The 72,089-nt window shown below is 30.7% G+C and overlaps 1 protein-coding gene across 1 annotated transcript; it reads right to left on the reverse strand.

Annotated features, from left to right (window-relative positions):
* Window positions 1-7,432: 7,432 nt before the first annotated feature.
* Window positions 7,433-60,035, reverse strand: LOC135954342 (putative mediator of RNA polymerase II transcription subunit 26). The gene is made up of 8 exons (XM_065504482.1): window positions 59,017-60,035; window positions 58,031-58,138; window positions 43,571-43,649; window positions 25,081-26,003; window positions 24,718-24,849; window positions 17,601-18,286; window positions 8,576-8,737; window positions 7,433-8,153 (listed from the first exon to the last, which is right to left on the reverse strand). Exons 1-8 carry the CDS (start codon window positions 59,159-59,161, stop codon window positions 8,031-8,033), a joined length of 2,358 nt encoding a protein of 785 aa, XP_065360554.1. The 5' UTR covers window positions 59,162-60,035; the 3' UTR covers window positions 7,433-8,030.
* Window positions 60,036-72,089: the final 12,054 nt, after the last annotated feature.

Genomic DNA, 72,089 nt, shown 5'->3' on the forward strand with positions numbered 1-72,089 from the left:
CCCATGAGGTCCACATTCAGAACTTAATGTGAAATTTACTGTAAAAGGTAAACATTGACTTACAATAAAATCTTACCCCCTATAATTTTAAAGTTATTAACAATTTTGATATTCTAAGAACGCTAAAACATCAGTCGGTCCATAAAATTTTAATTTTTGAAATAAAAAAAATTTAGAAAATGTCGCTTACGATAATTTGGCGCTAAGGGCTCTATATGTTTAGGCGGATTTTAAACAGTTATGGAAATGCAAAGATATAAGCTTTCATAAAATTTATATTCCAAGAAATTAGGTAAGTTTTTATAAAAAGTTTCGCATTTTTTATATTTTTGTCATAATTTTTCCAATTCAACAAAAACTAAATTGGCGCGAATTTAGTTTGTGAGCGAAATTAGTGAAATGATATTTATGAAATGATCGTTCCATTATTGAAATCGCTCTAATAATTATGAAACGATCATTTCATATAAATTTCATTAATTTCGCTTATGTATTTTGAACGTGAGAGTTTTTTACATAGACAGACAGGCAGACGTGTCTGCCAAACCGTCTAGACGGTTATAGCTAAACCAACATAGAATTTCATAAGGATTAATAATAAGTTTGTAATAATTTTGGTTATAACACTTGATACTCGCCCTGCTACGAATATAATCTAATGTCTTCATAACTGTCCCTACAGCTTTCACCATATTTCTCCTCTTCTCAGCATTTAGTTTTTATTGTACATATGATGGAGAAAGTCCAATGTAAGGGCCATCCTAATGTGTTATTTTTAAATTTTCAAGGAAGTTGGCGTAACTAGTTCCCTGTACTCTAGGGTACCTAGTATTTGCAAATTAAATGATGTACTCACTCCTCTTTCTAAATAGCTTTGTTTCATTGTGTATTTGTGAGGTTTTGAATTAGATTAAATTAAATTTTTATAATATAGAAAATCCAACTTACCTTTTTATCTAACCACATTATGAGTAAATTAAAGTCTAGTTTTGGTTTTTTTCTTTGGTTTAAATAATTTCATACATGCAGATTTTCTTTTATTGGGTTTTATTTTATTATTAATAAATTACTTTTTGTTGAATTTGTTGTAGTTTTGGAGGACATTGAATTTTATTATTTGTATTGTTTCACCAATTTTACATTATTTATTTATTTGTTTGTTTAGGTTTTCTTTGGTTTTGTGTTCATTGGGATAACATTTATACAATTTATGGTACAGACATAAAACTTAAATAAATAAAATATTTATATAAATAGTACAATATATTAATTAATTTATAGAATATTTATATTTTTTGATTAACATTTTTGGTTTTTTTTTCATACTATTATTATTTTTTGTTTTAGGGTTTATTACAATAGACATATAAGTTTTGTTTTTAGTTAAATTTAATCTTTGGTTATTTGAAATTTATAATTTAAAATAACTAGTTTTCTTTTTTTTATTTGTTTTGCTAAAAATAATACGTATTTGTTAATATATATTTTATAATATTCATTTAATTCTAGCTACTTTTAATACTTTTTCTTAAATATTTTGTTTTTAAAATATAAGATATTTTATAGTTCAAATTTTATAACAGAATTTAAAATTTAATTTTAATTTATTTAAAATAATTGTTGCGGAAATTAATAAAAACCCGTAATTAATAAAAAGCAGAAGGACCAATGCGGCGCTAGATTAAAAAAGATAAATTCTTGGACAAACCATAGAAACACGGACTTTCTATATTGGACATTCGAAGTAAATTTGATATTATTTCGTTGTATTATAAACTGGATTTGTTTTCATGAGCTTGTAGCTTAATGTTAACAATATAGAGTTTGTTCTCTTACTACCCAGGATACTATTAAATCAGTGGTCGGCATAAAGAGAACATGGAAATAGAAAACGTGTTTCAATCTAAACAGTTATTGATTGTAATATGATATTGATTGCAGTTTTTAAATTCGTGTTGTTTACAGCTGAATAACCAGGTTTGTTTGCTAAAAGTGCCGACCACTGTTTTAAGTATATAATTTCTTAATATTTGAATCATATTGCAGGGTATTTTAGTAATTTATTTGGAAAACCTAGGGATTGAAAATCTATTTTTGCATACAAACAAAACTTTTAGAAATTTTAATTTCTATCAATATTTGTTTCTTTTTAATTAAAAAAAATATTTTTCATAAATATTGTTGAGTATTAAATACAGTTTAAAAAATTATGTTCAATATTTATCTTAATTTCAAATATTAACTTAAAAATATTTATCTTTATGTTATAATATATATATTTGTGTAACTACTATATAATATTTAACTACAAAACATTTTATACTTACATAGTTTTTTTTACATAAATATTTAATTTGTATATAAATATATTCATTTATAATTATATTTATTTTTTCTATTTTAATAACTTTATTTTATTTAATATTTAATATGCATTTTAAATACATAATTTCAACTAATTGAAAATGATATGTTTGTTAAATATTTATTCTTACTACACTAATGTTTAATAATTCTTTAATAAATTTTTAATTTATTTTATTTTATTTATTTTTTGTTTGTTTTTAATTTCAGCATTTCCTCTAAATGTATTGTATTAAAAACATAACTAAGCTTTAGCTTTAAATAATTATCTAAATTATTGATTGGCAAACACTGTTAGCCAAGGAAACTAAAATTATAATTAAAATGTCATAAGATTAATGTTATTAAATATTGTATTAAATTATAGGATTTAAACGAGATTCAGTAAACAGATCTGAAGGAAATTTATGTCAATTGTTATAAATTTATAAGGCCGTATTCATAAATGAATTTTAAATTTAATCAACACACAGTGGTATGAGGAAAAAAGAAGAGGGAAATGAATCTGTAACTTCTAAACCCTTAGTCCAATTTAAACGAAATTTCACATGCGCAAAGAGGAAGTTTTGTCGAGTTTAAGATTCTATATATGTTAGATTTTTTGAAATCGGAACACAAACAAAGAAATGGGATAATTTTTAAAATTGAACATACCCGAGGTGTCCTACTTTAAGGACCCCTGGTCCCGCTCGTGGTGGCGTCATGAGCTCCAAATTCAAAACATAAACTCGACAACACTCCTTTTTTGCGCATGTGAAATTTCAAATTCAAATTGGACTAAGGGTTTAGAAGTTACAGATTTATTTCCATATTTTTTTTCACATACCACAGTGCAGTATTTTAAAATCAAATTTTGTATGGAAAATTAGTTTTAAAACATTGTTTGAATTAAAATTTGTTTTGTGAATATGGATTATAATGTTTAACTAGAATTTTATAATTTATAATTGAATTTTTAAACCAATTTGGCAAAGAAAACTATATATTAATATTAATTTGATTTTGTGATCAGAAGTACAATACCAAAGGTGTAAATCTATATATATATATATAAAAATGAAATTGTCCATGTATGTAATGTCATCACGTGAGAACGGCTGGAGTGGCTGATTTCTTTTTATTCGATTCGAAATTTTCAGGAGATGGTTTGTAAAGAAAAAAAAATTCAAAAATTCCGGGTAAAGCTCGGAAATTCTTTTTTTGTGAGTCCAGTCAACTGTAATAAAAAAACTCCCTAAAGTATGCAGTACAAATTTAGATTTTTTATTTGCAAATAAATAAGAACAGGCTGGTGTGAGTGGGTTGGATAAACTTGAAGAACTATCATTAGTAAATACTACCGGGCGAAGCCGGGGTGATCAACTAGTTTTTAATATAATGATTTCTCCCATAAAGGGTCTTTCAATACAGACTACCGAACTTTGGCACTTTATATCGTCCATATTGAAGCTACATCTGTCGATGTAAACAAAATTAGTTTGTAGGACTCTTAGCTATATTATTGCCATATATAGTTAAGCGGTATTACAATTTCTGAATTAGTTGGCCAAAAACTAATGACACATTTTTTTGAGGGTCCACTGAATTTTAAAATATTTGGAGGTCCATAAAAAAATTGGTCGCAAAATTTTTTTTATGTTCATTAAAGTCATTTTCCGAAATGGAACTTATATTGAAGCTATGTTCAATTATGGTCCGATCACCATGAAATTAGTTCGCTTGATTTCCCTCTATATGAATCTTATTTGTGTTGATTTTTTTCTGGATATGCTCGTAAAAGTAATTTTCGAAAGTGCGCCTTATATGGTCAATTATGAATCTTACCGCACAAAATTTTTGGTATGATGTGTGTGGATATCTATATAAAACAAGCATTTATGACCGATAAAGTTCTATTTCGGGAGGACATTTTATACATTAGTGTGTCCCAAAATTTTTTATTTATTTTATTAGTCCATTTTCTGTAGAAGTTTCAATTTTTAAATAATTTTTGAGTGTTTTTCATACAACAAATTGAAAATTGTTTTCCTTACGTGTTTCTGAATCAGTCCCATAAACATTTGGTATGCCAGAAATGTTTGATTTTATCGTTTTGTTATTTGGGGTTGCTAGTAAAGGAGTTTGTTTATAATGTTTAGAGCCGTTTCGCTGAAAAGTAAAGAGCTTATTTCAGAGATTCAATTAAAAACAGATTTTTTTTAAAAAATCGCGTATAAATAAAATGACTTGCGCATAAGGAAAACACAATCTGTGAAGCTTTTAGCTTGTCTGCAAATGCACCCAGAGTCTCTAGCGGGAATCAGACCCGCAACGCTCAGATTGATATCCCAACACACTATCGTCTAGTCTATCGAAGCACCCTAAAGAGATAACGAGACATTTTAGGATAATACCAAAAAAGGAGTCCTGGTACAGATAAGGTTGTCCAATGGATTTACTTGTGCTATTGCAAGTTCGATCTGGAACGTATCCTTTTCCCGAACAGATAGGATACTGCATCATTGGAACGTATGATATTAGTTGTGGTCTACTGTAGAAGCTGTCATAATGAGAAAGATAAACAGACACTGTTTCATTTATTCTGTCATTGTTCAACATTGGCTAATATGAGGCAGCGTAGTTTTGACGTCCCATTTCTCGTGATCTTGGACGAGCTGTCGAGGATGAATAGATACGTCTATTGTCTTTTCAGAGAATCTGGTTGAAACAAAGTATGTCGATATTCGGCTGTGCCGAACCTTATATACCCTTCACCAAATTATACTTTAAGAAATTTGAAAAAAAAATATTAATTTTTTTAAAATATTATGGGAAAAAAGAATTACATTTTTTTCCGGATTTTTTTTTGAATTTTTTTAAAAAAAGAATTTTTTTAAATTATTAAAAAAAATTGCTTGATGAAAAAAATTTTGGTTAAAAAATATTTTTCCCCATTTTGAACCATTGTAGGTTCGATATACTATGGCCTTATATACGCCGTTGCAAAGGTCTTTGAAATATATATCACTAAATATCCATATTCTCTATATTAATGAATAAGTAATCCAGATATAGATAAAAAATTGATAAAAAATCGAGGTTGTCTTGCTTTTTTCCATGTATTTATCTCAGCCATTTGTGGGTCGATTTTCTAGATTTTAAATAGCCACCGAACCGGGTCTATAGCGGATATATTGATGAATTAATCATATATGAGCAATTCCACGAGAATGACTACCACGACTGAAAACCCAATAACCCTTGAAACTTTTTTCCAAGATGATTTCAATAGGAGAAAACACTAAAATATTAGTATGTGTAAGAATTTAGAGCAAAATTTTTAAAAATTTTAAATTTGAGTTTTGTAACTGCCTTTAAAAAAAAATATTTTTTTTTGTTATACCTGCGAATAGGTTAACTGTATCCTATGCAGATAAAAATTCATATGCAAGTAAATATGGATATATTTTAAGTAAGAATAAACTTTTGTGTTAATATTTCTCAAAATATGTTAATTTTGTTCCTACATTTCTTGTTCTAGTGGCCTGAGACACGTTAATGGCCTGGCGAGTTTTTAATAATTTTAAAATTTTTTAACCAATTTTTATCTTTTTTATGTTATTAGAACGACAATTACGTACACATTTCGATTCTTTAAATGAAATTGCAAAAGTAATTATTTAATAGCAACAATTTAAAAAAAAAAACTGAAAAAAATGCATTTTCCCCTTGTAAATGCACCTCAAAACTAAATTGAAAGTCGGCACGGGTTGCCCTTCTTAGAACGATCTAAAAATTTTTTTGGTGGTATTTTAGGTCACTACGAAAGTTTTTAGCGGGTAGTGTTTCAACGTTTCAAAAAATTTAATTCTAAGGGACACTCTAATGGAAGGGTATACAAAATAAGCAAAAAAAATCTAAACAAAGTGTTTGAGCTCGAAAAATCAATTCAACCAAGATAAAGTTATCAAAGTTGTCAGATAAAGTTATTGTCTGATAATTGTCTTACAACGGATGCCAGATTTTCAAATGTCTTGAAACCGTGTGAAATGACAATGATTAATGCGGAGCAAATTCCTCAGTGTCTGATCATTGTCAGCATATTGCTAGGTCTGACATCCGTCTGAACAAAGCTTGACGATGTACTTCTTGGATATTACAATGGGATCGGTTTTTGTCATAATTGCACAAGTGAAGTGATATGCAATCTTTTCACTTGTCTCGGGGTTAGAACTTTTAAAACAATTGACACAAACTCCTCTCAAGCTATTTTGCAGTTTATTGATAAAAATCCTTAAATGAGCAGCTACTCAGTATTCCATATATTGATACACACATTGATGTTAATGAATTTTTTAAAATACATACTAATATGTTGTTTTAAAATTAAACTAAAATGTTAAATAATATTATTTAGAAACTATACAACTTAATATCAAATAGTTGTAGAGTAATTATTTGTGTTAAAATTTATTTTTTTGATGTAAATGAATACATAGTATATACATGAAGTTTGTTAAATAATAATAAAATATATATAAATTTCAAATAAAAGTTATTTGAGTTATTAACTCCATATATATATATTTTGACTAATGATTACAACAAAATAAAAAAATATTATGGCAAATGTATACCCAGCAAAACATAAATGAACATCCAGAAAAATTTAATTAATAAGAGCATCACCAACATTTTAACATAGATTTAAAAAACTTTTTGATTTATCTTAATTTAATTGGAAGCTTTAGCCATAATGTAGCGAAACATAGTAGTTATTTTGAGTAGGATTTTAAAAATGCTGAACAGAGATTTATATCGACTTTTTTGGTAGTTGTTAAAAAAAACTTCCAAATATTACATGAAAATGTGATTCCACAAGAAATGCTTCAATTGTTTTTGTGCTGGGTAGTCTTTGTATTAATTTAGATTTTCAAAAATAAAATCCAACAAATTGTAGTTACAAACTTTTCCATTTGAAATATAGCAGTGTAGTTTTATTCAATAAAAATCTGTTAAGTCGAAATGCAAACAAAAAATAATAACATATTTCTTTTTTTTATTTTTGCCAATATTTTTGTAATTTTTGTTTTGTATTTAAAATGCAGCATATAAAACAAAACAATAAAAACTGTATGTATGTATACAATATTCATTAATATATTTACCATTGTATAGTTTTAAGTTCAAAAACTGCAACTGAAGGCTTAAATTATTTATAATCTTGACGTTCATTTCGCTGGTAATATACATAAGTTTTCAGGCATGTGTGGGGATGTGTGACTGTCTGTCTGGTTGGCTGGCTGACTGCTGCTGCATGTCGGCTATAAAGAGTGCTGTAGTCATAGCAGGTTTGTAGCATCATCAGCAATTGTCCGCCAAAATAATAATTTTTGTTGTTTTTTTTCCATTCTGTTCGGGAATTGCAAAAAAAAGTGCGAACAAATTGTTTGTTGTCTACCATTGTTGGTTTATATGTTGAATAGTTGTTGTTATATAATATTTTTTGTGGTTTTTGGTATATTCAGCATTTGGTTGTTATTTTTTTTTGTTTTAATATTTCAGCAGCAGTAACCAAAAAAAATTCTATATCCATCCATATGCAAAGAGACAGCGACCGAAAGACAGAAGGAAGGACAGACAGACAGTCAGGCAGAAAGTCAGCAATATTGGGGCAGCATGACTGTCTATTGTGGTACTAAAGCAGCTGCAGCCTTTGCTGCTGTTGCGTTACTCAAGCTTAAAGCCAAACTGTTGGGTATTAAACCCAATGTGGCCGTTGTTGTGGGAGTATTAGCAGTGGTTGCCTCCTGCAATGTACAAAAAACGAGAGCATTTTGTTGAGGATAAAAATGGCAAACAAACAAACGTATAAAAAAAAAAAATATTGTTGTATAAACATTATTAAAGTATAAATATTTTCATTTCAATTTGTAAAACAATTTGTTGATGTTGAATAAGTACGTATGAACGTTGAATTCGTTCGTTATTGCATTTTATTATCATCCATTTTATGTTTTCAATTATTTTCACTTAATTTATACTATTTATTCTTTTTGTGGAATTTTAATTTATTAAAATAATTTATTGCCATAAACAAATAAACAAACAGATATATTCACACATTAATACATATTTACATATATAAGAATATGCTCTGATATATTCGTTTATATTTACAAGCATATTTATGCATATTAAATACATATATTTGCTTTTAAAGTCAACTTACAATGCTTAGAGTTCGCACTATGCAAGCTCGTTGTGTTTGTGTTATTTCATCATTGTCCATGGCTGGTGAACTGCCACGTGATGACATGGAACCATTAGTGTGTATCATTTTAATATCATCTGACATCCGGCCATCTAAAGACACATCATCACGATGGCTATCCTAAAATTAAAAATAAGGAAAAATGGTTTTTTTTTATAACTTTGCAAGACATGTCAAATGTAAAAATGGTTTAAATCTTTAGAATTGTTAGTTTGTAGTTTTAACCAAGAACCAAGCTTGTATGAATACTCGTCGGTTACCGAAATGCAACGATTCTTATGAACAAAATTTTAGCCTGAATGAAAAGCAAGAAAATCTGTAACAGTCCTACCATACTACTATGACTTTTTATATTAGGGCGATATTCCACACCCAACTATTCACTTATATATAACACGATGTTGTTGTTTATAAGAATGACAACATTAAATGTGAAGCTGCTTAAATAAAATCTGCTGGAAATAGAACATTGGAGCTATTTCCGTTAACATAATTCATGAAACTACTAGAAGATGGTACTGTATATACAAATATTGGCAGCGAGTTGCAGTCAGTCAGTTTTGTCATAGGCGCTGTTAAAATTAACTTCAACTGTTTTAATCAGGGACCGTAACGGTTATAAGGGATATCAAAAAAGTTATTTTATAACCGTTATTTTGTGACTTTAAAAATAAAAATCCATCTAAAACTGTTATTTTTCAACGTAAAAATAAAAGTTCCGATGAGCCTGTTAAAAAAAGAGTTTTAAATATCCGTCATAAATAAAAGTCTTTTGAGGACTTTTATTTTTTCCGTCAGAAAAAAAACTCATTTGAGGACTTTTATTTTTTCCGTCATAAAATAAAAGTCATTTGAGGACTTTTATTTTTTCCGTCAGAAAATAAAACTCATTTTATGTAAATTGCTTGTCGTTGGTCAGATCATTACTATTTGTAAGCACCTTGCTTTGCAATTTAATAATAAATCGTCATTAAAAAAAAACATGTGTGATTTTAATTTGTTATTGATTGATTCCTATTATTAAATTGTTTTTGTTTTTTCGTATATATTTATTATTTATTAAATTGCAATACAAGGTGCTTACAAATAGTAATGATCTGACCAACGACAAGCAATTTACATAAAATGAGTTTTATTTTCTGACGGAAAAAATAAAAGTCCTCAAAAGACTTTTATTTATGACGGATATTTAAAACTCTTTTTTTAACAGTTTCATCGGAACTTTTATTTTTACGTTGAAAAATAACTGTTAACTTTGGAGTTGGGATCATTTTTTTAATATCACCATAGATTCTGAAAGATCACGTCAATACGAATCTATTGGTATATAAGAGTATATGTCTCCGTTGACTCTAACATAGTGATTTTTTGATTTAAAATTTTCTGGATAACCGTTATTTACGGTCTCTGGTTTTAATCAGTGTATTCTTGTACATTACCATTGTGTTTTTAAATTGTATAATATAAGTGTATGGATTAAAGAAAGTGACTATTTAAATTAATGTGTAAATTTGAATAAATAAAGAGTTGTTACTAGGGACATAACTGTTATAACCAATATTGGAAAAAATCCTGAAATAATTGTTTATAAAGAATTTTTGAAAAATGGTCTCTGAATAACAGTTAAAAATAACCAATATTATTTTGGCCTTTGATAACCATTATAAACGATTTTTATTTTATTTGGTCTTCAATAACCATTATGAACGATTTTTTTTATGTCTTTAATAACCATTATAAAAGATTTTTATTTTTTTGGTCTTCAATAACCATTACAAAATAATTTTATTTTTAAGGTCCTTGATAACTACACAGAGAAACCAGATTCGTGATAGCAACCGAATTTGTTGCCAATCGAATGATTCGGTTGCACACATAGAATTTTTCAGTTCTAACAACAGAATGTCAGTTGATAAAGAAGAATTTCAGTTGAGGCAACCAAACTTTAGTTTGGTTGCCTCAAAATATTGTAGCCACAACTGTAAAATTCGGTCACTAAGATAGAATCATTCGATTGGCAACAAATTCGGTTGCTATCACGAATCTGTTTTCTCTGTATATTATTAAAGATTTTTTTTTTTTGGTCTTCCGTAAACATTATGCGTACCAAAAAAGTTTTTTTGATCGCATGGACCTGGTTTTTCTTGTATTTTAAAATAGACAGAGAAAGATAAATCTGTGCAGAATTTCATAAGAATCAACAATATTTATGATTATAAACAGTTTTCTTTTAAAATGTGCAATATGTGGGAGCTATGACTAATTATGGACCAATCGGCATAAAATTAAGTGAAATGTCTTGTATATATGTGAAACTTATTTGCAGTGTTGCCAGTTTAGCCTTTTTGAGGCTAAATTTAGCCTTTTTATTTACTCTTTAGCCTCGAAATTTTGGTTTTAGCTTCGTGGCTTTTTTCTAGCCTTTTCTTAATTTCAAAATAGCCTTTTTTGAAATTAAAAAAGGCTAAAAATTTCGAGACTAAAGAGTAAATAAAAAGGCTAAATTTATATTTGTGAACCATTTTCATTTTAATTCATTACTGATTTTCATTTAGCTTTTCAACATACTCAAGAATTGTGCAGTATTAAAAGAACAAATAACAATTGTCAATATCAAGTGGTTCAAAATTAAATAGAGTATTTTATATCTGAAAGCTTAAATGTCTAGCCATCTATATAATGGACAAGAGCCCCACAAACTCTTGAAGGCTTGTGATACTCGATGGCGATCAATAGCCGTTAAACGTCTTGTGGATCTATGCTTCGAGTTAAAACCCATTTTGTTTTAATTTCGTCAAACCAGCAATTCTAAAAAGCCAAACTTTTAAGTAATTAATACACTAATTATAATTTGGCGTACCATCTTTTTTTAAAACCAGTATTGCACAAAGTACAAAAAGTAAATAAATCATTTGCTGTTTTCTGATTTAAAATTCAAGGAATTTGATCCATTATCGTCGCCAATTGAAAATTGTTTAATGTTTTTGACACATTTTTCATACTAGTTTGATGAATGAGAGATAAAATAAAGAACGTTTTAATTAGTGAAGATTATGACAAAAATAATAAGACAAATTAAACTAATTGAGCAATTGCGACAAAGATTACCATATGAAAACTCTACGCAAAATCAATTTTTTTCCCGTTGATAATAAAGTAGTAAAACCAAAAAAAATATATTATGTCATATTGATAGTGAAAAATTAAAGTGCTAATAAAATTACGAAGCTTAAGGCTCAGGGGCAGAATATATTAAACTACAAATGGACAAATATAGAACCAACAATGTCCATTTTCTGACATGGTTAATCTAGTATTTAACTTTTTAGTACTTCCTTTAAGTAAAGCAGATGAATTTTATGAACATATTTTCTAATTTTTTATTTAAAAATAAATATAAACCAAAATTCTTAATTTATAATATTTTAGCTTTTTTTGGCTTTTTTTCTAAAGAGGTTTAGCTTTTTCTGGCCTTTTTTTGTAGCCAATATAGCTTCTTTTTTCGCCAGCTCCTGGCAACACTGCTTATTTGTGCTAAATTTTATTTGAATACCAAATTTTTTAAGAAATCTATACTCGTTAGAATGGTTTTCGGATGTGGGCCTTGTATGGGAGCTATGACTGATTATGGACCAATCGTCACATAATTTAGTAGTGAGAGTTCGACTTATATTTGTGCTGAATTTGTTTTGGATATCTATATAACTAAGATATTTATAGATAGGAGACAATCGTATGGGGGCTAGGAGAAATATAAGACCGATTCTAACCAAATTGAATAGACTTCGTCCTTGGGGCACTACACGCTATATCACTATGGTGGTGTAGGGCATAAATATTTGTAATGGCTGTAGTCTATCGAAGACCAAAAAAATAAAAAAAATTTTAATGGCTATCAAAGACCAAACAAATAAAAATCATTTATAATGGTTATTGAAGACCAAAAAAAAATAAAAATCTTCCATAATGGTTATCAGAGACCGAAATAAATAAAAATCTTTCATAATGATTATTGAAGACCAAAAAAAATAAAAATCTTTCATAATGGTTATCATAGACTAAAATTGTTTTGAGTTATTTATAATTGTTATTACGGGACCTATTTTTTTCCAGTTATTTGTTCTATAAACAATTGCTTATTTAAAAAAAATAACAGTTATTTCGGGTGCCTGGTTGTTACATTAGCGTGGCCCTTATTTAACGAAAGTTCGATTTTGGCCATTCTCACCCCCCAGTTTGGTGAACATTAGTAAAAAAATCATACTGAAAAAATATTAGGTAAATCGGTTGAAGTTTTGAAATGCTATTACAAGGGGAAAAATTATTTTTTTTTCAGTTTTTGTAAAAATTTTGCCATTAAAAAATTACTTTTGCAATTTAATTTAAAAGAATAGAATTGCGTACGTAATTGTCGTTCTAATGAGATATAAAAAAAAGAAATTGGTCAAAAAATTTTAATGTTATTAAAAAATCGCCAGGCCATTAACGTGTATCAGGCCACCAGAAATATAGGAACAAAATTAACATATTTTAAGAAATATTAAAATAAAAGCTTGTTTTTACTTAAAATATATCCATATATATGAGTTTTTGTCTTCGTAGGATACCGTTAAGCTATTCGCAGGTATGACCAAAAAAAATATTTTTTTTTTAATGGCAGTTTCAAAACTCCATTTTCATATTTGTAAAAATTTTGTTAAACAAAATTCAGAGATTTTTGATCATCTCATTGGGGTTTATTAAGAATATAATAGGGAATGAAAATATGAAAAAAATTTGAAAATATCTCTTATAGTTTTTCCGTAAATGCGATTTTTGAAATTTTGAAATTTTCGAGAAAAAACAATTATTTGGCCATTTTTAGGCGAATGATCACTATTTCCTTACTGTTGTGTATCTTAAGTAAAACCTATTCAGAATATTAAAGTCCAGATAATTCTAAATACATTCCGAAAGTTTTATTAAAATTCGAAAACGTTAAACCTTAAATCGTGAAGGTCAAATGTAAAATTTTTCAATATTTGGAATTTCTCTTGGAAAGATAGCGAAATGTTGTATATTTTTGCGCCGATTTTGATGAAACTTAACAAAAATATAACACAAACTCTAGTATTTATAATCCGATAACCCCGCCCTTGGTATGAATATTATAGCTAAAAAACGAAAATATCCCATTTTTGGTATTCCTGATTACAAATTTCAAAATTAGTTTTTATTTTTCCATTTTCAATAAAAAAATCTATATATGTAAGTGTAAAATTTCATTAAAAAATATTTATAAATAACAATTTTATTTCAATTTGAAAAATTTGTATCTATGCAAAAATTCAATAAAAAGAATTTTTTGTCGTCTTTTCGACCGTTCGATTTTTCCGTTTTTTAAAATGTCGACTTTTCGAACTTTCGACTTTTTAGTTAATCGACTTTCCGACTTTTTTCAACTTAAAATACATGGTTTCAACATTTATTGATGCGCCTTTTTTAATGTTTAGCAAAAAATTAAATCAAGCTCAGAAAAAACTATTTCTTAAACCGTTTCAATTCAAATATTTGTCACATATTGAACTGGTTTCAATTATTTCATAATTAAATCAAGTATTCATTTACTTAAAAACAAAATTTCTTGATATTTTCTATTGAATTTTGAGTTTCGAATTTGATTATTTTGACAATTGAATATACAATTTTCGTTATTGGTTGAATTTCAAATACAAAAATTATTGAATAGATAATTTTCGTAATTGAAAACACATTTTTGTTATTTTTTGTGTTTCAATTACGAAAATTATCTATTCAATAATTTTTGTATTTGAAATTCAACCAATAACGAAAATTGTATATTCAAATAGACTTTTTTCCGTCCAAAAAGTCGATTTCGACTTTTCGACTTTTTTCAGGAAAAAGTCGGACAACATTTGTCCCTAGACCCCCGCAGAATATAACTTCAACAGTAGGGTGGGTAAATTTTTTTGACTACTAAGCGTATAGCAAATTCCTAATCTACGGAAAATTCTAAGAACTTTTCCAGAAGAAACCATGGTTCTAAAATCAAAATCGAGCTTCCGGTTTTTTACGAGAAGATTTGGAGCTCAAGACCTCTTTTGCTAGGAGACCTCGGGTATGTTCAATTTTAAAAATAATAATATTTCTTCTCGAATCTTCTCGTCGAGTACTACATATAACATCTCGTAGCTATCAATTATCTCTTATAGCGTAAGAGACATTGGCATTTGAATAATAGATTTTTAACATTTTTACCCACCCTACTCCAGTTTTTTGATGACCGCGGTTTCAAATATTTTCTGATTTTCTCTATTTTTAATTTATAGGACTAACAAGAAATGTATATATAACATAAAGAAAAAATTGATTAAAAATAATGACTGAGTCCAAAGTTATGCTTAAATTTCAAAAAATTAAAAAAGGCGATTTATCGTTATTTTTTTGGGAAAAATGTGCTTTTATTCTTTTTAAGTTATCTAAAAAAATTTCTAAGAAGATGTATAAAGAATATATAGCTACGAGATGTTATATGTAGTACTCGATGAGAAGATTCTATATATATGTAATTTTTTTGAAATCGGAACACAAACGAAGAAATATTATTATTTTTAAAATTGAACATACCCGAGGTCTCCTAGCAAAAGAGGTCTTGAGCTCCAAATCTTCTCGTAAAAAACCGGAAGCTCAATTTTGATTTTAGAACTATGGTTTCTTCTGAAAAAGTTCATAGAATTTTCCGTAGATAAAGAATTTGCTATAACCTTTACCACGTTTTTTGGGCCCGAACAAATTGACCCACCCTATTCAACAGTCATTATTGTCTGCCAACTTTTGTAATTGATCCTACTCTCCATATAATCCCTAAAGCACATAATTATTTTATATTTAATTAAAAAACTAGCTACCTATTGATGGTGAGTATATATTAGGGTGGTTGGATTTGTAAGAAAATATTTTTGATATTGTGCCATCGATATTTCGATAGCTTTTGGCATGAGGAAAACAAATTTCCAATACGACATATCAAATATTTAAGGTAATATTTACAAAAAATAATAAATCAGGCGACATGTTGGGTTTACAATACAACACTCTTACTTGTTATTTTAGAGTTTGTATATTGTCTCTAGAATCTTTACTTTCCTTGGAATTATTTTAAAATAGAAGCCGCGTAATAGAGTTTCCTTCAGACTTCCAAATATAACCTATTTTATAATGGAAGTTTGAATATAGCTTAAATATTCTAGCAGTCCTGAACTAAATGTCTTTATGGCGAAGATTCCAAAACTGCAAACTTTTGAATTTTTTGTCAGAACATCAAAAGATTCTTATTCCTTAACACATTAATATAGACACAATGAGTATGACTATTTAGAGTATGATATCAGATTCCGATTTAGCGTAACGTTTTCATCTTATGCCCAAATATCCAACAGGTTTGGCCTACAATTAACTCAATTATTGAAAAATATAGCTGTAAACTTTAAAATACTATTCCGTAAACTTTCATTTAAAATTTGCAATAATAAACAAACAATTAATAAAACATATCCAAATATACCGCTTAACCAATTCAGCAACAATGAAAACCATTGAGCAAGTGGAAAGGACATACGGAACTAAAATAGAACATTTTTGCACTTTCAAAAACCAAATTGCCCAACAAGCAAACAAACAAACAAACAATCAAATAGAAAAACGAAACAATATTTTTTTGGTAAACGTTTGTTTGAACCAGAGCTGTAAATGAATCATTCTTTTTTGATTTTAATTCATTATGAATTAGCTAAATTTTGAATTAATTCATTGAATTGAAAAAATGAATTGAATGAAATTTGAATCAATTCAAACGAATTAGGCAGAAATGAATTTCAATTCATTTCTAATTCAAATGAATTTGTAAAAATGAGTTGCAATTCATTTACAATTCATTTGAATTGAATTGATTTTGAATTAATTCAAATGAATTAGAAAAAAGAATTAGCAATTCAAATGAATGACTCAAAAATGAGTTGCAATCAATAAGATTCGAGAGCAGATCTCTAGGGGGAATGAAAGATTTCTCCTACCAAAATGAAAATATCCAGTACAAAAAATTAAAAGCCTTGTCCTGTATACGCGCATGAACAATGAAAACATGGTGTTTGTGGTTTATTTCTTCAAGAAGAACTGATTTTTATTTTTAAATACGCTGAACGACAAAAGATATTTAATATTCAAGAAGCAATTAATAATTTTTCAAATTTTGTGACCCACGACCACCCAACGACAAACTTTTTGCTAATATTTATATTATATTTATTTCAAAAAAACAAAACTATCTTCCAAAAATAATCAAAAATCAGGAAAAATAACAATGTATGAACAATGTTTTGAACTAACACAATTGAGTTTCATAAATAAGGCTAATTATATTTAATTAGAATGCATCATTCACCTTAAACAATAATAGCTTTTCAAAATTATCATCTGAAAGAGATCCACATTTAGGGATGTTTAGAATAGAGGCGTACGAAAATAATCTTTCAACGCCAGCTGACGATGGTAACGGCGCATTATATTTAAAGAAAGATTTTTTAACCGTCGATTAATTATACTGCATACTTGATGACTTTGAACAACCTGCTAAATATGCTGCGAATTTCGCGTCGGAGTTGGAAATGAATTGCTAATTTTTTTTCTAGTTCATTTGAATTAATTCAAAATCAATTCAATTCAAATGAATTGTAAATGAATTGAATTAATTCAACATCAATTCAATTCATTTGAATTGGAAACGAATTGCAATTCATTTTTACCAAATTCATTTGAATTAATTCAAAATCAATTCAATTCATTTGAATTAGAAACGAATTGCAATTCATTTTTACCAAATTCATTTGAATTAACTCAAATTTCATTCAATTCATTTTTTTGTGTGAATGATTCGTGAATTAATTCAAAAATGAGTGATTCATTTACAGCTCTGGTTTGAACTTACCTCTTTATTAGTGATTGAGCCAATTGGACTGTTACAAATGCCGAATTTAAGCTCCATACTCAAATGGGCTTCGGTATCACTTGTACTGCTGCTGCCATCCCCCAACAATGAGGATGATGACGATGATAAAATATTGTTGTTGTTGCTGCTGTTACAATTGTTGCCGTTAGTTGCATTCATTATGGCAACATCCGCACTATTTATATTGTTGACCATTGATGAGGATGACGATGATGTTGATGTTGCTGATTGTATGGGTGCTTGCATTTTAACATCGGGTATTGAGAAACAAGTTGTTGTTGTTGCTGTCTGCGACAATGGCATGACATTGTTGTGGTTTTTGTTGTTATTGTTGTTGGTATCATTGTTATCATTGTTGCAATGTAGATTGTTGTTATTAGGCTCCTTGTTATTATTGTTGTTTGATATTGAGATGATGTTGCTGTTGTCCAGCTCTTCACCAGTTAAATGGTTTTCACTAATGATGCTACCATTAATGGTAACGTTGCTGTTGTTGTTGTTGTTGGTGTTTTTGTTGTTAGTGTTGTTATTGTTATTGGGTTCATTGCCCAATTCATAAATATTGACCATATGAGCGGCCTGAGCATGTACCATTAGATCCCAGGGATTGTTAAAGGCATCTTTGCAAACGGCACACAGTAATTTGGCACCATTGGGTGGATTTTCTAAAGTGAAAGTCAAAGTTTTGTACAATAATTGTTAGTTAGTAATTGAATAAAGAAAATGCATTGAAATTTATGTACGGCTGTGTTTTTTGTAAACCTAAAAATATCAAGTTTTGACTGAGTTTACACACAATTCTTTCATAGTTTCCTTATTTATAATATTTATATTTCAGTAACAGACTCATAAACAACTCAATTTAAAACATATTCAAACAAATTTGCCAGTTTTTTGCTGCAACCTCTTTAACAAACAAACTAGCACAAGAAATGGCTGGCTTGTTGCAACCACATTAAACAATGTATCATGTTGTTAAATAAACAACAGCATCAACATCTGTTTTTCAAGCACAGCCTTGATCCTTGAAAAAACTTTGTTTAATACTGTTATTTATAGGACCAACACTCACTCCTACGTTCTGCCATTTTTAAATATTTTGCTTGTAATTGTATAGTTTTTGTATTTTTCTACTAATACTATTACTGCATTGCATGTATGTATGTATTTAAGTGGGATTGTGTGTGTTTGTGTGTATGAGCAACATGCCCTCAAAACAATTGTTTATTGTTTAAGTGTTAAACAATAATAAATTAATTACAAACAAAACATCCTTCTAAATACACATTCATTCTTACATACTTATACATGCATTTATTCATACATATATACATACACTCTAACACCTACATAAACACAATTCATTTGTAACACTTTAAGAAAATTGCTACTGAATTGTGCAGAGTACAGAACAGTGGGACTGAAGTGAATAAATAATGAACACAAGAATATTTTCGATATTTCCATTTAAAATTTTCTTAAATTTTATTATATGTGACATGTTATTTATAAATTAAGTCACAAAATATCAACGGTACCTAGATATTGATTTTTTCTCGACTCTTTCTTGTTTTGTGTTTTTTATTTTGCACTCACACAGTGTTGTATTTCAAAATACACATGATAAACACACGAAAATAGAACATGTTCTAATTGCCAAAAATGTCATAAGGTATACACATGTATTTTACATACACAAAATTGCATATGGATCACACGGCATGACGAGGCATTAGAGATGCCAAACGGGGAATCCCGGGGTTTTCGGGATTTCTTAAACCCCGAAGCGCGGGATTTTATAATTTTAAATCCCGTTTTTCATAAATAAATAGGGGAAATTGTAATTTGTGTATGCCTTTTTTATGCATTTTGATATCGCAAAGTGATGTTCAGCAAAGTTGTTAAGCTCAACTCCTGCTACAACATAGTTAATAAAGGAAAGCGGTATCTTTGGTTTTCCTAGAGTGGGGCTCTGGAAAATCAATTCTTCACATTTTTTTGTATGTTATCTAACAAAACTCAATTTAAATCCTCTTCAAACGAAATTGATTTTATCTTAGATGAGAAGTTCGAACAAAATGAAAATATTTCGATTGCTCAAAGGCTAACCGATATTATTAATAAATGTAAAAAACCCAAATAACAATAACGAAACCAAGTTATAATGTAGATTTGCAACTTGCAAAAGAAATAGATCACTTTATTTCTGAAGTAACAAGAGGAAAATACTTGCAGATTTTTTATAAGTATTTGCAAACGCTTTTCCCAATATGAAAGATGTTTTTCGGCAGCAGCATATGTCGGAAACAAAATTTGTTCCAGAATGGCAGACGAAACCATAGATGTAATAGTATGCTTTTTAGTGTTTAATAAAAATGAATTGCTAAATAAAAAAATTACTTTCTTACAATTGAACAATTGATTTGGAGCTCAAGACCTCTTTTGCTAGGAGACCTCGGGTATGTTCAATTTTAAAATAATAATATTTCTTCGTTTGTGTTCCGATTTCAAAAAAATTACATATATATAGAATCTTCTCGTCGAGTACTACATATAACATCTCGTAGCTATATATTCTTTATACATCTTCTTAGAAATTTTTTTAGATAACTTAAAAAGAATAAAAGCACATTTTTCCCAAGAAAATAACGAAAAATCGCCTTTTTAATTTTTTGAAATTTAAGCATAACTTTGGACTCAGTCATTATTTCTTCTGGAAAAGTTCTTAGAATTTTCCGTAGATTAGGAATTTGCTATACGCTTAGTAGTCAAAAAAATTGACCCACATGTTTACACGTGGAAAAATTTCCCAATTCATGTCACAAAACACATGGAATACATACAGTGTATACATACCCCTATTCGTAATTGAACAATATTGTGTAAATAACAAAGTTTTTTTTTTGCTTCGAAAATGTCGTGTTCTGTGCCAACAGAGCTTCATAAGCGGGAACGTTTTCTTTACTGCTTTAGTTTGAAAAAAAGTGCCGATCACCATAGCTTATGGATGTGTTTCATTGGTTTCAACGTGCGGAAAAGTTATGATTTTGACAACAAAGAACGAGATCACCCAGGCAGCCAAGAATTGGATGTATTACTCCACGAATATTGTTGTAAAACTCAACAAGAACTTGCAAAATCATTTAGAGCTACTAAAGCTGCAATTTCAAAAAGTTTGTGAGCAGAAATATTCATCCAAAAGCAGGAAAATTGGTTACCATACAAATTGAAACTGAGAGACCTTGACGATTTTGCATGTCCGAAATTATGCTTGAAAGCTATAAAATATCCATGCAATGCAAAAGGGTCCTATCTATTATGAGCTGCTGAAATCTGGCCAGACCATCACAGAGAACCTGTACCGAACGCAACTCTGTGATGCGAGCATTGAACGAAAAACCGCCTAGAATATGCGGTCAGACATGAAACCGTAATATTCCATCATGACAACAGTCGGCCACATGTTGCAATACCTGTTAAAACTATTTTGTAAGAAGTGGTTGGGAAGTTTCGCCTCACCCGCCTTATAGTTCAGACCGTGTTCCTTCTGACTACTATTTGTTTCGATCAATGCGGAACGCTCTCTCTGAGATGCGCTTCAATTCAGAACAGAGATGAGCAGTTCTTTTGGTTCGGAATCCATATGTTACCAAAAATATGGTAAAATGTCATAGCTAATAATGGCCAATACTTTTAAAAAAATTATATTGTACAAATGTTCTAAAATAAAAGCAAAAAGTTTAAGTCATACACCCAGTACTATTTAAGAAACTATTTATAAATGTTATGAATTGAAATCAATAACATCAATCAGTATGATATTTATATGGAAATTTTGGTGTTTAGTAAAAGGGTTACATAAATATTTTTTTTTGAAACGGAAATTTAAAATAAAAGTAAGAAAGTATGGTCGGTCAAGCCCGATTATGCAATATCGTACACTAAGTAAATGAGCAAAAATAGTTTTCTTTTAAAATTTCAATAATTTATGAAATTAGGTAGCGTGATTTATGTCTATATGAAAGTTATTTATGTTGAATTGTATGTGTATATCAACATTTTTAGGAGATTTATGCACGTTAAGGTGATTTTCGAAAGTGGGGGTTATATGGGAGCTATGACTAATTATGGACCGATCATAATAAAATTTAGTGACATTAACCCATCGTGTACCACTACCCGAAATCGTTTACATTTCTTTATAAATTTAAATTAACCTCCTGATTACTGAAACTGAAAATGAAAAAAATCGAGTGGCCATGTTGGGCGTGCTGAACTGTTGCGAAAACGCGACGTTGGCTAATAACATGCACATTACATTTTTTAAAGCTTGTTTGCCTTACACAGAAAAAACTATTTCTTAAACCGTTCAAATTCAAATATTTGTCACATACTGAACTGGTTTCAATTATTTCATAATTAAATCAAGTATTCATTTGCTCAAAAACAAAATTTCTTGATATTTTCTATTGAATTTTGAGTTTTGAATTTGATTATTTTGACAATTGAATATACAATTTTCGTTACTGGTTGAATTTCAAATACAAAAATTATTGAATAGATAATTTTCGTAATTGAAAACACATTTTTGTTATTTTTTGTGTTTCAGTTACGAAAATTATCTACTCAAAAATTTTTGTATTTGAAATTCAACCAATAACGAAAATTGTGTATTCAATTGTCAAAATTATCAAATTCAAAACTCAAAATTCAATAGAAAATATCAGAAAATTTTATTTTTGAGCACATGAATACTTGATTCAATTATAAAATAATTGAAACCAGTTCAATATGTGATATATATTTGAATTGAAACGGTTTAAGAAATAGTTTTTTCTGTGTTAATGACACCAAGGAGGACTATCATTTTTAAAATCAGATCGGAATAGTAAAGCCTCTAAACTAAGGATAGAAAGCTAAATGATTCAAATCGAAGGTTTAAAACCAGTTTTATTTGCTTTTAAAGATGGTGTTGCGAAAACGCAACGGCGGTACAAAATGGGTTAATTCTGTATATATAAAACTTATTTTAAGTGAAAATTATCTACACAATTTTCACTCCAAATAAATTAAAGAGTTATGACCGATAAAGTAAAATTTCGGGAGGACATTTAGGGGGCTTGGTGAAATAATGGAATTATCCCTATGGAATCAACCAGGCCCTTGGGCCGAAAAAATAATATGTACCAAATTTTATCGAAATATCTTTAAAAGTGCGACCTGTACTTTGCGCACAAAGTTTACAGCTAGACGGACGGACATCGTTTAATCGACTCAGATAGTGATTCAAAAAACGATCGGTATACTTTAAGGTTAGTTTGTTAGACTAATATTTTAGGGCGTTACAAACATCTGCACAAATGCATTATATGGCAAAAATGGGATTTTTTAAGTTTTTTGTCTATATTATCCATACTAGGGCTAGGAGATTGAAACCCTTTTACAAAACAATTAAGAACATATTGGGCCATCTGAAATGGATTACTATGTTTTAATACCGACTATGCGATTTAAGAATTTTAGCCCTAAATTTAAATTTTATATAAAAAATAGGAGTATTTTGGATGGACCTGGTTGCCTCGGTATACAAAATTTTCAATTATTTTTTTCATTTAGGGTATTTGATGTAAAGTTAGCCTTTCAAAAAGCATAAATTTTTTACACATCCTCTAAGAAATTTTTTCGATAAATTAAAAAGATTAAAAGTACTTTTCTTCCAAAAAACTAATGAAAAATTATATTTTTTTTATTTTCGAATTCAAATTCATATAACTTTAAACTCAGTAATGATTTTTAAACAATTTTTATTTGACATATACGTTTATTTTTAGTCCAATAAAAGAAAAATAGCGAAAATCGGAAAATATTTGGAGCCGCTGTTATCAAAAAACTGGAGTAGGGTGGATAAAAATGTTGAAAATTATTTTTCAAATGCGAATATCTCCTAAGATATAAGAGTTAATTGATAGAGGAGAATCTATATATCAGAAGTGTCCTACTTTGGGGACCCCTGCCCGCGCCCTTGTTGGGACCATGACGTTCTAATTCAAAGCTTTAACTCGACAACACTTCCTCCTTTCGTACGTCAAATTTCATTAAAATCGAACCAAGAGTTTAGAAGTTACAGATTTATTTCCCTCTTTTTTTGTATATCATTTTGTAGCGCACTCTAGCATAAGTTTTTAGTAAAAGTAAATATCAAAAATGGATTCTCGATTTTCTACCATGTATGCGTATGATTAATATGTGATAATTATAACGTGTATTCGCACTCTTGCATACTCATGCGATAATTTTCATATTGGGATGCTTTTTAAAAACAAAAATATGGGCCGCAATTTTACACAGATTGAAAATATAATTCGAATATATGCTTGATGTTGATAGTGTTGGATCTACATCTGTAGATTTGGCACTCATTTATTTAGCTTATTTTGCAAAATCACCATGGACGAACATAGTGTTCAACAACACGTGCTAATGACAAAATTATTTTATAAAAAATAGCCCTGCAGTAGTTGAAAATTGTTCCTAATTTTGAGGCCCATTTCTAGGTGAATGGTTACGCCAACAAACAGAATTGTTGAATTTGGGATGATACCAATCCAACTTCACAATTCCTTGTAAAGTCGAACTACTGTGTTGGTGTTTAAAACTTACAACATGTGCCATAACAATAAAATAAACATCATCATTGTTGCATTTTGCATAGTTGTACGTGAAGAAGAGTAAAATGAGTTTGTGTATTGAAACATAAAATGTACATGTACATTAGGGTGGTCCTTATATAGATCATTTTTGATTTTAGAATCGATTTTTTTATATCTAAATGTCTAAATTCAAACAATTCTTAAATTTTTTAATGTATATTTGATCTGTAAAGATTGTATAAAGATATTTTTCTAGTTTTTATTTCCTATTTTCTTTAAAAAATTAAATTTATTTGAATTGGAAACTGAGTTAGGTCTTTAATAGGAAAGTTCCTAATCTATGCCTTAACCGTTATCCTATTTTGCTTAAAGTGTCTTCACTTGGACTACCCTATTATATTTATTTACATGTGTACGTGCCTGTGTATATAGATATTTTTACTTACTTGTTGGCAATGTTATATCCTGGCATTTGCATGTGAATCTTAGTTTGCAATAACTTCTCTTGTGGTCTAATAATTCAGCCAACTCGTTGAAACATTCTCGACAATTGCCGCAAATTAATGTATCAGGATTGCCTAGAAGGAGAACAAACAAAGAAATGAAAAGTTTAAGAAGATGTTACTAATAATTCTAAAGAGTTAAAAAAGAAATTTAATGAAATATTATTTGGATTAATGAAACACAGCTGATATTCAAAAAGTACCAATTGTGAGAAATTTTAAAATATCAAAGATTAATCATTGGGTTTACGTTACTTTTGTTACGCAGTGTGTTTATAAGAATAAATTAAATTGCTAAATACTTACTATAAACTTTAAATGGACCCCATTGTTGATTCATTGATATTTGTTCTGTTTGCTGATTCAGTATTTGCTGCTGATGCTGCTGTTGTTGCTGCTGTTGTTGTTGACATTGTGATGACTGTTGTTGTTGTTGTTTTAGTTGTTGCTGTTGGAGATGATGTTGTTGCTGAAGGTGGTTGTGATGGTTTTGCTGTGGTGACAAGGTTAACGACAACGGTTGCATCAGATGTCCCGATGATTGTTGCTGCTGCTGTTGTTGATGGTGATGATGTTGCTGAGTGTGCAACAATTGTGTTTGATGTGTTGTGGGCGATGTTGTGGTAACCATTTGTTGTTCGCTGTTATGCGTGAGCAATGAAGCGGCCGATGAGGCAATCGATTGTTGCTGACTCGACGAAGCTGTAATCATGGGTGAACTCATTTTCAGCTGAAGACCACCATTGGTAACGGCCGCATATTGAGCGGCTGCAACAGCTGCTGCAGCAGCTTGCTGTTGCTGTTTCATGTGATGATGTTGTTGTTGCTGTTGCAGGAAAACATTAAGGCTGGCATGATGTGGAGTTGTAGTTGAGCCATTGCAAGATGCAGCGGCTGCTATGGCGGTGGCACCATTTGAATTTGATATTAGATTTTGTTGATGCAACAACAGCTGTTGTTGAGGCAGTAAGTTGGCCATGGCAGCCATGGCAACAGCAGCAACTTGCTGTTGCTGGTGTTGTTGGTGCTGCTGCTGTTGTTGAGCCATATGCTGGTGTTGTTGGGCTACAGCAGCTGCCGCTACCGCGGCATTAATATTATTACTATTGACAGCATCATTAAGTGAAACCATGCGACTGGAATTGCTCATCAAACGTTTGCGTTTTTTTGGACGTATCGAATTGCTACGATTGAGGGTGGAAGAACAGTAGCTATCATAGAAATAGTCCCTGCAAATAAAACAAAAATAGAGAACAATTTATATCAGTAAAAGTAAAAACAATTTCAATTTTATCCCTATTAATTGAATTGTCAACACACAAATTGCTCTATACATATACAAAAGTTCACATTCTAGTATCCAAAATAAACACAGATATATACTTACACTTATACAAACATAAAGTTCGAAAAAAAAGTGGCCAACGCAAATAAATTGATGCGCTTATTGTCGCTCCATTTAACAAGACATTGTTTACAAATTACCATTCAGTTTTTGACCCAAACATTTAGCCAACAATTTATCCCTGTCCCTGCCCTTGGTAATGGAGACACAAAAAAAAACGTTTACACTTATTTACTAGTGCAAACAAAACTAACAATTTCAACACCCAACAACAACTACGAAAAGTTGCCAGCAATCAATAAATGTTTATGTGTTTTTGTTGCTGTTGTTGTGGTTGTTTTTCTCAACAACTCACTAAACTCTCCCTCGTAGAGGTCACTTCAAAATTGTTTTCGATATTTATTGAAACAAAGAAACACAAATAAAAAAAACAAAACAGATTTGTTGTTGGAAAAAAAATATGGTCTGTTAAACTTTGTTGCGATAATGTCAATATTTGATTTTGGTATAAACGAATGAAAAAAAGAAATAATATGAACTGGCTGACCCAACAAAAGTTTTTGTAAAAGTTAGAATTAAAGTTGTGGAAACATTTATGAACGTATTGAGTTTTATTTGATATACTTATATATGTACATTGTAAAACATAATACTTTCATTATCTCATTATGATACTGTTGAGTATTTTAAACCCTTCGGCGAGGACGACTTCTAGCTCGTTGTCCATGTAACCCTGTAGGCCAAATACAGGTCAACATTTTAAAGATATTTCGATAAAGTTAGGCACATCCACTTTTTAAATTGGTTAAATAGGTCCCTGATTTCAACCAGACTATATATGTAAGTATCTTCAATACGATGTGGATCATATAAAATGCAACATAAATAAGTATTATATGTGTCAGTAAACATGTTATCATCACTTAGAAACCCTTACAAGAGTCCTCTGATATAGGGACATAGAAGGCAACTGTCAGTGGAGTTATTTCGTAATTCGATTAGAAAGAAAACAAAACGGTGTTCCTTTCAAAAAAATAATAATATTAAGTTTCCAATGAAAATGGTTGAGTTACATCTAAGGTCCTTCAAAATTATTAAGTCACATACTTTTCGTTCTGTTTTTATAAAAATACAAATCATATTGAGTTAACCGACGCTCACTGGCTCAGAATCGTTTTTCATCGGCCTAAACTTTGTAACTTTTGAACCGATGGAGATATTGTAAAATTTTTTTTTTTTACAAAATCTAAAAGCTGTGACGTAGGTTGAACGCAACATGTAAGCAATTTTACTACAAATTGTTAAACAAAAATGTAATCAGCTGTTTTCTTGATTGAAAATTGAAACAACAACATACTTTTTTTATGAATTTCTATGTTAGGTAAATTTTCCCTAATTAATTTGCCACTTCAAAAACATAAGGTAGACATGTTATAGAGAGGATTTTGTCTTTTTTTCAAAATGTGCACTTTAAGGTGCGTCAAGTGGAAGATTCCTTTTGTACTACTATAATCAGCCCATAAACCATATTCAATACTAAATGGCGAAGATAGATTCCAACTGGCTTATCCGATTGACATTAAATTTTTCATAGTCATAGCAGAGCAGTATTTGAGTTCATGTTTTAACGACGGATCCGACCATAGACAACAACTAGATAGGTAACTGAGAGCCAAAAACCTAAGTCTTTTGTCAGTCTGTTGTCAGTCTGTTGTAAGTCTGTTGTACCCTACCCCACCATAGTGGGGTAGGGTATACCAATCTGCACAGGATCACTTTCTGAGTCGATTTACAAATGCTCCAGGGGCGGCGTTATATTGCACTTTTTCATTTTTTAGTGTGAAAAAGTGCAATATTTTTGAAGGACGGAGTTTTAAAGTGGCATATTTTTGAATCTAATTGAGATATTGACTTGAAATTTTTTTGTAACACCAAAAATTAACTTATCTAAACAAAAAAATATAGCTCGGAAAAAATGTGGATCAAATTGTTCCTAATATTTGCAATCCTGTTAAAATTTTGATATAAATTTTAGTTTTAAAAACTCAATAAATATGTAATATGTAATAAAATCTTTATTTATTAACGAAACTCAATGAAATTTTCAACGTTTTTTAAGTTTGCCATAAATAACAGGATGTAAAAAAACTTGTCAAAAGGTCAAAGCGGATCCGGCAATTCCTAAAAATTGGAGCGAAAATCCCAAAAATGGTATTTTTTACAATTTTGTCTATACTTAAACTTGAATACTCCATCACGTCAAATTTTATCCCTATCGGACCAGACGTTTAGAAATGCCAGATTTATTTCCAAAAAATTTCGATTCTGCCCCACTGTGCGATGTCCGTCCGTCTGTCCATCTAAACTTTTTAATCAAACTACAGGACGCAATTTCAAAGATAATTCGGTAAAATTTGGTACAATCTTTTTTAATGCTTCAAGGACGAAGCGTATTGAATTTGGTTAGAATCGGTCCATTATTTCTCCTAGCCCCCATACGATTGTCCTATCTGAAAATAGTTAAGCTCTCATAAATACCTTAGTATATAGATATCCAAACCAAATTCTGCAGAAATGAATTTTATATAAGTCAAACTCGCCCCACCAAATTTTGTGATGATCGGTCCACAATTAGTCATAGCTAGCATATAGGCCCACTTCCGAAAATAGCTTTAACTAGCATAAATCTCTTAAAAATATTGGTATCCTAATAAAACTCAATACAAATTATTTATATATATACAAAAGTCATGTCACTAAATTTTATAACGATCGGTCCATCATTAGTCATAGCTCCCATATAATGCCCACTTCCGAAAATCATTTTAATGAGTGTAGAATTTTTAAAAATGTTGGTATTCAAATAAAATTCAACACAAATAGGTTTCATATATGCAGAAGTCATGTCACCTAATTTTATTGCTATTGGTCCATAGTTATATTGGTGTAGGGCTTGACCAACTATACTTTCTTACTTGTTTTTATTTGAATTTTTTTCATCTGATTGATAAATTAATTGTGATTAAATCCGATATTTTTAAAAAAATACTGCAAAAAACAAGTAATAAAGTATAGTCGGCCATCCCGACCATACAATACCCTACACCAAGTAAATGAGCAAAAACATTTTTCTTTTAAAATATCAATAATTTATATTCGTGAATGATTTTCGGAAGTGGGCCTTATACGGGAGCTGTGACCAATTATGGACCGATCACCTTGAAATTAGGTCGTGTCATTTATGTCTTAATGAAAGTTATTTATGTTGAATTTTGTGTATATACCAACATTTTTAGGAGCGGGTCTATATGGCAGCTTTGACTAATTATGGACCGATCCTAACAAAATTTGGTGACATAAATTTTGTATATATGAAATTTATTTGGAGCGAAATTTGTGTAGATACATATATAAATTAAACATTTATGACCGATAAAGTCCAATTTCGAGAGGACATTTGTATGGGGGCTAGGTGAAATAATGGACCGATTTCAGCCAGTTTCAATAGGCTTCGTCCTTGGGCCGAAAAAATTATATGTACCAAATTTGATCGAAATATCTTCAAAATTGCGACCTGTACTCTGCGCACAAGGTTTACATGGACAGCCAGACGGACGAACGGACGGACATCGTTTAATCGACTGAGAAAGTGATTCTAAGTCGATCTGTATACTTTAAGGTAGACAAATATTTTTGGGCGTTACAAACATCTGCACAAACGCATTATACCCTCCCCACTATGGTGGTGTAGGGTATAAAAATTAAATTGGAGAATTCATTAAAGTTTTGTTCATTAACGTATATCAATGAAATTTGTTATGTTGGTACAAATTTTTTATAAAAATATTAAGGTGGAAACAAATATACGTAAAGAAAATCCCGCTATACCCAAAATTCTCAATTTTGATGAAATATGACCCAAAGAGCTTGAGTGCAAAACACTTGATAGATATTTTTATGCCAATTTGTTTTTTTCAAAACCTAACTTAGTTGTTAACATTTGAAATTAAATAAAATTCATAAAATATCAAAAATATCAACCACTCAAAATTCAATTTTAATTTCAAAATTGGTCAAATTTTACCCAAAGAGCTTGTGAAGGTTAAAAAGAAGATTGAAAACTAAATTTAGCTTATTGTTTGTTGAAAAAAACTTGTTTGATGAATTTTTTAAAATTGGGTTTACTATACGCATCATACTATACCCGAAAAATCTTTAGCTCTGTTCACTTCCAGGTGAAATATTAAAAATGAGACTCAATGTCGTCGAAATTATTTTTCTTAAATTCCTCCTGATTATATCCGTCGGCTTTTTTTTTACGGTAGAAAAAAGATCAGTCTGGAACTTTTCGAATTAAACAGGATTTTATTAATTCTAAACCACATTTTATAGGGATAGAACTGCAAGGGTAACAATTTTCCCTACAAAATCTAATGTAATTCTATTACAAAGTAATACAGTAAAAGTAGCATAAACTAAGAATTAAATATACAGTAATTTTGACTTACCTGCACAACCAACTTTGCATGATATTTTGTGCAGGTAAGATAAAAATGCAGTTAACCTCAATACACTTACGTGCTCATTGATGCTGGTAAGTGCATTTAAGTTTACTGCCCAAAAAAGCAGCTAACGGCAAATAATTTACATGAAGCTTTGTGATTTTTCCGTCTAAACATAACGACAAATTTGTTATTTTAGCTACGTTTCAAATTATTAAGAAGTTGCAAACTTCTATTTTTTTTAAAATCGTATTTTCCTTATTTTGTTTTGATTTAATTTTGTATTAGGCAGCTAAATGAAATTTTTTTTCATGAAAACCATTTATAGCTTCCAAAAGTATTATGCACTTATCTTAAATGTGCAGGTATGTACAATGCACTTAAATTAACGAATTTATATGGAGTTTGGTAAATAAATATACAAAGCACACTTGTGCACTTAAATGCAAAATGCTCTTAAGTGAAAGGCAGGTAAATCGAAACTACTGTATAAACAAAATTTATTTTTTAGCAAAAATTCATTATTTACATTATTTAGATTTAGAAAGCTCGAAAATGAATTTCGAACCTCTTGATTTCATTATGAGAAAGTTAAATATTCGTAAATTTCTACAACAATTTTGTAAATTTGCCCCCAAAAAAGGCGATAAAATCCAAAAAGAAATGTAAAAAAGCATCCTCTAACGGCAATCAAAACTAAAACTCCACATACACAATTGGAGGAAATAAAATTTTATTTTGCCTCGATTCTCGAATATTTTAGAAGAATACATATGTATTTTGAAAATCCGTGGGCTCGAAATTCATTTTAGAGCTATGGTTTTCCTTTATCGAAAAAAAATTTACCCACCCTAGTTCACATACATATATGTATACTCTTAGAACGCATTATCAAGGGTTTAAAAATCGCTAATTAGTCAGAAAAGCAAAAAAGCGCCTTTTCTCGATAAAGTTGTAATTTAAAACATTTTAAAATTTGATTGCAAATTTTTCAATACATATGACGTCAACACAAATGTATTAAATTGAATTTATCCTTTAAGTCGATCCCTCTTAAATAACTATGGAATATAAACTGTATTTCTAACTAAACTAACTAAATAAAAAACTATATCTACAAATACACTTACACATGCTTACACAAATACATGCATAAATATGTTATTTATATGTATGTGTGAGTGTTTATAAATGAAAATATGTAATTGATGATTGATGAACTTTTCTTATTGGCAGTGAAATATATTAATGGACTTTGATATGACTGTATAAAACATTTACCCCTAAGAGCAAACAATACATTAGAGTGGCCCCAAAAACTATAGTTTTGAATATTCCCAATTAAAACGAAAGTGTAATTCATTCTAAGAAAATGTTTCTCAGAATGTTTGTTCTAGCGTCAAAGGAAAAAAGGTCCTTTTTAAAGTTTTTATGATTTTTTTCATATTTCACGCAAAGGAATGAAATATTGGGATCATGTGAAAATCATGAAAAAATATTCGAATTTTAGTAATTATTTGAAAAGTTTTAAGATTTTTCGCCGAATCGGACTTTTTTATTTGAATTTTTGTAAACCAATTTTGTTACAGATCAGATATTAGCTTGTGTTTAAGCCACAAAATTTTTACATAAGATATCTTTAAAGTCGTAAGTAAATAAATTTTTAATTATGTGCACAGAGAAAGTAGATTAGCAGTCACAACCGAATTTGTCGCCAATCAAATTTTGGCAGTTAACAGCAAAAACATTTTTTTTTAATTTTAATAATTTATCTTCGAGAATGATTTTCAGCCTTATATGGGAGCTATGACTAATTATGGACCGATCCTCATGAAAAGAGATCATGTGATTTATGTCTATATGAAACTTATTTCTGTTGAATTTTATGTGGATTTATGCTCGTTAAAGTGATTTTTGGAAGCTGAACTTATATGTGAGTTATGACTAATTACACGGTGCTAGGATGGAAAAAATCTTGGAAAACGACCTAGCGTGGGTTGTAGGGCTTGCCGAGTACATTAGAAATTGTGGCAAAAAATTTCAGAAACACCCTCAAATTCTGAAGTTATTCTGAAAAAACCGTTTTAAGTGATGTTCGTCAACTTATCGATTTGTAACTCAGTCAGTTCCTGTCCGACTTTAAATTTTTAAACGGGGTTGGAAATTAAACTGAATGCGCATTGAAATTACTTGCATTCTTTGATACATATGTAAGTCATAAGTATTGTTTTTGTTAAGAATATCTAAAATAAAAACAAAATTTATCAACTTTTTTGATTTTAGTCGCTTTTCATTGCTTATTTTTATATGGAAGCTTATAAAAATGTATACAAATGTATTAAGGAAATTTAGTTTTTAATAAACCATCGTTTTAATTATTCAAATCGGATGAAAATTGTAAAAGTTATTCAACTTTTTATTAACACCTTTTTTAGTATTTTCTCCCCCAGCCCATATGAGTAAAAAAAAATTTTTGTACAATTTTTAATCTACAAGGTAAATTTTGTGGAACTATTTTAGAAAAAGTTTAATAACTTTTGCATGTATAAACCGATTTTAATAAGTAATGTCTCATTTTTGTCTATATAAAATTGTCTTTAAAACACTTTGCAAAGAAAAATAGGTATTCATAGAAAAAATTAAAATAACTATTGTTGAATTTGAAAAATTACGAAAAAAAAAAAAATAAAAAAGAAAGCGAAACTATTTATAAAAACACACAATTTCTAGGAACATTGATTTTATATATACATTTTATGAAAGCTTATTTCTTGACCTAAATTTAGATGTTTAAAATTTTAAAATTGGACTAAAAATGTGTGAGTTAGAGGTACTAAAGTACTACGACCTACCCTAAAACCGTTTTTTTCAAAATATCTCAAAATTTTGAGGGTGTTTCAAAATCTTTGAAAACGGTTTTAGTATGTCCTTACCTAGCCCTACAAACTCCATTAGGTGGCTTTTCAAGTTCTGACAAAAAGTGTCGTTTTGTAGCAGAGTGTTAGTTACCGATCATCAAAAAATTACGTGACATGACTTCCGTATACAGAAAACTTAATTGGCGTGAAATTTGTGTAGATACCTATATGAATTAAACAGTTATGACCGATAAAGCCCAATTTCTGGAGGATATTTGTATGGGAGCTAGCTGAAATAATGGAGCGATTTCAGCCAATTTCAATAGGCTTCGTTGGGCTGCACTAAATATATGGATAAGCCAGCCATTAATACGGACGGACAAACGGACGTCGCTTAATCAACTCAGAAAGTTATTCTGAGTCGCTCGGTCTACTAAAAGTTGGGTGCTGAACTAATATTTTTGGGCGTTACAAACATCAGCACAAATGCATTAACCTTCGCTTTAACAAAGGTTTTTTATGTACATGGTTTACCAATACCCACCCGGGTGACACTACACTTCTATAAATATATGCGACGAACGAAATTTTAAAAAATTGAAAAACCCTTATAAAAAGTTTAAAATGGTTCTATTAAATTCTATAGAACTCTAGAATTTGTTCAGTGAGTACAAATTTCATTTAAATCGAAACAAAATTAAAAAAAATATTAAACCAATAAAATCGATGTGGTCACCCGGGTGGGTATTGGTAAAGCGAAGGTTAAACACTCTCCACTATGGTTGTGTAGGGTATAAAAACTTTAAAATTTTTTAAAGTTGGCAAGGTGTGTGGAGCTTCTGAAGAGTAAGTATAAGCTTTTTATATAAGTATTTCATATTGGTGAAAACCATAGCATTTGGAGATTGATAATTTAGTAAAATAAATTAATTTAATAAATCTTTCGGTCGGCATTTACCTAAAAATATTACGGTGATTTTCCATAATGAAAAATATAAAATTTAAATTCAAATACCAAAATTCCTAAAGCGGGGTAAATGTGTTCCAAAAACTGAGTTTTTTTGAGAAAAGTGCCCACTGTGACATTATCTACCATGCGAGGAAAAAAAACTTTGCGTGTATTTAAGTAACGAATTGGGCAATACAAATATGGGGCTTTTTCGAGGATATATGATTTGCGTTTTTAGAATTTTTTTCTAATACTAGCCAAGTTTGGATAGGTCTGGGGGGACTATGTCAACTTAAGACAGTTAAGTTTTACTTTGTGTACTTTTGCATTAAGTTCTCTCTGAATCGTATAAAAATTTGATATAGTCCCGAAGAACATTTGTTTCTAGAAATAAAAAATATAGGAACTTTTTTGGGAAAATCACGGCCTTTTTCAGATGTTTTATCTTTGGATGCGTGCGTATGTATAGGGACGAGATAACTGTCAGCAACTTATTTTTATTTCACTCGCAAACACAGCTAATATTTAAAAAAAAATTCAACTCTCCGTAGGCACCCTAAAAAACGAAAAAAAAAATATCGAGGAAAAATAAAAATTAAACAAGTAAATAAACATAAATATCTCTTGAACTAAAAGAGATAAAATACATATGTATGTAAGCGTATTTTTAAATATTCTCAAGCACTATTTAAATTTAAAATTTCAGCTCATTCTGATTATAAATGGATTTTTTGCAATTTTTTTAAAAAAAATGTGAGACCCAAGATAATCAATTTTGAGAGGTCACGCACTGGCCCTAATTCCGACTACGAAACTGAACAATAGCAGATCAACTCAAAATTACCTCAGCCTAACCTTGTAAAACTTCGTTTAATAATAGTTCCCGAAATATTTCCCAAATAATCATTTCTAAACCATTGTGTGACGCCAGGAATCTTCGACATTTTATTATTCTTCCATGCAAACGAAGCGACCCTAATATACATTAATATATTTATGTTTATTTGTATGTTGCACACCCAGTCATACACATACATTCGATTGTAATGTAACACTCCCAAAATGGTTGAAGAAAATATAGAAAAAAAATACGAAACTTAATAGTTGAATTTTAAATTAAATACACAATTTCATGCGTCACATGAGTGAGCATTTTAATTAAATTTTCATTATTATGTATTATTTTTTGTTGCTATTTTTGGTGTGTGTTCAGTTTGTTTGTTTTATTTTTCTATTTAAGTTGGGAATTTGACAAATTGACAGCACTCATGGCCACACAACACTACATTTTAGTTAAATGTTGAAACCGTAGAAGAACCAACAAAAAAAAGGACTAAGGAAAGGGGCACAGAAAATATATTTGTAAAAAAATGTATTGTATAAGTATGAGAATGTGTGAATTTTAGTGAAAAGGAAAATTTAACTACATAATTTTCACAAGAATGTGAAAATTGACTGTAAAGACCGAAAAAACAAAAAAACATAAATGTTTGTAATAAAATTCAAGAAAAGGCTGGGTAAAAATAAGCAAAATACATATTTGTTGTTGCTATATTATTTTTTTGTTTTTTTGAGAGGACTTATTCGCCTTTATTTACATGTCATTAAACAGTTTTCTGTAAATTGTATGAACAAGTCGGGATATAAAAAGAGCAGTTACAGGCAACTGGTAGCTCACAAGTAGCTGTAAAACCTATGAAATCTCTGTATTAAAAGCCTGCTGCTTTACCCTGCAATCATTTAAATTCTTTGCTATTTTATTACTCCCAACTGTATATTTCCTCTTTCTCTGTTTGCATGGCCTGTGTATTCGTTCATATTTGTCTGGTTAAATGTCTGTAAACAACTAAGAACCTTAAAAACCAAATTACGAATAAAGTCAAAATTTGACTCTCGTATTTTTTGAGGTTTCCTTGTGTAAATAACCAACAATACAACAATTCATCACTTAAATGTCTTTTTTGGACAATGTAGCGCGTTGTCTACATATTTCTGTTTGTTGGTTTGTTGCCAGTAAGATTCGAGCAACATAAAATTTCCAAAGTGTCACACCAAATAAATTGAATTCGGTGAATCATTTGAAATAAATAATTAAAGGCAATGTTACAAAATTGACCTCATACCAAGAGTTAATTTTAAATTTTGATTGAAACTTAGTACATGTCACTTTTTAGTGTATAAATGAGACTGATCAATCAGTGACTGTTACGGATACTGTATCTCACGATATATTATCAGAGTTCTTTCTATCTAAATTAGATGATAGTGATGTGGTCAACATGTGCCTTCAATAAGACGGTGTCACATAGAGCCCGTGTAACAATTCAATTACATTTAGTTGACCCTCTAGATTCTAGATCGTATGATTGATGACCATTGCATTTCATTTTGATGTCAAATGTATAGTTCAACAAGCCCACAACCACCTATGCATTGAAGGAATATGAATCATGAAAGCCATGAAGGACATTTGCCGAGAAAATTACATAACAAAGATAAAAGCAGAAAATGTCTAAATATTGTAGAGTTTCTTCTATGATGGGTAGTCATCCTGACGTGATATAGAGGTTTAAATGCGATGATCTGTATTGGTCATGCTGAAGGAGACAGTTTAACTTGAGTTGGCTGTCACCGGTAGGGTCTCCCATTCTAGAAGGGCACATGTTAAGCATGACACTAAGAAATACCCTGTCCCTCTGTCTGGTAGCGTCTGTTCTCCTTTGGGGCGGCTCTCAGATATTCCATCAATCCCCCTGACGATGGCATAAGGGTATATACTGACGGTTTTAAATGAAGGTTCTTTTTATTTATTGAGAATTTTGGGACAAAATCCTACATTAGGCTACCTAACTTCTGCACTGCTCTTCATATGGAAATTACTGCTATAAAACGTGCAACATATTGGCTGAGGTATTATCGAATATCTATGCCAATTGTTTCCTTTATTACAGGACACACGCTAGAAGACTGGGCCTACGGTACAACGACTATTTAGAAGCTGTCATAATGAAGAAGAGGAGGAAACTGTGACTCCAAGAGAGGATAAATCCCATTACTATCGTGTTTAGATGGGCTATCAATGATAAAACTAAGACGAATTCACTCATGCATCAGAGAAGCTGTTTACCTCTTAGGTATCACCATGGGATCAGTTTTGAATGGGCCCAAATGAGCTGCTTGACGAGTGTCAAAAATAATCCAGATATAGATAGAAATAGGTAAAAACTTGAGGTAGTCGTAGTTTTTTGCTTATACCTCAGCTATTTGTGGGACAATTTTTGTGAGTTTGAATAGCTAAGTATGTATTTTATTTGAGGGCTACGGAAAAATGATTTCAACAGACAGACAGAAAAACAGACATACTGGCTCCCGCTTCTACAACAATCCATAATATATGTATATATGGGGTCGCAAATGAAAAATGTAGAAATTACGAACGGAATGAAAGGCATAGAATAAAATATATGTATGTACTAAAGACCTGCACAAGCTGCATTGTTTAACACGAAGACAATTGCCACATGATGCTTTTGTCATGTCATGTTATGTTCTTTTACCTACTTAACAGCAACACGCAAAGGCAATGTATATCAAAACAAAAAACAAACGCAGCATCATTTTAACAACATCATAACACACACAACATTAAAAAAATTAACAGATGCATGGATGACATGGAAAATAATTTCAAGTCATTTAAATCATGTATGAGGCCTTTTTTGTATGAGATGATTTCAATTCACTTGTAGTATTTATTGTGTGCAATAAGAAAAAATCTATATTAATCTATATTTGTTTGAGCATCACGCCTAAACGGCTGTACCGATTTTATTGAAATTTGAAACGTAGATAGATCCTTACTGGGAAGCGTCAATAGGCTATATATTTTTTTTTACTACGACAGGGCTAGCGAAGCGCACCGAGTCAAGCTAGTTGACTATAAAAATACAACTGAAATTTATATTTATATTATATAGTAGGTCAAAATAAAAATACGAAAGTACACCAATGGGTTTTTCAATGTTGTTTTGGAAAATTTTACAATATTTAGTAATATTACCTGTTATATTATTACTTAAAAAGGAATACGTGGAATATAAGCCATAAAATGCCAATAATTTTCATGGAATTAAAAATGTAATGTGTTTATTTTAAATACTACCTGACTTAGGTACAACCGCTCGAATATTATTAACTGGACATTTAATAATTACATTGCTAAATAATATAAAACTTCATGAACAAAGCTAGACGGTGTTTAATTAAAGAAAATTAAATTAATGTATAAATCCTTAACGGTGAAGTTTATAATATATTTAATGATATTAAAGACAAACGTGTTTATTATACTCGTTGTAAAAACGTGTTTAAATTTAATGAAGTGTCTCTGAATCGTTCGCGGCATAATTGCTACAAAAATATAAATCTACGAAAATGATCCAATGGAACAAAAGCAACTGCCCAACGATTTGAAGCAAAAGTGTAGGGCATTTATTGCGTAACTTCACAGAATTTTTTTCCCTATTTTTTGTTTTCAAATAAAATCTAGAAGGCTTGAACAAAATTTTTTAAATTTTCTAGTATATTTATATGTTATTCAAAAATGTTTGAAATTTTTCTTGGAAAATATTTAATTTTTTTATGATTTTCAGCTATACAATGAGAAAATATGTATACGTTTCAGACTTTTCTATACATTTAGAAATATTGGCCAATATTGGGATATTATACAAAAATATTTGAACTACATAATGCAATTTATTATAAAATAGCAACAAATTTGTGTAAAAAAATTAAAAATTTCCTTCATGTACAAATTAATAATATTTATGAAAATGTTCTTATTCTGAATGAAAAAAGTTTGGAAAAAATTCATGTTCGATTAATAATATTTATTAAAAAATTCATTCCAATTATGAATTTCTTTTTCCTGTGTTACACTTTATTATTTATATTTTTTAAAAATCCTTATATTATTTGTTCTAAATATTTAAAAAAAAAATATATAATGCTAAATAATAATAGTTCTCAGATTTTCACAGTTCAGCAGTTATGTACAATTTCATTCTGCTATGCAATTTTATTCTGCCTAACAATGCGACACTTGTTAACATCAATTCAATTCAAGCTTCCACACATAACAACAGCATCATCAATAGTTATAGACATGACATGGCACAACATGGTTTTCGCGGCGCGATGACATGGTACAACATGGTTTTTGCGGCGCGATGACATTGAACAACATGATGTGCGCGTCGACACAACAAAACAAAGCATCAAATTTTGAAGTAAGACATTTTTCTACAAAATGTTGTCTTGTGCAGGCCTTTAGTATGTACATTAGACATGCCCTTAAAAAATAGATTTCATCTCTATTTTTCAAATCAATTTTTTAAGGGAACCTCTAATGTACAATGCGTTACTGAGAGACAAAAAACCTATGTCTGCTGTAAAAAGCATAAGTCATGGAACAACAAAATACATGTAAATCAAAGTAATTTGTTGTTGCGTCACAGATGTGAGTAAATATTTTAAATATATTTTACTCTCAGTTGCGCCTCTAGGAGTATAAAAAGCTAAAAATCATGTAGCTTTCTAATGATATTTGCAACCATTTACAATCTTTGGTGAGATTTAGAACGCGATGTAATGTTCCGTCTAATTTGTTATTAGGATGAACGGCGTATTTGTTATTTATAGGTTGGACATATTTCTCATATACCGCTGCAATAACATCAACTCTTCCACTAAGCTCTGTGACATTGAAATTTTCTGGCATCTTTGCTGTCTTTAGCAATGTTTGCTTTCAGGTATAAGGCTGAGTATTTTCTGCCTTATACGATATTTTTCGGCAATTTCAATAGCTCTTTAGGCCACGTGCTCAGCTATTTTACAGTCTTGTATTTTTTCCCAAGTTGCTTTCCTTCTTCTGTCGGCACTCGTTTTACTTCTAAATAAACAAGGCGAATTTATATAGGTGGTGGCAGCAGGGCTGTCAGATGTGGCGATTTTTTAACAAATTATGTATTTGTTTTTCTCGAAATATTTTTTTTGATATTTATTAACCCAATAGTTAATAAAATTAACCATTTATAATCTGATCATATGGCTTCAGTTAGCATACATGATAAAATACTTTCAACGATATTCTAAAATGTTTAAGCCGTCATTTTTAAATAATAATGGAAATATTGATAACTTAATATGCTCACTAAAATTGGATATTGGTTCAACGGATTCTTTGGAATCAGGATTCCATCGATTTTCGCACAGAATTTGAAATGGAATTACAAAATATAAAAATGGAGGAATATGATGTAGAAATTTTAAAAGAAAATTGTATTTTGTACTTAAAAAGCTTTTAAAAATAATGCTTAAACGGTTACCAGAAAATATAACTCTTTTTAACGTATGTATATAATGAATTTTCAATATTGAAATGAAATTTTCGGTAGTTCAAAATTCGTTAACTTTATTTTTCAATCCAAAAGTATCTGCAGGGGAACATGAATTGCAATTGTCAAAATTAGCATATATCAATTGGACTCAGATCTTTAAAGGTGAAATTCCAACAAAATTTTTTAGATTTTTGGCCACAAGTTTACAATTATTGTGATGCAGGTGGAGCATTTCACTTTAAAGACTTAGCATTGGCAGTTCTTAATATGTTAAGGTATAAATCAAGATCAGCGAAACAGCTTGCATTTTTATAATTTTTTTGGTGTTGATATCTCTCATAATTAGAAGCACAAAAACGTTAATATTTTTGCCTGCTCTCTCTTAGTTTAAGAGTTATAGGAATTTAAAGTCAACACATATAATAGTACATTTCTCATATATTTGGAAAACAAACTGATCGTTATGGGTATCATTGAATAGTGCTTCACTATACCTTTAATATGATATATAATATGGTACAGTTTATTAATATTGTGAACCAAAAATTCCTTTTTGAATTTATATGACAGTACTTCAGAAAATTTTGATATACAGAAAAAGTGATTTTAGCGAAGCCGGTGTTCGATACACCCCAGAGTTAAAAGTCCCTTCACCCGGCCGAAGACCGACAATACAGAAAATGTGAATATTAACAGAAAAAAAAAATTATGAAAATGTAAGCTGTTACGGAGATCTTGATTTGTTCCTATGTTAATTTTACCAGCCAGCAACGCTTGCGTAGAAGGAGAATTTCAATATGAACTTTTTATTGATTCATTGATAAGAATAGTAAGTTATATGAATTTTAATAAATTTTGTTGCAATTCATTTCAGCCTACAGATAAAATGTTAAAAAGTTTAATTCTAATACAATGTAAACTTTTGATATCAATTTTATATAAATAACTAATGTACTAGATTTAAACCGAAATAAATTGACTTTATAATACATAAAATTATTATGTATGTATTTTACAATAAAAAACTCCAAAAAATATTTGGCGATTTTTCGTTTAGCTTTTGGCGATGGAGGTAAAAAAAATCTGACAACCCTGGGTGGCAGTGGCGAATTCATTATTTATTTATATACGGAGTTTGACATTCGAAACAACTCTCTTATTGTTGTAAATAACCATGTTAATATAATAAAAATACTTGTTTTTGAAAAACGATACAATTACGATAGCGAACGTTACACACTTTGAAAATCTAAACAAAATATTTAGTGTGATTATTATATTAGTTAAAGCAACAAAATTTTGATATGAATTTAATTATCAGCCACTTTATTAGTAGTCACTGAGTACTGTTAACAGGCGACGATTTAGGTTCAAGAACGCGACATGAAGAAGAACGTGAAAAAAATCAAATGCTAAATTTACTGTTAATTAATCTTTATTCAATATCTTTTAATTTCAATACTGGCCACTAAAATGTTGGGGAGTCTATTGTATATATATTCTGTTCAGACGCGGATCCAAGTTAACCATTTGGGGGGAAAAATAAGTTTTTTTTTCTTTTTCCCTTTTTATTCTTTTTTCCGTTTTATATTAAAACGTTTCGGTTTTGGGAGGTGACAAATTTCCTTTTTTCACCCCCTGGACCCGCGCCTGGTTTGGAATACTTAAAAAATTCAATGACATTCAATGTCTGTACGTATGTCTATTTAAGACACGACAGGGCCATAGAGATGGATTAAGCGGGATGAATTTGTTCCCAAATATTCTTTCTTTATTAGTAAAATTTTGCTATTGGAAAAGAGTAAGATCGGTACAACCAAAAAAAATGAGAAACTATTGTCTAACGTTTATCAATTAAAATTCGATAAGACCTAAATGAAGAGACCTATAATTTTATTTTTAAAATTGGTTGAACACGTAAAAAGTAATGAAAAATATATGAAAAACTTCGGTGTGTTAATAGAATAAAAGTAAATTATTCGGTGAAACTCAGCAAGTAACTATAAACTATCCTCGCATGCAAACATTCATATTGTCGATTTTTTTCAACATGTTACTGGCAAAAGTTTTCACTTTTTTTTTTTTTTGCAGTTTTCGTCTGACCTCAAGTTATAAACTACCAAATATATACGGATGTATGTATATGTAATTGTCGCCTTAGTATATGTGTTACTCTGCACTATATATGTACATTCAGTGGAAATCTATAGGTTTGAGTGTTCTGTCAACACTACATACAATAGCTGACATTTGTAGTTGATGGCCAGGATAATGATGACAGCTACATATAACCGGAAAGCTAACGTTGCAATATGTACTCGTGGCAGTAGTAGTCGAAGGAATCATATTGTAGTAAAACCTAGTAAAAATATTGGTAGTAGTGGTGTATGAGTCCCTCATATAGCATAAATATAGAAACAGCGAAAATGTCAGTATTTTATTATGAATTTCTGTTTTTTTTTTTTGTTGGATTTTCAACAGTCTCCATAACATGCCAGGGACAAAGACATAGTACCAATATATGACAAGTTCTCGCGTAAAATTTCACAAACAGAAATCCTTTAAACAACTATACATAAACTCCAACAAATATTTGAAAGGGTCAACAATTTATGTCTGTTATATAAAAAAAAAAAAAACAATTTGAAATGTTTTATTTTAAAACTATTTCATATTAAATTTTTAGTAAAATTCATACTAATATTTAGCAGTTACCCCTTTTTTTATTATAAAACACTTACCAATCATTTCCGGTTTTATTAACATTCTGTCTTTTGCGCCCCACTTGGTGGGGTTTGGGCTCAGCCACCATGTTGACATCTAAAACATAATAAAAAAAAACAAACAAATATTTAATTTTAATAAAAGAGTTTACGAATAAATGAAAATTACATATGAGTAGTTAGTTGGTTTATTTAATTTTATTTTTTTATTTCAGTTTGTTTATTTTCATTTGGTCATTGTTTTTGAGTAAAATTTATGGCCAGCAAAAAGCTGGCATCAAACAAAGTTTCATAACAAAACTTTTGTATTCAGCCACATATTATTCTCATTGTCTTTATAGTCTGTTTAGTTATGGGTTTCTATTTATATTTTTATTTTTTTCCTTCCATTATTATTTACTGTGGGTGAAAATAATAAACAATAAGGCTTTTGTTTTGTTTCGAACTTGTCTTAATAAAAAATGATAAAAATTATGAAAAAAAAATTGTATATAATTTCATGACTTTGTCCATTCATATGAAATTCTACAAATAGTTAATGTACATAGGCAATTCTTTATATTACCAAAAAAAAAAATAATAATGCATTGTTTTAAATTCTTTATAGCAAAACTCGTTAAGGTTTTAAAGAATTTTGTTTGAAGTGTGATGCATGCATGGGAGTAATGGATACCAACCCACCCAGCTTCAAAAGTCTTTAAGGCTTCACTTTTTAGACCTCTAAACAACAAATTTAAATATTCAAAAACATACGATACTCATTCCACTCTACCTTCTTTTAAATATTTTCTAGACGAACTTTGCTTATCTTTTTAAAGAATAAAGTCTACACAAAGACTTTATTTCAAAATCGATATTCCAAGAATAGTTTGGCAATTAATCCTTAATGGGAATTTCTACAGAAAGAGCCACAGTTAAAATTTTAATAAATAAATTAGTAAAGAAAAAGATTATTAAAACAAGCTTTTATTTAAATGCTGTTAAAGGAAGAAAATAAACTTTAATAACACTATACAACACCAAAAAAAAAGACACGTGTATCGGCGTTTTGAAAGTTTACATCTGAATTTCATTTGAGGGCGGGTTAAAGTTTTTCAACTCTGGCACATTCTTATTGTTAATCTTCATAAGAAACCATATGATCCTTACATTTTAGGTATAAAATGTGTTCAGCAAAGTTATATAAAATGTTACGGAGAATATTTTTGTAGAGTCTTTTTTGTAGGGTCTTTTTTGCCCTTCTTTTAAAAATGAGCAAAAAACACCATTACAACAGGGATTTAAGGGGTTAAAATATTCCGGTTGAATTTTGCGTTTTGATGCATTCAGGGACTTATAGTAAAATTTCATGTATAATTTTTTTGCAGAACAGTTTAACCCCTTAAATCCCTGTGTTAATGGTGGTTTTATGCACTTTTTTAAAAGAAGGACAAAAAAGACCCATGCCTTGAGGATTTAGAGGGTTAACATATTCTACAAAAATATTCTCCGTAACATTTTACATAACTTTGCGGAACACATTTTATACCTAAAATGTAAGGATCACATGGTTTCTTAAGACGATTAACAATAAGAATGTGCCAGAGTTGAGAAACTTTAACCCGCCCTCAAATGAAATTCAGATGTAAACTTTCAAAACGCCGATACACGTGCCTTTTTTTTATCTCCTCTATCAAAATTTATGGTCGGACCTTGTAATTTTGGAAAAAATTTGATTTAGTTGTATAGTGTATTTAATAGATTGATTAATTTTAAAGTTTATTTTCTTTTCTTTAGGGTCATTATTACAACATGCCTTTAAATTCCTAATATTAAACGATATAGAAAAAGGTACCATTAAAGTTAACTTTTAGTATTACGAACTTAAAGGCAAGTTGTAATAATGGCCCTTAGAGTATTTAATTGAAAACTGGTTTTACGTATGTTTTTTTTATTATTAATTTTCTTCTTTTTTGTTATTAATTTTCTTCTATTTAGAACATCCTTTAGAATATTGGGAATTTAAATTATAATAAAAAGCTTATATTCTGAAACTACATTGGAAAAGCTTGAACTTTTTTTTTTCAAATTTTTAAGTTCGAAATTGGAAAATGTAAGAAATTGTCCACCAAAAATGCTGAAATGTTTTCTTTTAAGAATCCTCATGATTTCGAGATTATATTAACCGTTTTAAAATATTTTCGAACATAAGTTCGAATTTTCGAACTTAATATTTGACTGTCATCAGGTTCATGCATGATCTAGAGATTATTTTAACAGCTTTGAAAATTTTTCGAACATTCGAAGTTATATTTGATTTCGAATTTTCGAACACAATATTGCACTGTCACCAGGTCTAATGGAAATTTCAGCCTATTTGTGCTGCGAGATTTAGTTTAAAATTTTGACCTAAAAAAACATGCAAACAAACATTGCAAGTTAAATAAGAGAAAATCATGAGAGGAAATTTTAATCAGGTAAATTGAACAAATTTGTGACCAAAAAATTAATTTCCTTGGTATCTGCATATTTCAAATTGGTCTTAAAATAGGTACAACTTTCAAAATTCGCTATTTTATTTTAATTGAAAACAATATTTTAAATTTTTTGAAATTTCGTTTAAAAAAAATTTTAAAAAATTAAAAATTTGTGATATTTCCGAACATTTTTATAAATGTCTATGGGTTGATATAATAAAAAAATGTAGTTTTGAATGGATTTATTTTCAACGTTTAATTTTTTTGATAATATTGCTTCTTTGAAAAAGATAAATATACATAGATCGGAAGCTCTCCTGTCAAATTCCTATCTAAGTTGACAAAAACCTATGTGCAAACAAAAAAACACTTGATGTGTCATTATTTTGAGTAAATTTTTTTTTTAATTTTTCTAGCTTCAGCTCCATTGTACTTTGATTCAAAACTTCAGTATTTAGTTTTTATGATATGGGGGTTATATGCATCAATTATGGACCGATCCTCAAAAACGTTTTTAGAAAGATTCAGGTTCCTATAAAATAGTTTATGTCCAATTTCATTATATTGCACGAAATTGACACTTTTTTTTCTGTCAAGAAGGGAAAAAAACTAAATTCCGCAATTAAATTATCTTTAATTAAGACTTAACGCGTTTTTAATCTTAGCAATCGTTTTATAAATATATATTTTTTTTTTTGCTGCATTTTCCAATATTTTAAAAAACAAAAAATTCGAAATTTTTCTAAAAAATTATTTTTGTTTGCCGAAAAAAAATTATATTTCTAAAACAACTGCGTAGATTAAAAAATGTTTTAGTCTTGCTTAAAGGTAATTCCATTTCGGTAATTTAACCCACCGGGTGCCCCCCTTGATTTGTTGCCAATCGAATGATTCTGTTGCAGACATAGAAATTTTCGGTTCTATCAAGAGAATGTCAGTTAATAAAGAAGAAATTAAGTTGAAGCAACCAAACTTTTGTTACCCCTTTTAAAATTTTGTAGCCACAACTGTAAAATTCGATTGCCAGGGTAGAATCATTCGATTGGCAACAAATTCGGTTGCTATCACGAATCAGTTTTCTCTGTGTATGAATGTTCAAATCATTTTCTAAGAGGAAACTTATAGTATGTGGACTAGGAAAAAATGTAGCCCGATTTTCGCCATACTTTACAATATAATTTCAGAGAACTTAAAAATAATTTGTGCAAAATTTTATCAACATTGCCGGATAATCAGCTTTATTATGACTGCTGAAACAGTATTCCGGGGGGATTGTATACGAGCTCGGTGAAATCATGGACCGATATTTCCCATTTTCAATAGTAAACAAAACTTTTTAACAGAGAGTTTTTTTGGAAAATCAATAGACGGATGAATGGTTTGCGCTGAATATTTAGATTTTTTACAAATGGATATAAAAATAATACTAATGATAAATATATGTCTGCAATCAAATCTTTGAGAAAGGAGTTAGTTAAAAAGTTAAAGTTCTTGAAGTGCTATATAAATAATATGTTAAACCAATTAATAACATATTCGAAGTTTTTGTAAGTTAGTGCAATTTTGAGTAGAAATTACTTAAAGTAATCTTTAAAACAAACGAGACGGAAAGATATGTCGCATGCTAAATCGTACAAAAAATGTAAATTTTTACATTTAAATTTAAAAAATACTTTAAAAGTGTATTTTAAGGAAATTTTGAAACGAAATATATTTAATGTCGCGTTCTTGATTCCCAGGTTTTGAACTAAAAACAGAGCTTTAAAGTACTACGAAAATCTAGTACGAAAATCTAGTTTAAGATTTCATTATTTTTGTCGCGTTCTTTACAGTGGAAATGTCTATATGTGTTATTAAGGTTTTTCCGTTTTTCAATAAGATCGAAAATACATTTTTCACTTCCACTAAACTGTTCAGTTAAAATTGCAGGAACGGCAAAATTATGAGACTTATTATCTTTTATTCCCCCATATCGCACTTGATCAACAAGAGTGTATTAACTCAAAATTTTAAAATTTTCAGTGGAGTTTTAAAACTGTTTGTGGTTACATGTTAAGAGAATTTGAAAATCCGAATACATCATAGTAAGCAAATTCCATTTAAAAATATATTTACGGTCAAGCCCGACCATATAATACCCTACATTAAGTAAAAGAGCAAAACCATTTTTCTTTTGAAATTTCAATAATTTATATTTTTGCGTGATTTTCGGAAGTGGGCCTTATATGGGGGCTATGACTAATTATGGACCGATCACCATGAAATTATGTCGTGTGATTTATGTCTATATGAAAGTTTACTTTGTTGAATTTTGTGAGTATACCAACATTTTTAAGCGATTTATGCACATTAAAGTGATTTTCGGAAGCTCCCTATATGGGAGCTATGACTAATTATGGACCGATCGTAACAAAATTTGGTGACAATAATTTTGTATATATATAGAACTTATTTGAAGCGCAATTTGTGGAGATACATTTATAAATTAAACATTTATGACCGATAAAGTCCAATTTTGGAAGGACATTTGTATGGGGGCTAGGTGAAATAATGAACCGATTTCAGCCAGTTTCAACAGTCTTGGTCCTTGGGCCGAAAAAATAATATGTACCAAATGTGATCGAAATATCTTCAAAATTGTGACCTGTACTCTAAGCACAAAGTTTACATGGACAGCCAGCTAGCCAGCCAACCAGACGGACGGACGGACATCGTTTAATCGACTCAGGAAGTGATTCTAAGTCGATCGGATACTTTAAGGTGGGTGTTAGACTAATATTTATGGACGTTACAAACATCTGCACAAACGCATAATACCCTCCCCACTATGGTGGTGTAGGGTATAAACAGTAGATAGATATTAATGTTGTTAGTTGATTTCTTGCAAAAATTAAATTTTAAAAATTTTTAGTTTATACCCTCTTGTTGATCAAGTTCGATATGTCCTTAATAAAATTGTGTTTCATTTATAACTAAATGCAAGCACAACATTAATTAATTACTATGGAAATCAAATTTTTGTTTAATAAATTAATTTTTATATTAAACCATACCGAGCTAAAGTAAAACTACCACCCACCCATTTTCAGCTTTCCAAACACAACTCATAAATCAATCAACAACCATTTGTCTTAATAAAAATGGTCTTCATACTTGCGCCAATCAACTAAATATTTTAAAGAAACCCTGGTGAAAATAAAATTATGTTTAAAGAAAAGTAAACGTTAAAAAAATATTACACGCCGTTCAAATTTACCAAATAAACAATGTGAAAAGGGTGTGACAGTCAACATTTAGGAAGGAAAATAAAAAAAAGAAAAATATGAAAACTGAAAAAATTTAAACAACAAGGTGCTTCATATAATTCTTAAGATTTCCGAATTATATATTTAAGAAGCACACCCATGAAAAAAAATATGAAAAAGGCAAAATAAATGTGGTTTAAAAGAGGGGTGGATAAAAAAAAATGGGCAAGGTAAATGAAAAACACAACAAGCCAAGGGTGCCTGTAAATAAGAATGAAAGCGGTGAAAAAATTCTTACTATGGCTGTCAAGTATAAAATATTTTTTAAATTTTTTCCTCATTTTTTTTTTCTTTCGCTTTTGTCTTTCCTCTACAGCCTTAAAAATGTTTAGTTAGAAAAACTTGTAGACTTTTAAGTATAATTAAGATTGAGGATAAAAATAAGAAGGATTTCCGCCGCTTACAGAAATAAGCACTTAAATGGTTTAAAGTGGCTGGAAAAAAAAAGGATTTCAAAAAAAGCTTCATTTCAATTTTACAAATTGTTGAAATTTTATTTCTTGTTCATTTTTCAAACTGTCCTTAAGCTTTAAATTCATTTTGCTCCAGCTAATAATATTAAATCACAGATTTTCTTAAATAAAATTGCATAAAAAAAACATTTTTATTTTTATGAAAACCATATTGAGAAATGGCATCATCAAATTTATCTGCTGCAAGTTATAAGTCTGTGAGTGTGACTGTGTAAACGCTAAGTGCATAAATATGTTTTCTGTAAAATTCACACATTTGTTTTCACTCCATCCCACTCTCCTTGTTCCTGTCCTCATACGAATATTTTACTTTATTAATTTTTGTCGTTTTTTTTTACTTTTTCTCCAAAAAAAAAAAAAAATCACTTGTCTCATGTTTTTACTTCTCTAGTGTGCTGTTGTTCATAAACTATGAACTTTGTGTCCTGGTGTACTATTCCTGCTCGGAGTATGAAAGTAAATATTTTTGGAGTTTCTTTAAAATTCATAAAAGCTTACATTCGCAATACACACACTCAAACCTACTCCTCCTCTTAACCAAAAGCGAAAACGACAAAAGTGATTCAGTATTCATGTATGCATTAATGTATGTAGGAAATTCATGATGCAGTTGCAGTGAGGTGCGAAAAATAAGCAAAAAAGAATTTAAATACTCCAAACTACGGGGACACCAAACTAAAACTCTGTGATTTTTTGAATAAAACACAGGTTTTCGGATAAGAAATTGTTTTATTTTTCAACATTGTCTCCTTTGAGTTCTATACACTTTGTCCAGCGTTTCTCCCATTTTTTAATCTCTTCCAAAAGTTTTGTCAAGGTGACCAAAATAGGTTTGTGACATGATCTCATGGTTGGAGTCAAATCTCTTGCCACGGAGACATTTCCACAGATTTGGAAATAATAAAAATTCACTCGGCTTTCTCATAACCTAATGATCATGCAAAATTGAAACTGCCTATGACTTCCACAATCTCTCGCACTTTCAATCTCCGATCGGGTCCAACACCCACCTTAAATTATACCGATCGACTTAGAATCACTTTCTGAGTCGATTAAACGATGTCCGTCCGTCAGTCCGTCCGTCCGTCTGGTCGGCTGGCTGGCTGGCTGTCCATGTAAACCTTGTGCGCAGAGTACAGGTCGCAATTTTGAAGATATTTCGATCAAATTTGGTACATATTATTTTTTCGGCCGAAGGACCAAGCCTGTTGAAACTGGCTGAAATCGGTCCATTATTTCACCTAGCTCCTATACAAATGTCCTTCCGAAATTGGACTTTATCAGTCATAAATGTTTAATTTATAAATGTGTCTCCACAAATTCCGCTCCGAATAAGTTTTATATATACAAAATTCATGTCACCAAATTTTGTTACGATCGGTCCATAATTAGTCATAGCTCCCATATAGACCCGCTTCTGAAAATCACTTTAACGTGCATAAATCGCTTAAAAATGTTGGTATACTCACAAAATTCAACATAGTAAACTTTCATATAGACATAAATCACACGACCTAATTTCATGGTGATCGGTCCATAATTGGTCATAGCTTCCATATAAGGTTCTCTTCCGAAAATCACTCAAAATTATAAATTATTGAAATTTTAAAAGAAAAATAATTTTGCTCTTTTACTTAGTGACTTGTTTTTAATTGTTTCTGGTGTAGAAACCTCAACTGATAGTCGAGAACGTTCGGCATCTTCCGTGATTGACGGCCACAAAATTAAGTAAACCCGTTTTTACCATTTAAACTGATGGTGCAGAGTTCCCATAGTATTTATCAAGCTTAGTTTGAGTGATGGTTTTTTCCAAAAAAAATAGGCTTAATTAGCACACAAAATTAATTTTTTCTATTTTCTCCTCAAGTCACGCAGTTGTCTAAAATCAGTGGCTGTCAAACACTACCTAAATGACTTAGATTGTTCAACATTTGACAGGGGTCGTCTGACATATTCGCGTTGACAGAAGCAGTGTTGTCCTTTCAATTGAGATGCGATAAATTGAGTCGCTTCGAATTAGTTTCGTACTACACACCCAGCTTTGTACATTAAATATTTTAAAAAAAATCTAATAGTTCCCAAAGCTATCGAAAAAATAACGTGAATTATAAAGCTCACATAAGTAATAGAATTTCATTTTCATTGACTTGATTTCTGCTATATATTTTCTCTGCTCTATATCTACAATATTCACATGAAATATTTCATACATTTTCCAATAAAGGTGTGAAATTTCATTAAACATTGTAATGAATTCGACATACGAATACGTATGTATAATGTACATTAGGGTCAACCTTATAAAAAACTTATTCAGTGCTCCTAAGATCTACAATTGAAGGGCTTACTGCAGTAACTCAATAAGCCACAAAATCGAAATATTGTAAAAAAACAACTTCAAAGATTTAAAATATATAAAAAAAAAATTATGAAAGCATTGACTTAAAACTGAGGAATTTTTTCAAATTTTTAGCATTTATTTTGAAACAATTTTACAGTATAAATTTAAAGTATTGGCCATTGTTAGCTATAATATTTTCCCATCTTTCTGGCAACATATGGATTCCACACCAAAAGAAGTGGTCGTCTTGCTGATGTGAAGTGTATCCCAGAGAGAGCGTTCTGTATCGATAGAAACAAATATTAGCCGAACAGGGTACAATCTGTTCTATAAAGTGGGTGCGGTAAAACTTCCCAACCACTTCAGTTACTGCAACATGTAGCCGAGCGTCGTCATGATGAAATTTTACGGTTTAAAGTCTGGCCTCATTTTGGACAATGTTCGGTTCCAACGAATCAGTTGCATTCGGTACAGGTTCCCTGTGATGGTAACCTCATATCTCAGCAGTTCATATAAATATAAAGAATTATCTTAGCGCCATGGATATTTGGCACTGGTAGCAATTTGTCTGGTTGACCGGTCTTCTTACGCTTGAGGCTATCGTAATGGATACATTCTTCATCTCATGTAATGATTCGGTGCAAAAATGTTTTTCTTTTATAGCGTTCAAACATCATTTCGGATATGCAAAATCGTCTTCCAAGGTCTCTCGGCTTCAATTCAGTTTATCCAAAACGAATTTCCTTGCTGCTCGCAAACATTTTGAAATTGCTGCTTGAATAGCAACCAATGATTTTGCAAGCTCTTGTTGAGTTTGACAACAATCGTCATGGAGTAATACCTACAATTCCAGAACATCAAAACTTTTTGGCAGCCCTGTGCGATCTTTGTCTTCCGTATCAAAATCACCACTTCTAAACCAAACAAACCATCTCCTGAACGTTGAAACCGATGAAACTCATTCACCATCAACTCTGGTGAGCAATCGGTGAGCTTCGTCGGAACTGTTTTTCAAATTAAAGAAGTGAAGCAGAACTTTACCGCATATATCGCTTTGTTGGCACAAAATTCGACAGTTTCGGAGCAAAAAAAAACTTTATTGTTTACACTATAATGTTCAATAACTAATTGAAAAAAATTGACAGACACGTACTCTTCAAAATTACATATAAGTTATTAAAAACAAAAGCCGCGTTAAAAAGATATGCCATCTACTGCAAATTCCGCATTTTTAAGTCTATAAAATAAATATATTTGAAAAGAATGAATTTTTTATGGAGATGTCCAATATATTAATAAGAGTTACTGCAGCAAGCCGTTTCATTATTCTCAGTAGGAAAGTAGAAATTTTTTTTATTCATCCACCATCAATAGAGATCGGTTGTATATCGAAATATCCATCGCAGACAAACAATATAAGTTAGCTGACTGAAATTTCCCACAATAGCGGTTCATGATTTCACCTAGCCCCCCCCTTACAAATGTTCGCCCTGAATACTGTTTGAGAAGTCATAAATATTTTGATTATATGGTAGTCCTGATAAAATTTTGCACACATTAGTTCTAAGTACTCTGAAATTATACTGTAAAGTATGGTGAAAATCGGGCAACATTTTTAATTGGAATTGCTTTTATCATTTATTTTTTAAACTTTTTTTATGGAAAATATTTTTACATTGACCCATAAAATAATTTTACTCAAATTTTCAGCATTTGATTTTATATGACGAAAAACAATTTAGAACTTGGGAGCCTTGAATTTCAAAAACCTGTAAAATCAGAACCAACCTAATGTATACACATACGATATACGAGTTGTATTTATAAAATACTGCCATGATTTCACAATCTGCAGTGAGAAACGAGAAAATGCAGTCAAATTGGAAGAGCAGGAAAGCAAAAGAAAACAACGACAACAACAGCAACAATACAAACCAGCAACAGACAAAGTGCTATAAAAATAAATTGATATTTTATTAAAAGAGGTTTTGCATGCAACATTAATGTATCTGTGTGGATGTGAGCTCCTCATTCGTACTCATTCATATTCATATTTTCACACATGACTTGCTGCCTCAAAGGTCAATTGGCAAATGTATGTAGAAATATTACCCCAAAAAAAGAAAGATAAAAAAAAATTCAAAAATTTATCATAATAAAGTGAAATTATTAGTTCCATGACTTAATATGCTTTTCAGGGGAAATTAGGTTAAAAATTATTTTAAATGTCAAAAAATCGATAAAAAGAATAAAAGTTTTAGGTTGACAGACAGTAAGTAGAGGGGCTAATTCCAAAATAAATTTAACAACAGAGATGGCAGAGTATAAATTCAGAATTGTTAGTAGGAGCACATAGGGCCGAAAATGATCTATGAACAAATTGAGGAGGCCATAAACTTTCTGAAAATGTAACTTGTAACCAGCCTGTTTCAGCACATGTAATTTGTAACCAACCAGTTAGAATACAAGGTGTACAAATCGACCAACTCTGGTTCGAAAAACTTTGTAGATCTCATGGACGGATATAGCACTCTACAACACTTACAAAGGATACATTTCTACAAAAGGGTGTTTTGTTCTGACTGTAATCTTATTCTCAGCCTTTGGAAGAAATTGTCTGCCCAGTGGAATTGCTATTGAAACCGCATTGGAGAGATCCAAAGATGGTTCATTGCCATATTAGTCTCTGTCAAACTAAACTAATCTCAGATAGACGACCTTGGCAGAGAATTATTACATTTCCTGACTAACGAAGAATGAAGTCAAATTTCAGCATGAAAAACACTACATTCATTCGGAAGACGGTATGAGATGCATATCCCAAGTTATGCAAAGAAAACATAGCTCATTTAAGAACAGTCTGTAGATATCATGGTATCATATTCATATAAAAGATTGCCCCTACACCATTCACTCCTGGAGGGAAGTTAGACTTTGAACACCCCATCAAAATCTAGTATATGGAGTAATATAGTCCAAAGGTTGGTATACGATTGAGGGCAGTAGGCCCAGAATCTTCGCATAGGGTTTAGTGCCTCTGAAAGACTAGTTGAAAGTGTTCCAGTTACACCAATGCAAGCTGATAACCGGACTTAATATAGTTGGTTTACGACATAGATTTTTCAAGTTGTAGTCCACCATACAATACAACGGAACAACGCTACGTGCCACACAGCTCAAGCCACAGTTAAAAGGGTTTTAGCGGATCTCAACAAAAATAAGTCTCCTGGGCTTGATGGTATACCAGCACTGTTCTTGAAGCAGTGTTCTTCGAAGCAGTGTTCTTCTTTTCAGCACTTCATACAGTGCCGCAAAATTTCCTGTATTTTGCAAGATTGCTAACGTAACGCAATTCCTAAAAAAGGAGAGGACAACCCTGAAAATTATCGCCCAATAGCAATTTATTCTGCACTTTCCAAAGTTATGGAGAGTATGGTTAACTACCATCTTGTGAAATAGTTAGAGTCCAACAATTTACTCAGCGACCGTCAGTATGGATTTTGTAGAGGTCGCTCTACGGGAGACTTGCTAGCCTTCCTATCGGAAAAATGGTGTCGTTCCATACACCGTTTTGGCGAAAGTAAAGTGGTGACGTTAGATATTTCAAAAGCGTTTAATACAACCCTATCTATTCTTTTGCAGATAACAGCAACATTTGCAATTCATATTCCTTCAGTTATAGACCAAGCATGTCGGAGATTGGTGCAATGAGGCAAACAATGAATGATTGCTGTAATCGGAACCTTGTGACAATAGGGTCGCAAGGTTTTCTGAAACGGTGTTGGAATTACATCACTCCATATGATCTCCTCACTATTTATACCACCTATATTCGACCGAAATTGGAAAAAGTACAACTCCCATGTATGTGTAGGTGCTTCAAAGTCTATTTTAAAGCTTCTCTACCTCGTACAGGAGAGTGCGAAGGTGATTAATGGTGGCATTACATTACTGGCATCACTGTTCTATCGGTACTACAATGGAATGTGTTCTTATAAAATAATGGAACTTTTCCTGATACCCGCACAATTTTACTTAATACACGTTTTCATCATGGTCGATTGGCCAGTGGACTGCACAACAACTACAGGTTCTTTAGCCGTACTGTCCGTATGTGGAACAAGCTTCTCACTGGAGCTTCCCTGTTATTTAAAATGTCCAAAAATTGAAATCGAATGTCCACAAACCCTACTCGCTCTATCCTCCCTCCCATAACCTATTTTCCTAGTTCCAAAGCAAAGCTTTGCTAGTTCCAACACTAAAAAAAATTCTACACAGAGAAAACAGAGTCTCAATAGAAACCGTATTTCTACCTCAGTGGTCGAATTTTTCAGTTGTGGCTACAACATTTTAAAGGGGGTAACAAAAGTTTGGTTGCTTTAACCGAAATTCTTTCTTTCTGTTTATATAACCGAAAAATTCTATGTGTGCAACTGAATCATTCGATTGTCAACAAATTCGGTTGCTATCATGAATCTGTTCTCTCTGTGTAATAATTTCCAAAATAACACGTAAAAAATTTTCAGAGTAATTTGATTGACACACAAACGCATAATACCCTACACCACCATAGTGGGGAGGGTATTATGCGTTTGTGCAGATGTTTGTAACGCCCAAAAATATTAGTCTAACACCCACCTTAAAGTATACCGATCGACTTAGAATCACTTTCTGAGTCGATTAAGCGATGTCCGCCCGTCCGTCTGGTTGGCTGGCTGTCCATGTAAACCTTGTGCGCAGAGTACAGGTCGTAATTTTGAAGATATTTCGATGAAATTTGATACATAATATTCTTTCGGCTCAAGGACCAAGCCTATTGAAACTGGCTCCAATCGGTCCGCTATTTCACCTAGCCCCCATACAAATGTCCCTCCGAAATTGGACTTTATGGGTCATACATGTTTAATTTATATATGTCTCTCCACAAATTCCGCTCCAAATAAGTTTTATATACACAAAATTCATGTCACCAAATTTTGTTACGATCGGTCCATAATTAGTCATAGCTCCCATATAGACCCGCTTCCGAAAATCACTTTAACGTTCATAAATCGCTTAAAAATGTTGGTAAACACACAAAATTCAACATAGTTAACTTTAATATACACATAAATCACACGACCTAATTTCATGGTGATCGGTCCATAATTGGTCATAGCCCCCATATAAGGCCCACTTCCGAAAATCACTCAAAAATATAAATTATTGAAATTTTAAAAGAAAAATTTTTTTGCTCTTTTACTTAGTGTAGGGTATTATATGGTCGGGCTTCACCGACCATACTTTCTTACTTGTTTTAAATTGATTTTGAAATTTTTTTCACATGATATCGAGCAGAATACAGAGCTTTTGTAGTGAAAAATAATCAAAGTCATAATTTCGAAATTAGTAAATTTTGGCATTTGATGGGCTTTGATAATTTTCCACGATTAGGCAGATTGAGTTATGCAAATCAACTTTGGTATTATTCTATACAGGAAGTTTCTGGAATCTTCACAAATAAGACCAATTTGGGAATCGATCCGGATCATTAGCAGTAAAATCCATTAAGTCTTATGAAGCATTAGTGTTTTGCATTTCATAGGTCATAATTTCCAACGGAAGGAAATTGAACCCGATTATGATTCTGATAACAGTGGTGATGAGGGTCCAACCATTCAAAAGTACTGTAAATTTTGGAATTTTTTAAAATTTCTTATTAAAAACTTGAGGTTTTGAGATATGCTTGCAATTTTTTTATTATTACTTATATCACCAACATAAATAGCAATCTTTAACTAATATTTTATAAAAAAAATCTTAATCCAGTCATTCCCCTAACAACATACTTTTTATGTTATTTAATTAAAAACAATGTACTCGTAAGAATAAAATAAAAATCATCAATCTTCGTTGCAACTTACCCAATGTCTGACTTAAAACCATTTTGCCATCTTCACCCAGGCAGGCGTTGCGAGCATCAAAAGGATTTGTAAATTGTACGAATGCATAACCTTTGTGCATGGAAATTCCTATATAGAAAGATATAAAAATAATAAAAATGCCACAGAAAATGTGGAAAATTTCTTTAATTAAATCTTAAACATATTGAAAATGTATAAGTAGTAAATGTGTGGTGGCAGTTTTACCCAGCAGTTTTACAAGTAGTCAATGTATCCCTTAGATATAATGTCTGATCAATTGGCTAACTTCAATTTATATATTTTGGATCATTTGATAAGTATGTGCTCTTTGTTGTGTAGTGAGAAATCAATTGGTTACCTTATAGATTACAGGTAATCTAACGTGAAGTTAACTGTAACTTAAGTGTCTCTAAGTAATCTAGAGAGTAGTCAGTTTAGACGTTTATTTTGTTCTCATTCTCATACAGTTTATTTTCCTTTTTCTTTATTATACTGACATCCCATGTAACCTAGAGTGAAGTAAATTGTCACTTTAGTGTCTCTAAGTAACCTATAGTGTAGTGACTTTAAACATTTGTATTGCACTGCACTTTAGAATGTAGGTATTTTAGCCTCCATAAGTAATATATTGTAGAGGAATATTTGTTAAGCAATGGATTATTGGATTGTTTAGGAGATGTCTTTTAAACTGACAATTTAAGGTCATTTAGCTTCCGCTTACAATCAGTACTGTTAAGTAGCTAGTGAGGCAACTGTATGTGAAACCAATGCGTTGACTAATTTGGACAAGCTATTAGACAGTCTATTTGTAATCTATGTATGATCATGTAGCTATATATATAACTAGTAGTCGCTCTAAATGATATGCAAAATCAGTAGTTCGGCACAGTCAGCCCACAACTGCTGGGTAAGTACTTGCAGCAAATATTAATGCAGCACACACATACAAAATACACACTAAATTTAAGTAGCAAATGTCTACAAACCTGCGAGACGGCCATAAATTTGAAACATACGCTCTACATCGGTTTTCGAACATTGAAATGTATTTAAATTTCCCACAAATATACGCGAATTAACAGCTTGCGGATCTTGAGAGTTGGTTTGGTTAGATAACTTTGACAACTTCATGTTGATGATGGTGGGGCTGCTATGGCGGCTGACTGTGGCAGGGTGATAATTTCAATATGTGTTTTAGCTTAACAACACAGAGAACGCTGTAGAAAACAACTTGAAGATAGATGGAATTTTTTATGTTCGAAATGGAGTACAATAGAATCTGTGGAAGGCGGGTTTTTTTCGGGGTGTTAGTATGTGTGGTTCAGCTAGTAATATTTCTTTGCTTTTGCTGCTCTTCTATTATTTTTATGGTATTTGGTATTTGATTGTATGTTATTGTTCGGTTAAGTATTCTATTTTAACTTGAGCCGGATTATTTCAATAAAAGCTTTTTATCCTTGAATGCCTTCATAAAAACGCATTAACAACAAAAGTCAAAATATATCTACACACACTGGATTCATTTACTGGATGTGAGTGGTTATGATGCCTCACTGTATGTAAATCTAGTTGTATGTTAAAGAATTTTTCTCATAAAATTGCGTTTTTTCTGTTGTTTTGTTGTAGCCAGAGATTATTTCTACTTAAAAAATCCACGATTGTTTGAAATATTTGTATAAATATGTTTGGGAAGGCTAAAAATGTTTAGACTATCTCTCTATACTACTTATACTGCTGCAGCTTCTATTTTCTTCCTTTCGTTTTTTGATTTGGCCCTTGTTCAGTGGATTATATATCTAGTCTAACTAGTTGTAGTCCTTTCGCTGTTGTCCTCTTTAGCCAAATACGATTGTTGGTTGCTGCTGCTGTTGTTTGTTTGTTTGTATTGTTTTCACTAATACTTGTATTGTTCTGCTGTTTTTTGGTACAAGTTTTGTTAACTTTCAACGACTGTTGCTGGCATTGATAAAGATTAAAACCGTAATAATAGATTTAGAAGAAGACATCAATCTGTAATGAAAGAAATGGCATAGAAAATCAAATTTAAGGAAGAGAATGTTTAAATTGTGGAGCATATATTAACTAAATTTTTATGTTGGAATTAAATACTTAAGGCCTTATTCATAAATGTATTGAATGTTTTTAAAGAAAATTTTTATGGAAATTTTTTTGTATAAAACTTTGATAAATTTAAAAATTTATTATGACATTGCACTATGTAGAAAGGGATTATTAAATTTTATATAGTGTGGGAAAAAAATGTTATACAAAAATATAATTAGATTAACTTCAAACGTAAGTTTTTGTTGTGACTCAATTTTGCCTATGAGATATAGCTAATTCTCAGCATTTCTGGTCTAAACCGAGGGAGCTATCGCTAATTATGAACTGATCTTCATAAAATTCTGTATGGCGATTTTTATATTTATGAGGATTAATTATATCGAATTTCAACATAATAACGATATTTTTAAGAGATTTATGAGTTCTTAAGTGATTTTCAGAAGTGAAACTTATATAGGGACTATTGTAAAATAGGGACCGATATTCACAAAACCAAGTAGTATGATTTTTATGAAGATTAATGTATTTTTCGGATGTTATCCTTATATGAAAGCTATGATCAATTACGAGCCGATCTTCATAAAATTCTATACATCGATTTTCATGTATATGAGCAATATAGCTACATCTCTAAGCGAATTGTGAGTATTTAAGTGATTTTCGAAAGAAGCCAAATATGGACCGATACACAAAATCTAGCAGAATTATTTTCGCTTAAATAGGACTGTTCAGTGTAAAATTTTGGTTTGATATCGAAAATTGTCTGGGGGCTAGGATAAATCATGGACCGATTCTTACCATTTTCTGCATTGTTTGTTTCTTTAAAAAAATAAAAAATAAAATTGGCAAAATTTCATGGATTTATTATTACCGTGAAAAATTTAAAATTTTTGGCTCTCACAATTTGTTCCGTAACTTTGGTACGTGGACTGATGTTTTTCGTTTTCAATGAAAAACTGCTTAGGACAATGATAACATTTTTTTTGGTGATCCTGTTAAGTTTTCTTGTTTACACAGACGGACAGAAAAACTGACATAGCACAATCGATTTAAAATTTCATAAGTATCAGTGTTACACAAGGAATGACAAACTAACAAGTACCCTTATTCACCACTTGTGGTGGAGAGTTTAAATCAACATTTAATTCGTAATTTTAATTAAAACAAGTAAGAAAGTATGGTCGGTCAAGCCCGACCATATAATACCCTACACTAAGTAAAAGAGCAAAAACATTTTTCTTTTAAAATTTCAATATTTATTTCTTTGAGTGATTTTCAGAAGTGGGCCTTATATGGACCGATCACCATTAAATTAGATCGTGTGATTTATGTCTATATGAAAGTTTACTATGTTGAATTTTGTGAGTATACCAAAATTTGTAAGAGATTTATGCATGTTAAAGTGATTTTCGGAAGCGGGTCTATATGGGAGCTATGACTAATTATGGACCGATCGTAACAAAATTTGGTGACATGAATTTTGTGTATATAAAACTTATTTGGAGCCGAATTTGTGGAGATACATATATAAATTAAACATTTATGACCGATAAAGTCCAATTTCGGGAGGACATTCGTATGGGGGCTAGGTGAAATAGTGGACCGATTTCAGCCAGTTTCAATAGGCTTCGTCCCTGGGCCGAAAAAATAATATGTACCAAATTTTATCGAAATATCTTCAAAATTGCGACCTGTACTCTGCGCACAAGGTTTACATGGACAGCCAGCCAGCCAACCAGACGGACGGACGGACATCGCTTAATCGACTCAGAAAGTGATTCTAAGTCGATCGGTATACTTTAAGGTGGGTGTTAGACTAATATTTTTGGGCGTTACAAACATCTGCACAAACGCATAATACCCTCCCCACTATGGTGGTGTAGGGTATAAAAATTGGCAAAATTTCATGGATTTATTACAGTGAAAAATTTAAAATTTTTGGGCTCTCACAATTTGTTCCGTAACTTTGGTACGTGGACTGATGTTTTTCATTTTCAATGAAAAACTGCTTAGGACAATCATAACATTTTTTTTGGTGATCCTGTTAAGTTTTATTGTGAGAATGTTTTACACAGACGGACAGAAAAACGGACGACTTAAAATTTCATAAGGATCAGTGTTACACAAGGAATGACAAACTAACAAATACCCTTATTTACCATTTGTGGTGGGGAGTTTAAATCAACATTTAATTCGTAATTTTAATTAAAACAAGTAAGAAAGTATGGTCGGTCAAGCCCGACCATATAATACCCTACACTAAGTAAAAGAGCAAAAACATTTTTCTTTTAAAATTTCAATAATTTATATCTTTGAGTGATTTTCGGAAGTGGGCCTTATATGGGGGCTATGACCAATTATGGACCGATCACCATGAAATTAGGTCGTGTGATTTATGTCTATATGAAAGTTTACTATGTTGAATTTTGTGAGTATAGCAACATTTTTAAGCGATTTATGCACGTTAAAGTGATTTTCGGAAGCGGGTCTATATGGGAGCTATGACTAATTATGGACCGATCGTAACAAAATTTGGTGACATGAATTTTGTATATATAAAACTTATTTGGAGCGCAATTTGTGGATATACATTAATAAATTAAACATTTATGACCGATAAAGTCCAATTTCGGAAGGACATTTGTATGGGGGCTAGGTGAAATAATGGACTGATTTCAGCCAGTTTCAATAGGCTTCGTCCTTGGGCCGAAAAAATAACATGTACCAAATTTTATCGAAATATCTTCAAAATTGCGACCTGTACTCTGCGCACAAGGTTTACATGGACAGCCAGCCAACCAGCCAGACGGACGGGCGGACATTGTTTAATCGACTCAGAAAGTGATTCTAAGTCAATCGGTATACTTTAAGGTGGGTGTTAGACTAATATTTTTGGGCGTTACAAACATCTGCACAAACGCATAATACCCTCCCCACTATGGAGATGTAGGGTATAAATACAACAGTTGTTAAAATGACGAGTTCCAAAGTTATTCAATCTTGAACATTGATAATTTCTCAAAAAATTTAAAAAATGTTCAAATTTAGAGGGCTCAGTAATTTGGCAAAGTACGATATGTGCCTGGCTTAAACGCCATAAAATTTTAGAGTAGAATGCATAGTTAGAGTTTTAAGAAAATCAGACAAGAAAAAAATAAATAACTTTATTTTTGGGTCGAAATATTTTGGAATTATCCTTTAAAAATTTATAAGTAATTTCTTAAATACTTAATACGATTTTTGACTTGTGTATGACTTAAAATTGCGGCATTTTTTTCAAGCTTTAATTTTGAAACATTTGTACAATATAAATTTATTCAAAGTATTGGCCATTGTTAGCTATGACCTTTTCCCATTTTTCTGGCAACATATTTATTCCGATCCAAAAGAACTGCTCATCTTTTGAGGCCAAGAACGGAGCAAGCCAATATCTCTGTTTCAAAGTGAAGCATATCCCATAGAGAATATTCTGCATCGATCAAAACTAATAGTGGTAAGGTCTCGACTAAAAGGTAGATGAAGCAGAACTTCCGTACCACTTCTTCCTAAATAGTTTTTAACAGGTATTCCAATATGTTACCGTGCGTTTTCATGATGAAATATTACGGTATCGTCTTTCGATCAATGATCGTTTCAAACGAATTCGTTGGGTTCAGTACTGGTTCCCTGCGATGATCTGGCCAAATTTCAGCAGCTAATAATAGAGAGGATCCTTATGCTCCCACCAAATATAGAGCATTACCATAACGCCATGGATATTTGGCTTTGGTGTTGATTCGGCTAGTTGGCCGGGCTTCACATACGATGTCTTACGCTTCGGGTTATTGTAATGGATCCATTTTTCATCGCAAGTAATGATTCGATACAAAAATTATTTTGTTTTATAGCATTCAACCAGCATTCAGACCTACAAAATCGTCTTCAAGGTATCTCAGCTTCAATTCGTATGGTACCCAATTTCCTTGCTTTTGGATGAATCCTGCTGCTTGCAAACGTATAATAATCGAATAATTTAAATTTTTTTTTAAAAGTAAAGAATGACGTTTTGAAGTCGGTTTTTTAATATTTTATTGTTAAAGAAAAACAAAAAATAACTTTAAAGTTAACAATTCAAGTATTGATAATGTTAAAAAACACTCGAAAACAAAGTCTATCATTAAATTTTCAGCAGAAATATTCTGATCAGATTAACTCCCGAACAATCTACAAAACAATTGACTAGCAAACCCTTTAGTTTCCGTTTTGGAGCTATGCTTTAAAAAATGTGAGCTGATCCTGAATTCAAATACAATATAAACGTATTAAGAACTTTTTTATGTCGTTCATTAATTCGGGTTTTAAATTGAGTAACTAATTCTTTAGTAAATTAATTATTCACTCTTTCTAAATTATTTATAACAAATTGTATTATACATCAAGCTCTATCAACGTTGCCGAATCCTTGCTTAATAAAGTGGTCTTGGGGAATTACACAATAAAGGGAATCTGTCCAAAGTTAGATATCATTGTCAGTGAACGTGGCTAACTTGAAGTCAGGCAGTGCATGATTGATGCATGCGGTTAATAACATCACTTATATACATATATTTTAAGATCATGGCCTTCATCTATTTCAGTGTAATCCTTATAAATGTCATCCTCAATATCAATTTCGACGACCGTTTCAAAATCACATTCTCCATCACATTCAACTCCACTTTATTCTAAGTTAATATTTTGATTATTAATTGCGATTCTTCTAATATTTATTTTAGTCCGTATCTTTTATTTTCATTGGTTCAAGTCCTAAGTTAAAAATTCTGAAAGATTTGTTTTTAGAATTGTAACTTCTGGCAGTAATATTTATATATTTATAGAAGGAGCTATCGGAACACTCATCTACATCCATTTGTCTTTAGTTATTTGTCGAATTTCAGAAACAAAACAATTTTTGTGAGTCATTATTACTTATTTAAATTTGAAAATATGAAAATTTTCAAGCAATTTAATAAATTTAAATATATATGAACATTTCGTTTTATTCGTTATTCTACACAAATTTGTTCGAATTATTCGTTATTCGAAAATGTCCATTTTTAAATTGTTCGAATAATTATTCGATTAATCGAACGATCATTAGTCGAATGAATACCCTAGTACATATTCTAATGTTTAATTTACTGAAAATTGATTAAGTGTCAAGCTATTTAATTTTTTCTTAAATAGCTTAAATGAGGTTACAAACTTTCACCTTCATATTCGTAAACTTAATGAACTTTATACTATTTATACCATTTGTAAGAAATCTTAATATTTATTTGCTGAACTTATAGTAAATAGTAAAATTTGTTTATGTATCACATGGCTTTTATAAAAAATATAAAAATAATTCACATATATTTTTAACATACTTGTTCCACATTTCATTGGCAATTAAAAGAAAGTGCTTCTGTGCAAAAAAAAAATTATATTAATTTCATTTAAATTGTATGTAGTCGCCTGAAAATATTACCAGGAAAGAAAAAAAAAAAACTTTAACTGTTTTGGTACATAGGACTTTGCTATCATAAATAGGGGGTATATTAAGTTGGTAGTATTGTCAGTGATGCTGTGAATTACATATTTAGTTCCTAGGTCTTGAGTTTAATATACCTATTTAACATTTAAATTTAAAAATAGTTGGTTTAATTTTGTACATCTTAAGAAAATCCTTTTGCTTTTATATCATCTAATATAATTTTTAAATACCACACATGAAATCCTGTCTGTGCATGCCTGCATATTTGTACATACTTAATACAATTTATTGCCATATGTTGCCATATCATAATATTGCCACATTAGCAACTCGTAACATGTCTTTTTATATTAAACGTATTTGCCTCTATTTTCAGCATTTTATGCATAATAAAATTGCTTTATACATGCACAGAGAAAAAAATTCTATACAATAAGTAGAAAAAGGAAAAAAAAGACACCTCTACTATATGGCTTTTCAAATGCCATTTATAAAAAACTTTAACAAATATTATATTATCAAAATTTAAGAGGGTGCTACCCATATCTTTTTTGCTATTTAAATATGAGCAAAACAAAAACATTTTATAAATTGCAACATGTTGTATTAAATGCTGCTACAAATGTACTTTAGTATATTAAATACAAACACTAGAGGATAAAAATTAAATGGTTAGAGACTACATTAAACGTTGTAGTATTAAACATTACTAACAACTTTGTAATTATTACTTAAACCTCCCGTTTTGTCTCTCACTGTTAGCTCAGCAACACATGTACTTTAATGCATTGAATAGAGTGTAAAATGTGTTAGTAATATTTTTCTATACAGATTAACGTGTTGTTAATATTAAAAAAACATAAACAAAGATAATTGTTAATGACATAGATTTTTATTTTATACATAATACATAATATATTTAAGTCGTTTAAAAGTATTTAAGTGTTTTAATGTGTTAAGTACCGCAATAAGAAAGTAAACATATTATGATGTATAAAATATAATTATAGCTTAGAGTGCAAAAGTGTTAAGTCATCAGATCGCATTTATAATGAAGTGGTTTGGAAGATTAGCCTCACCCCTCACCCAAACCGTGCCATGTCCGACTCTTATTTGTTTTGATCGGTGCAGAATGCTCCCCCTGGGATACGCTTTACTTTGGAATAGAGTAACCGATATTGGCTTAATTCGTTCTTGGCCTCAAAAGATAAGCAGTTCTTTTGGCTCGAAATCCATATATTGCCAGAAAAATGGCAAAAGGTCATAAATAAAGCTATACATTTGAAAAAATCACGCATTTTTAAGTCATACACCTAATAATTAAAATAAGTTTGACGCTATGAACTATATTTTAACATAGCTATACTCAATTCCATTTGACTGAGAAAACAAATAAGCAATTTTGAAAAAAAAAATTAAATTTTTAGTTATACATACCACAAAATGGACTTAGCTCTTTTGCAGAATAAGCTAATGATACGTATGTTTTTAAAAACAACCAGCATGAACTTCAATATTTCTTGGAATTAACTATATACAGAACTGGCATTGCCTAGTAACACAGTTGCGTCCCTTGGCATCGGTAGGCAAAGCGGGCCAGAATCAAAATATTGTGCAAATATTTCGTAGCTGAGGTGCACTCGAGTTTATGTTTTGAATGCGGGCACTAAGAGGTCTTAAAGTAGGGCATTTAAATCCTTACATCCTTTTCCTTAATAAAATATGCATTTAAAAATTCAAATTCCAAAAATTTTACCATGACTTGGCCATGATTATTCAAAATATCAAATACAATTTATGACCTATTTCAATTAAATTTTAATCTTATGAAACACACAAATATCACATGAAAAAAGCTTCAAAGCAGCAAGACCAAACTGGTGTCGTTTGGAAAAACTAGGTAACTCCATTTTTTGAGAACACGAAAAAAACACACTTATTTCATTTGAGGGGGGGTTAAAGTTTCCCAACTCTGGCGAATTCTTATTGCTAATCGGCATAAAGGTAGGATCACACGATTGCCGCAATGCACCAATTATTGGTCTATTTTATACGTCAATCGTGTGATTTCACAACTTATTGGCTCATATGTCAAACCACAACAATATTGTGCTTATTTGGCCCAATCAAATGCAACCCTGGTACGGCAATCATGTGAATGCTTGATAGGCAACATGCACCAATAAAAAAGTTAAAAATACACCAATATTTATTGTGTTCTAGTGCGGCAATCAAAGAAGACAATTAGCGCCAATATTAATTTTTGTAAATGAAATATTGTTTTTGTGAGCCACTCTCTGACCCACATACATCTTTTAACATTTCTTTATTAATTTTTTTATATGATAATTAAGGCCGACGCAATTTTCTTTTTTTATTTAACAAATATTTTTTTCAAAAACAGATTGGTTTTACATTTATGTAAACAAAACAAAATTTAACATCTAGCACAACAGCTGTTTCTCTGAGTTGCCGTAAACTAGAACAATCGTGTGACTGAAATGCGACAATTATTGCCACTAAATCGCTTTGCGCCAATTTACGACAATCAAATTTATATAAAATGAAGCAATCATGTGACTGCAGAGAATTTGATTGGGACAATTTCTTTATTGGGCCCCAATTCAGCACAATAAAATTTGTATTAAATTGGTTCATTGCGGCAATCGTGTGATCCTACCTTAAGAAACCATGTGATCCTTACATTTTAGGTATAAAATGTGTTCAGCAAATTCATGTAAAATGTTACGGAGAACATTTTTGTATTTTTGTCGTTCTTTTAAAAAAGAGCAAAACACTCCATTAAAACAGGACTTTGAATGGTTAAAATGTTACGCAAAAATATTATCCGTAAAATTTTACTATAAGTCCCTGAATACACCAAAACGGAAAATTCAACCAGAAAGTCAGAAATAAGACATAACAAAAGAGAATCTATATCAGATCTATATCCATTTAGATCTGACAGAGTGATAATAAATGAAACGTACTTTCTATTTTTGATGTTATTTAAATTTTCGCAAAAAGTGGAGTTACCTAGTTTTTCCAAACGACCACAGAAATGTAATCTATTGCTAATTCTAAAGATTGCCAGTTCTCAAGTTGTTAACTGAGAGTACTTGTATTTACTTTACTTTAGTTTTGATTGAGAAAAACTTGTTCCTTTAAACCCTGTAAATGTTTTAAATTTTACGCACAACCCTCGAAAATAATGTGTATTTAGAACATGTAACTCTTTGCGCCTGTAGCCCTTATCTATTTGGTTCTTTATAAAATATCTATAGAACAAAACCCCTTAAACAAAAGTTTAAAAGAAAAAATGCTGTGAAAGGAAAATTAAACGAAAATAATGCAGTCATTTAAATGATTGACAAAAAAAATGCATTAAAGATTGTGGGCTTTTGTTTTCACAATGAATGAATAGAGAGATAGATGATGATGATGAGTGCATTAATATTTATTAAAATACACAAAAGTGATATTAATATTTTAAAGATGTAACATTTAACAAAGTAGTGTAAACAAAAATCGAAAAAGAGTGTTGTAAATAATCTCTAAGATAAATTAAAATAACTATATATATAATACGGTGGGTCGAATTGTGGTGGGAGAACAAATGTACAAAGGCGCATCGCGATTCTTGTTCTATGGGTATACCCATAGAATTTGGATCCCCCGGATTTTTCAAAATAGGTATGGTAGGGTAGCCCTTATATTGTACTTTTTCGATTTTTGGTGCTCTCAAGATCTAAAATTATTTTCTGTAAACTAAAAACCAAATTCAGAAATTTGGACCAAAATTGAAAGCTTCATGTGTTGGCTCAAAGTAGGAACATTTAGAATAAAATAAAATTGAATTAATATCGTCTTTAAATTTAATTTCCACATAGATATAAACAATTTGACAGCTGACCATGGTCTGTCCATAAAATAACTGGTAATAAGTTAAAGTGTATCTTCCGTTACTTAGATATGTATTTTAGATGAACTGTAAGTGAGAGAGATTATTCTGCATATCATACAGAGCTAAAGGGTTCCTTAGTAAGAGTGCACTTTTTCTTTCAAAAATTAAAAACACGTCTTTTTTGAGATTGCTGTTGGAAATTTGCCGGCACGGTATAAAGTGCTGAAAAGGTTAGCTAATGGAAGAGCTAGCGTTGAAGCTTCAAGACCAGTGCTGGTATACCATCAGGCTCATTTATGTTCAGATCCGCAAAAAACCCCTTTTAACTGCGGGAGCGCGAAAGAATATATTCGGCATAGTAACTGATATTCTTTCACACTCGGGCAGTGGTCGATTGCATTCCGGTAAGTTCGAATTATTTTCAAATAATTCAGCCAAAAGGTTAGCTTTATCAAACGGGTTAGTGAATGATTGGTCATCCTTTGAAAGAGTAGGAATTGACGAACTAGTATTATCCTTAATTCTTTTAAGGAATAACCAAAAGCATTTACTGCCCCGGAGGCGCTGCTCGTGTAGAGATTTTTCACGCCTCAGCATCTTGGCACACGAATATCTCGCCTTTTTGAGTAGCGAATCAGTTTCTGCATTTATGTTGTCACGCCAGATTCTTAATGCTTGCTCTTTAGATCTGATAGCAATTTTGCACTTTTGATTAAACCTCGATTTTTCCATAGTTTTAATCGAAATTTTCTTTGATGGAATGAATGTTTTCATCCCCATCATAATTATGTTTTCGACCATTTTCACCATAGCATTGACACTATTGTCTAAGAAACAGAGTTTCCAATTAAAATGCCGAACGAACTCCTTGTACTCAGCTCAACGAGCCTTTTCGTAAATAAAAGTTGAGCGTTTCGTAGCATGTGCGGTGTGGTAGGTGGCGGCATCAGAGAAGCAAGCCGTATCGGCGCGGCTGATGGCTAGCCGCTCAGCTGATTTTTTTCAACAAGCCACGCCGCCGCCGAATTACTCGGCTGGTTGGCGGCTCAATTGCTAGCCGATTTTAATTTTTTTCTATCGTATTTTATTTAATATTAAATTACAAATTTATTATTCAATTAATTTTTGGTTCTTTTTTAATATCAGTGAAAATCGGTATTTAATTGAATTAGCGGCAGTGTTACCATATATGTATATGCATTTATCTTGTTTTTTGTATGAAGCTTAATTAAGATATACATATAAAATCTGAACACATCTATTATTGTCAGGAACCGTAACAGTTATTACTTTTTTCATAAAAGTCATATTTTTTTCCAAAAGAAATACATTTTTTTTGATTTATTTGTTTTGTAATTAATTTTTAATAAAAATATTTGGATATTTATAAAAACCTAGCTGTCCCGGCAAACGTTGTTCTGCCAATGCTCACACAAAGTTTGAAGACTCCCACTATAATAGTACTCCAGATATGCATTAATAAATTTTTACTTTGTATGGGAGGTGCCATGCCCATTGTTCCTATATAGGTCAATTGTGAATCTAAGGTACCCACTCAAACACACAACAAATTTCACCGAAATCGGCCAGCCGTTAAGGAGGAGTTCAATTACTAACACACGTACAGAAGAATTATATATGTATGTATATAAAGATAAGAACACTGTTGAGACAAACTGATATGAAAATATCTTATAATTTGCTTAAAAAGCTAATTTTATATTGTTTGAAATCGGCTAAGCTGAATTTTTTTTCAGCCGGTAGAAAATTCGGCGTAGAGTCGGCTAGCCGCCGCCGCCGAAAATTGTTGCTCATAAGCCGCCGCCGAAATTTTTGAATCGGCTTGCTTCTCTGGGCGGCATCTCACTAAAACCATATATCGTCCAGATCTATGCCATCTAGTTGAGGCCACAGAACTCCGTTATGATGTTCATGTAGCAAATGCCGTTCAAAGTCACTGCAATTTCGGCCTCATATTCAAAAAATAAGGTCAGCAGGCGTGACCAAAATCCGCACCAGACAGTTGTTTGTTGTGAGTGCATTTGTTTCTCATGGATTGCTTTTCTGAGCTCCAAATTGGAAAATTTTGTGTATTCACGAAGGCATTCAGATAGAAATGTGCTTCATCGGATAAGATTACTTTTTTCGAAAAATTTTCACTGACTTCACTTGGCTCCATTACTCATTGAAAGAATTTCCATGATCTGCTAGTTTAAGCTCCAGAATAAGCTGAATTTTGTACGTATGAAGAACGAGGTCTTTTGTCAAAATTCCCTGCATAGTGCTTCATGAAATTTTAAGCTGTTGAGGGAGATGCCGAATAGATGTTTTCGGGTTTTCGGCGGCACTCTCGTTTACAGCTGCAATGTGTTCAAGATATCGACCGGTACGTTGAAGCATAGGAGTCTTACTTTCCATAACCGATCAAGTTTCTTCAAATCTGTTTACCACTCTTCGAATAATTGACACATTAGCTTCACTTTCTAGACTGAAAATTCTTCCAAGTTTGCGAGCGGTCTGCATAACTTTCCAAATTTTTATAATAATTTTTCACAATTATAACTCGCTCCATTTGTAATAAACATAAAAAATTA

This window comes from Calliphora vicina, chromosome 3 (genome assembly GCF_958450345.1).
Source record: "Calliphora vicina chromosome 3, idCalVici1.1, whole genome shotgun sequence".
NCBI lineage: Eukaryota > Metazoa > Arthropoda > Insecta > Diptera > Calliphoridae > Calliphora > Calliphora vicina.

Coding starts and splice junctions, on each gene's coding strand:
- LOC135954342 (XM_065504482.1), bottom strand. CDS start 59,161: ATGAAGTTGTCAAAGTTATCTAACCAAACCAACTCTCAAGATCCGCAA. Junction 43,650..58,030: donor GGTTTTAAGTCAGACATTGG/GTAAGTTGCAAC, acceptor ATTATGTTTTAG/ATGTCAACATGGTGGCTGAG. Junction 8,738..17,600: donor GCTCAATCACTAATAAAGAG/GTAAGTTCAAAC, acceptor TTTTAATTTTAG/GATAGCCATCGTGATGATGT.